General features: G+C 31.4%; 1 protein-coding gene across 1 annotated transcript; it reads left to right on the top strand.

Moving 5' to 3' along the window:
* The first annotated feature begins 56,918 nt into the window (after nucleotides 1-56,918).
* Nucleotides 56,919-57,365, top strand: LOC139900857 (uncharacterized mitochondrial protein AtMg00810-like). Its single transcript, XM_071883608.1, has one exon. It carries the CDS (start codon nucleotides 56,919-56,921, stop codon nucleotides 57,363-57,365), a length of 447 nt encoding a protein of 148 aa, XP_071739709.1.
* Nucleotides 57,366-72,089: the final 14,724 nt, after the last annotated feature.

Here is a 72,089-nt window from a genome sequence, read left to right as displayed (position 1 = left end):
TGTATTATTAATATTATTAATTTTATTAAGATTGGATATGTATGAGTTGTGATTATTATTATTATCATTATTAATATTAATAAAATCAGTATTACTAAAAGCATTATTTTTCAATATATAACATCTAGATATGAAGTTTGATATGTATGATTTGTTATAATATTATTATTACTAATATTATTATTATCGTTAATAATATTAGTATTATTATAATTAATATTATTATTATAAATAATATTATGGTTATAAATTTTAATTATTATAATTAATATTATTATTATCAATAATATTATATTTATAAATGTTATAGTTATCATTAATAATAATAGTATTATTATCATTATTATATTATCATTATTATTATTCATAATATTAACAGTGATATTATTATTGTAGTTATATTTATTATTATTGTAGTTATATTTATAAAATTAATTATAATACATATATTCAGATATATATATGTTATATGAATACAGATATATACTTAAATATATAAAAATAGATAAATATGATAGAACCTGAATTATACAGATACATTATACGATATATATACAGTATAAAAGACTTAATAATATCATTTCGCGTATTAATACATATAGAAGCCAAAATCAGTTTTATTTCACTATCTGATTCGATTTTTTTTATTCTGATGGAAACTCTTGTTGATCAATGATGTACTACAAAATAACCCGTGACTAATTCACTTCAATTATTCCATTCCATCATAAATATTACAGAATGCAATTCATGAAGAAAAAAAACAGAAAAATAATATCACAGCTCGATACCTCTGTTATCTATCTTTTTGGTCATATTTCAATTTCGAATAAATTTTCAAAATCCATAAATGTAGAACGTTTCTAATTCATGTCGTGAATCTTTCCTCAAAATCTCAGGTTTCAATTCTCTATATTGAGTATGAATTTGGCAATCAAAGTTTTAATTTCAAAAAGTCAACTTTGTGTTCATCGCGAAATTTGTTTTTGTTTTAATGTTTCTGTTGAAATTGTTAATTCCTAGAGTTTCTAGGAGTGTATTACAATCTATTTCATGTTATAAGCTTAATCTAAAACTTGCTCGAAATCAAGATCAATTTTTTTTTCCTCTTAATACCGTCTAGCAACAGCAGCAGGTATTTTCAATTTTTTTTTAAAAACAATTAATCACAAATAAGTAATTATATGTTAATATTAAGTCCTAAATAATATCACATATTCGTTATCATGAGATTCGAAGTGCCCTGGTCGACTTGAATCAGTGAAGAAGAAAGAGAAAAGGAAGAAACAGAAATACGGTTTAAATAAATTAGAATCTGATTATCATCAGAAAATACAAACTGGAGGAATGGTTAAGGGATGGTGTCGGGTTTTGAGAGGTCTCGGGTTCGATCCTTGCTTGGTGCAATTCTTTTTAAAATGGGCTTCTAAGGTAGTTTTACATATTAAAAATCATTATTATTATTATTATTATTATTATTATTATTATTATTATTATTATTATTATTATTATTATTATTATTATTATTATGATTATTATTATTATTATTATTATCATTATTATTACTATTATTATTATTATTATTATTATTATTATCATTTTTTACTATAAATTATTATTGTTATTGTTATTGTTATTGTTATTGTTATTGTTATTGTTATTGTTATTGTTATTGTTATTGTTATTATTAGTATTATAATTATTATTATTATTAGTATTACTATGATTATGATTATGGTTATGAATAAGTAAAAATAGTTATTAGTTAAGGTTATATACATATACAGATTATAAATACAAATATGATTATAAAGATGATTATACTTGTAATTGAATAATGATTTAAAATGAAATATTGTTATTAATATCATTATATTATTATTATTATCATTATTAATATTAGTGTTATTATTGACATTAAAGATTATGGATGATATTATGAACATGAGTACGATAAGTATGATATAAATAGAAATAACATCATTAGTATTGACAATAGATAATATTAGGAATAAGTATGAAATCTATTTAAACTCATGGATTATATATGTATGTATAACACAACTTTAAAACATTATTATGAGTATTATTATTAATATTGTCATGAGTATCATTATTATTATACTATTATTAAAAAAAATTATCATAACTATCACTAACAGCAAAATTATTATTTTTATATAGTTATTAGTATTCAGTATTGTTACCATTATTAGTATTATCATTATTATTAATATTAGTGCTATCATTATTATTATTGTTATCACTTAAAATATTATCTTAAAATACTACTTTAATAAATAAATGATATTTATATATAAACATATTTAATACATATAACATAACAAAATTTAATATTTTTATGTACAAAATGAATATATGAAACATATATATATTATTAATATAAAAAGGATATAACTAATAAATTTATATATATATTTATTCGATTACAACTATGTATATTAATAAATATACAAATGATATAGGTTCGTGAATCCGAGGTCAACCCTGCATTGTTCAGTTCAGTCGTATGAATATTTTTACTACAAAATATCGTATCGTGACTGAGAATGCATGCGCTGTTTTTACAACTGCTTTATTAAATGCTTTTGAAATATATTTTGAACTGAGAATACATAACATGCTTTTATAAATGTTTGACGTGATATGACACAAGCAAAACATTCCTCGAATGCTTGGTAACCTAAGAATTAGAAACGGGTATGGCCCTAATTCACGCAAATCCTAAAGGTAGCTACCGGGTTTAACACTCCCACCCAGAATGTTCACTAGACGGAAGAGCTAGTGGGCGTGGTGTTCAGTACTTCGAAGTTTATATATTATACAGACGAGATGTTCTGTTTTGGGGATATTATTGATGCGCATTATATGTTAAGGTCGGTTACCATGTTGAGCAATGAAATCAAATTGAATATTATGTATCGAGAGAATGATTTTTATACACAGGTTATGTGTATTATTTTTATGCACGAGATATGTGTACGGTTATTTAAAAATCGCGAGGAAACCTACGGGGGAGAAAAGGATACGAACCTACTCTGCTAAGCATTATGAAAAATGGTTTTGTACACGAGATAGGTGTACTGTATTTAAATCTTGTGGTCTATCAAAATGATGAATTTTATTGCTTATGATAAACCTATGAACTCATCAACCTTTTGGTTGACACTTGAAAGCATGTTTATTCTCAGGTATGAAAGAAATCTTCCGCTGTGCATTTGCTCATTTAGAGATATTACTTGGAGTCATTCATGATATATTTCAAAAGACGTTGCATTCGAGTTGTTGAGTTCATCAAGATTATTGTTAAGTCAATTATAGTTGGATATATTAAGAAATGGTATGCATGCCGTCAACTTTTGATGTGATGAAAGTTTGTCTTTTGAAAATGAATGCAATGTTTGTAAAATGTATCATTTAGAGGTCAAGTACCTCGCGATGTAACCAAATATAATGTATTCATCCAGATGGATTTGGACGGGTCCTTTCAGTTGGTATCCGAGCGGTGGTCTTAGCGAACCAGGTCTTACATTAGTGTGTCTAACTGATAGTTGTTAAGATGCATTAGTGAGTCTGGACTTCGACCGTGTCTGCATGTCAAAATTTTTGCTTATCATTTCGTGTCAAAAATTACTTGCTTATCATCCTTAAAGTCTAGACACGTCTTACTGACTCTATTGCATAGATAGTGTATAGATAAATTCGTATCTTAGCGTATATGTTACTGTAAACTTTGCCTGACAGCTTCTGAAAATTCCTCCGTAACTTATGGGATCTTGGTATTCTATATACATATGAAAATTATGTATTTCTAAGTCCTATAATCTATCTCATATTGAAAATCAATTCCCTGATCGTACAAAATGGATCCTTCAAATAGTTCCAGTTCCTCGGATTTCGACAATTATTCTGATATGGATTTCCACTCGAGCTCCAAAAAGCAGTGTAAACAGAATGGATCAACCAATCAGCCATCATCAATTCTGGATGAATTAGGGCTGAGTTCGTAGTCGAATTAATCAATGGAAATAAGAAGAAGGTGATCCTTTCCATCAACCGAATTCACCTCTTGGCAAAGAACCTGAAGCACCTACCGGCCAACTAGTCCGAAACACCATTTTCACCCTCATTTCCCGAATATCTCGCCACGATTATATTCTATCTAAAATTCTGAACCTTATTCATCCGCTCGTTCCAACCGACAATCATCCCGGAATAATAGAAGAAGTCAACGAACTTCGTGCTCGAGTAATCATTTGGAGGATATGGTGCAAAACTTACCAGCTTCAGCAACATCACCGACACCAACAGAACCACTAGCAACAGCACCCGTACCATCAACACCACATGCCACAATATCACAATCTATACCCCAAGCATGATCTTCATTCTATGTATCGTTCTACATCATTTATCTTCGTTCTACATGACGATTATATAATTTCTAATGTTTTAGAGATTATGTATTCTAGTCCTAACGATAAATCAAATGAGAATGATAATGATAAAAACGAACACATATATTTTATAGCATTATCCTTCAAGAAAGACAAGCTTTTAGTTGCAATTGTTCTATTTTCAAGTAATATTCGTTTAAATAATAAAAGGTGAAGACAAAAGACAGATTTGACGATTTGAAGACGCAAACGACCAAAAAGCTAAAAAGTACAAAGTACAATCCAAGTGGTTAAATTTATTGATGAGAAACGTCTAAAAATTACAAGAGTACTCTAATGACCCATCCTAATCCATCTGGACGAATACATTACATTTGGTTACATCGCGAGGTACTTGACCTCTATATGATACATTTTACAAACATTGCATTCATTTTTGAAAGACAAACTTTCATTACATCGTAAGTTGACAGCATGCATACCATTTCATAATATATCCAATTATAATTGACTTAATAATAATCTTGATGAACTCAATGACTCGAATGCAACGTCTTTTGAAATATGTCATGAATGACTCCAAGTAGTATCTCTAAAATGAGCAAATGCACAGCAGAAGATTTCTTTCATACCTGAGAATAAACATGCTTTAAAGTGTCAACCAAAAGGTTGGTGAGTTCATTAGTTTATCAAAATCAATCATTTCCATAATTTTAATAGACCACAAGATTTTCATTTCCATTTCTCATAAACATAATCTCATATCAGGCATTTCGCACGGCATAAAGATAAAAATCATTCATATGGTGAACGCTTGATAACCGAACTAACAGGATGCATATAGAATATCTCCATCATTTTGGGACTCTCATCGGACATGATAATCGAAGTACTAAAGCATTCGTAACCCGAATGGGACATGTCAAGGTCCATAGAGCTATCTTTAGGATTCGCGTCAATTAGGGGTCATTTCCCTAATTCTTAGGCTACCAACCTAAAATGGGGCATATTCGATTCGATAATCCAACCATAGAATGTAGTTTCGATTACTTGTGTCTATTTCGTAAAACATTTATAAAAGCAGCGCATGCATTCTCAGTCCCAAAAATATATATTGCAAAAGCATTTAAAAAGGGTGCAAATGAAACTCACCTAATGTATTTTGTAGTAAAAATACATATGACTATATTGAACAATGTAGGGTTGACCTTGGATTCACGAACCTATATCATTTGTATATATATTAAAACATATAACCGTAATTGAACAATTTAATTATTATATCTTTAATTTATATAATTTGTATGGTTAATATGTGTATATATTCATAATGGTTAATATTTATATAGTTATATTAATAATATCTATATTTATATACATAATTGTTTAATGTTATATTTAAAAATTGATAGTTTGTTATTTGTATGTATTTATAATAATAATATTAATAGGTTTGATATATATAATTATGTGAAATTTTAATATATTTATAGTATATGTAACAAGTATATTTTAGGTAAAAAATATTTATTTGTTTAAGAGGTAGTTTTTGATATTAATAAAGATAATATTATTAATCATATTACTTAACAATAATACTTATAGTGATAATAATATTAGTAATAACAATAATAATTATAATAATAATTATAATTGCAACTAGGGTTTTGATAACGATAATAATATTTGGTTACTAATACTTATGTTAGTAATAATAACAGTAATAACTAATGTTCATAATACCTACTTATAATAATACTAATAATAATAATAATAATAATAATAATAATAATAATAATAATAATAATAATAATAATAATAATAATAATAATAATAATAATAATAATAATAATAATATAATAATAATAATACTTATAATTATAAAAATGATACGAGTACTAATATTAATGAAAGTAATAGTAATTTGTATCCTTTTCACAATAATATTAATAACCATAATCATAGTAGTAATAATATAATAATATCTATTAATAATAATGATAATACTAAAATTTTAATAATAATACTTTTAATGATATTGATAAGGATAATAATAATAATAATATTAATATTAATGATAAATAATAACAATAATCTTAATCATAATAATAATAATAATACTTATTCTATTAATAGTTATGTTATTAATAATAACTAGGATAATAATACTAATTAAAATAATGATAGTAATAATACTGAATAATAATACTACTAATAACAATAATAATAATAATAATAATAATAATAATAATAATAGTAATAAAAATAATGATAAAAATAATAATAATGATAATAATAATAAATAAACTACCTCTTAAAGATTTTTCTAAAAAAAATCGCCTTTGACGGGGCTCGAACCCGAGACCTCTCGCTCACCCGCAATACCAACAAACCACTGAACCATTTCTATTTTTCTGTAACATAAAAACCTCTAAAATATATAACCCGTTTTTCTTTATTTCCTTCTTCTTCATCTTCTTATACCGAAGAACAGACAGAATTTGTTGAATTAAAGCAACATAAAAGAAAAAAACAATCAAACAGCCGTAGTGACTCACTGGTAATAGGTTTTTAAGATGGAGATCGAATTTGAACAACAATAGAATGGAAATAGAACAGAAAATCACGCTACCTGATTCTTATGAACTTGATACACGAATTCATGATACATTTGTTTTTACATCACGATTCGTTCAGCAAAGTTGCTTCAATTCCTCTTTATAATACTCGTGAATCATGAATTACAATGGAAACAACCTCTATACCCTTCAATTTGATCTTAGAAAAATCGATTGACTTTTTGATTTTAACTTTGACTTCAAAAACTCGAAATCAATCAAAGGAATTGTATAATGAAAATTTACAGATAGTTTAACTAAGTGATTCCTAACATAACAGTCTTTGTAGATTTTGATATTTGATTCGTATTTTGAGTTATTGTTTTGGATTCATCACGAACAGGGGACTAGTTCAGCTTCTTTTTCCTTTTGTTTGATTCTTCTACTAGTAACCGAAATTATATAGCGTGCAATGAATTAATTAGGTAGAAACAAGGTTTGATTATAGGTTGTTTTGAATGGAATATTGATGTCGACAGGAAATAAACGTTGATCAGGAGGTGAAGAAGAAAATACAGTAGATAGGGATTTTATAAAATACAAGTGGTTGGTTAATGCTTGTAGCAGAAATTGATTTAGGTCGACAAAGGATCCTGATCAGGTAAGAAAAAATCAAAAGCAGAATATGATATATAACATACTCGTACGAATTTTTGACTTATGAAATTATATTTAATTAATATTAATAATTAATAATAAATATATTAATAATAATATTGATAATATTATTAATAATAATAAATACTAATAATAATAATAATAGAAATAGAAATATTAATACTATTAATAATAATCATAAAATCAAATTAGTACTAATTATATTAATAATAGATATAATAATAATATTGATAATGATAATGATAATAATTTGTATCTTAATAAAAATAATGAAAGTAATAATAATTTTTGTATAAAATTTATATTTTACTTGTAATTAAGTTTAGTATATTATCACTTATTATATAATATTTATCAGTTATACAATTTATTGAATATTTATTAATTATATATATATTACATATTTATTTATTCATCAATGTTCGTGAATCGTCGGGAATAGTCACAGGTTAAATGAATTCATGTAAACAGTTCAAAATTTTTGAGACTCAACCTAACAGACTTTGCTTATCGTGTCGGAAACAACTTAAGATTAAGTTTAGATTTGGTCGGAAATTTCCGGGTCGTCACAAGTACAAGCCGCAAAACCCAAAGTACAAGATATTAAATCGTACGAAATGACGTTCGAAAATTCGGAACCGGGACCTGAGTCAACTATCAACGCGCGACGCAACGGGCCTAAAATTACAAGTCAACTATGCACAAGAATATAATATAATATATATATATATATAATTATATAAAATTATATATATTATATTATATAATAAATAAATCAAGAGCCGCCCACGTTTTTGGCAAGTATATGAACTGATCCAGCAGGCCATGCGATTGCATGGCCTGGAAGCTTGTTTTCCATGCGAGCGCATGGCTCCAGAACTCTGGCCACATCTATAAATTGGAGCATTTTTCGACGAATTATACCCACCTCTTTCATTCTTTCTTCCTTCTGTAAGAAATATATATTTATAATTTTAATTTTAATTTTAATTTAAGTTTAATAATAATTGGGTTATTGTAAGGAATGTTTTAAGGTTTTGTAAGTCAAAATTCTGTCCGTGTAACACTACGCGATTAATACTCATTGTAAGTTATGTTCAAAATTTTTAAATTAATGTCTCGTAGCTAAGTTATTATTATGCTTATTTAAGCCGAAGTAATCATGATGTTGGACTAAATATTAAGACTGGGTTGTTGGGCTTTGGACCATAATAGGGTTTGAACAAAAGACCGACACTTGTGGAAATTGGACTATGGGCTATTAATGGGCTTTATATTTGTTTAACTGAATGATAGTTCGTTAATTTAATATAGAGATTTACAATTTGACGTGCTTATAAATAACCACATACACTCGATTGGATACGATGGGTGGGATATTTATAAGTACTAATAATCGTTCATTTGACCGGACAAGGGGATGAATTAATAGTCAATGGACTCATTAAAACAGGGGTGAATTACATACAAGGAAAATTGGTGTAATTGTTAATAAAGTATTAAAACCTTGGATTACACACACTCGATAACCTGGTGTAATCATTAACAATGTATTAAAACCTTATTACAATTTAAGTCCCCAATTAGTTGGAATATTTGACTTCGGGTATAAGGGTAATTTGATGAGGACACTCGCATTTTATATTTATGACCGATGGACTATTATGGACAAAAACCAGATGGACATATTGAATAATCTAGGACAAAGGACAATTAACCCATGGTAATAAATTAAAATCAACATGTCAAACATCATGATTACGAAAGTTTAAATAAGCATAATTCCTTTATTTTATATCTCATCGCACTTTTATTTACCGTCATTTTATTTATCGTACTTTAAATTACTGCAATTTTATTTATCGCATTTTTATTTATCGTCATTTACTTGACGCTTTAAATTAAGTTATTTTTATATTTAATATTTTACATTAGGTTTTAATTGTGACTTAAGACATAAAATCGACAAACCTGTCATTAAACGGTAAAACCCCCCTTTTATAATTTTATAATAATAATAATAATAATAATAATAATAATAATACTTATATATTTATATTTATACAAATATAGTTAATAAAAATATAGCGTTAACTCAGCTGTATCCCTGTGGAACGAACCGAACTTACTAAAAACTAAACTACTTTACGATTAGATACACTGCCTATAAGTGTTGTAGCAAGGTTTAGGTATATCCATTCAATAAATAAATAAATAACTTGTGTAAAATTGTATCGTATTTAATATTATTTCGTAATAAAATTAATAGTATTTAGTACTACACCTCGCACACATCAGAGATTAATATCATTTTGACTCATTAAATCCATAATTTCATCTGAGGAAAATATATATGTACGTATATTTTCATAAAGGTTGTAATTAAAAATTCTTTTGTATAATCTGTTAATGGTGAAAATATTTTAACGGGTAGGTAATACCCTAGAAATATTTAGATCTCACATTAACATGTTACACTGTACTTTCTTCAAATCTGATTCAACAGTCATTTACTATCCTACGTACATTCACAGATATTGGCTCTATTGAGTCGACTGCAATCGTCGATTTGATGGCGACTTGACTGACTCTTAGAGCCTAAATTAAATTCCAGGCAGGATTTAAAACCCATGGAAATTTGATTCTACCATTTTCATGGCGTCTATTATTATTATTATTATTTTTTAAAAATAAAACCTTTTTCCTACTTAAAGGCCGGAGTTCCTCTCGGAAGCAATCTCTTTATCCGTCGAATAAAGAGAGGGATGACTTTCTCTACTCTTGAGAGTGTTTCACTTTGGGTGGAAAAATGACTTATCTTTATTCTCGGATAGGGGAAGGATTGTCTACATATTACCTCCCCCATACACCACTCATGTGGTATTGGGTATTGTTGTTGTTGTTGTTGTTGTTGTTGTACATTCACAGATATACGAATCCGTTCACCACAAAATAACCATTTTTATTCAATTTCATATTTGGATTTTGACTTATCAGAATCCAAAAAGTGGCATAATGAAGAAACATTGGACAAAAAAGTAAAATTTGTTAGAAACAAACAAGTTAACTATGAGAAATTTTGTTAAGAATCCACGCTAACAAAATCCTAGCTAACTATTCCTAGCTAACTGTTAACTCCGTATTACATTTTATTTATCGCAATTTATTTATCGTAATTTTAATTCCCACAATTTATTTATCATCATTTAATTTCTGTTATTTATTTTACGCACTTTAAATATCGTCGTATAAATCGGGACACATAATGTTTTGACATATCATATCGACGTCATCTATATATATTATTTGGAATAACCATAGACACTCTATATGCGGTAATGTTCAGTTAGCTATACAGGATTGAGGTTGATTCTAAATAATATATATACTTTGAGTTGTGATCGAGTCTGAGACATGTATATAATGGGTCACGACACGTATTAATTAATTCGAATATTATATATTAAACTATATATGAATTTTTGAATTACTAATTGTGGACTACTAACTGTGGACTAATAACATTGGACAATTAAAATGAATTAAAATATTGATTATAACATATGAAACTAAACATTTCTTCAAGTTTGCTACTTGATTTCATCATAAACCTCATTTGTATCTTAACAATTCTAATCTGCGTTCAAACCTTTCATGATTCTTGAAAACACCTCAATCGAGATAATGATCCAACCACATGTTATCCACAGTCATGCACATGGGAGAACTTCCGGGACCCAAGTAGAAGTTTAACACGAATCTATGATCCATTGGCGTGTTATTACCGAAAATAACTTTACAATATCCAAAGTAGCCAGTTTTGTCACAGTTTCAGCAAATCAACTTCGACTTTTCATTCGAAACAACCTTATTATAACCTTGATATATATGCGTGCTCTTTTATTGTTACCAGGGAACCTTTTATATTCCACAATATTACCAGCAGACATACCAGCAACCTCGTTGCTCCTTGGCTTCAATCTCTCCGAAAAATCACTATATTGAAGTCTTATCATAAACTCATCGGCATCTTGTAACGATAATTACCATACCAAATACCGGGAGACATCTATCGATAATCTCGAACTTCTCCGCAATTCTGCGGCAACAATTATATATATATATATATATATATATATATATATATATAACTTCTATCTCCTAGATTTACGAACTACAATTCTGAATTTCTGAAAAGCACTTTAGCCTATGAAACAGTTTTTCTGAGTTTTGAAAAAGCTGATGAAGTAGTGAAAACTAAAGACTCCCTTAACAGTCAAAAGTTTGATGATAAAGAATGGAGTGTTGAAAAAGCTCAAAGATTTTAATACTGAAAAATGAATTGAGCAAACCATAAAGGAGACTCTGAACAAATCACAAGGACTAAACTTGTACATAAGGAATTCTGATGATTCTGTTCTGATGAAATCTTCAGCGAATACCTTGCTCCTTAATTATTCTAAATCATTGTGAATTAATTTATTCATCACAATTTGATTCTAAAATCATAAGTTATCATCGTATCTTTCATTGTAAATATCCTCAATATTTTTGAAGATATCTTCATAAATATTCTTGTCCGATATTATTTATCTTCTCGCGTTATCAGTATTACATCATAAAAGAAACTGTATAGTTTCTATATTCTGTAAACCTTCGAGTTTAAAATATGAATGTTTTTTAAGTAGTGTTGGAAATTGATGCATGAGTTAGTATAATATAATGACACTTTATCAACGTGATTATATTACAGTAAGTCATGCTGAGTTTCTAATGAAACGTGATGATTCACAGACCATAACGCCATCGTGTGCCATGTTACACGACTCTTACATTCTATCTAATCTATAAACACATCAAGAACATATTTTCTTGATAGTCCTATCTTTTCTCTTGAATTCTGGTAATTTGACAAGTCAGATTGTGCTATTACCGTTTCTTTCTTAGAACATTAGTCATGTTCATTCGAAACTCCATACCTATAAATTCTGGACCATTACTTGCAGCGAGAAAGCAAAAGAATGGAACTCTGAAATAGAAATGGGAGTATAAATTGCAGCAAATAAAAGAGGACATTAACTGTGGATGACAATGATTATAGAGGATAGAAGATGGGACTTCGAAATATAAAGGAAAATATAAAGCCCAACAACAACGCCGAAATTACAAATCGTGTATATCAATGCATATAGCAATATAAAGACCCGTTAGAACTAAAAACACTATAAACCCAAGAGCATAGTAAAAGTAGACAGATTCCTCTGGTGGTAGATGAAAAAGGAGAATGATTGATATGAAAGTCAGGAATATATCCAGAATTAAAACTGGATGAAGCATATTGACTAACGATTTGGAAATATGAATTAAAGTATAGAAAATGGGAGTGGTGGAAAATAATGGAACGGAAAAAGTTTAATTTATAATGGAAATATCGGACAGAGTAATCGAGGCAGATCACCGTATTTAATTATAGAGATCTTAATTCCATTATTCGCCGAAGAATCAAATCCTTTAGATTTCGAAGATTTTCTTTGAATTCCTTGAATTCCGGAAATCCACCGTGACTACGTCAAAAGTTAAGACGAACTTTATCTTATTCATTTCACTCTTTTGTGACAGCTTCACTCGTACGTTTCACATAATCGAATCGTTTTATCTATATTAATCAATAAATGATAAAACTCTATTTAACAACTCATATTCGTCATGAAAACATACTTATTGTCAGCCATGACCATTCCACTCAAATTTTGAGACGAAATTTCTTTAACGGGTAGGTACTTTGACGACCCGAAAATTTTCGACCAAATTTAAACACTATCTTTATATGATTTCAACATGAAAAGCAAAGTCTGTAATGTTAAGTCTCAACAATTTTGAACTATTTCATGAATTCAATTACCCTTCGACTATTCCCAACGATTCACGAATAATTATGTGTAAATAAATATGTATATATATATATATATATATATATATATATATATATATCAAAATAAATATAAGGGTTTATATATAATATTTTGAGATACACTTTAATCAATCGGAATTAAAAATGTAAAATGATAAATAAAATAATTAAGTTACTATTGAAATGAATATATATAAATATATATGATTTATATTGATAATTATTATATTGAAATATATATAAAATATATATATATAAATGTAAATATTCAAATATGTTATATAATAAGTATTACATAAGTAATGAAATGTAAAGCTAATATATTATATGTAATTACAAGTTAAAGTATAAATGTTGTATTATGATCATTACTTTCGCTAATGTTGATATTAATATTAATATATGTATTATTAATATTATTAATTTTAATGAGATTGGATATGTATGAGTTATGATTATTATTATTATCATTATTAATATAAATTATAAAATTAGTATTACTAAAAGTATTATTTTTAAATATATAACATCTAGATATGAAGTTTGATATGTATGATTTGTTATAATATTATTATTACTAATATTATTATTATCATTAATAATATTAGTATTATTATAATTAATATTATTATTATAAATAATATTATGGTTATAAATTTTAATTATTATAATTAATATTATTATTATAAATAATATTATGTTTATAAATGTTATAGTTATCATTAATAATAATAGTATTATTATATTATCATTATTATTATTCATAATATTAAGAGTGATATTATTATTGTAGTTATATTTATTATTATTGTAGTTATATTTATAAGATTAATTATAATACATAAATTCAGATATATATATATATATATATATATATATATATATATATATATATATATATATATATATATATATATATATATATATATATATATACACGTTATATGAATACAGATATATACTTAAATATATAAAAATAAATAAATAGGATAGAACCTGAATTATACAAATACATTATAAGATATATATATATATATATATATATATATATATATATATATATATATATATATATATATATATATATATATATATATAGGGGCACGATCCATGGATAAGCTTAAAAGGAGTACAAACGGGATAAGCAAAATAAAATTTTTTTTTTTTAATTTTTTTTACATTCATAAATCTGCATTAAAATGCACCTCTAATCAATTTTTTTCATAAAAAAAAACGTTCAAAATCTTTCAAAAATCGATGATGAATGGTAAAATTAACCATTCATCGGGATAATTTATCATTCATCTTGTTTACGATGAATGATAAAATTAATCAATGCTAAAGAACCAGATGAATGGTTAAATTAACCATTCATCTGTTTTTTTATCATTCATCATAAACAGATGAATGGTTAAATTAACCATTTATCTGGTTTTTTTAGCATTGATTAATTTTATCATTCATCGCGAATAAAAATGGATGATAATTAACCAGATGAATGGTTAATTTTACCATTCATCATCAATTTTTACCATTCATCATCGATGTTTACCATTCATCATCGATTTTCGAACGATTTTGTTAAAAAACTTTTTAAAATTTTTTCGTTTTCTTCTATTTGCATATTAAAGGATCGTTTTTTTTTTTTTTTAAAAAAATTAAAAATTTAACTTATCCAGTTTGTGCCCCATTTAGTGCTTATCCATGAATTGGTCCACTATATATATATATATATATATATATATATATATATATATATATATATATATATATATATAAAAGACTTAATAATATAATTTCGCATATTAATACATATAGAAGCCAAAATCAGTTTTATTTCACTATCGTTTTTTTTATTCTGATGGAAACTCTTGTCGATCAATTATGTACTACAAAACAACCTGTGATTAATTCACTTCAATTATTCCATTCCATCATAAATATTACAGACTGTAATTCATGAATTTAAAAACAGAAAAATAATATCACAGCTCGATACCTCTGTTATCCATCTTTTTGGTCACATTTTGATTTCGAACAAATTTTCAAAATCCATAAATGCAGAACATTTCTAATTCATGTCAGAATCTTTCCTCAAAATTTCAGGTTTCAATTCTCTATATTGAGTACGAATTTGGCAGTCAAAGTTCTAATTTTAAAAAGTCAACTTTGTGTTCATCGCGAAATTCATTTTCGTTTTAATGTTTCTATTGAAATTTTTAATTCCTAGAGTTGCTAGGAGTGTATTACAATATATTTCATGTTATAAGCTTAGTCTAAAACTTGCTCAAAATCAAGATCAATTTTTTTCCTCTTAATACCGTCGAGCAACAGCAGCAGGTATTTTCAATTTATTATTTTTAAACCAATTAATCACAAATAAGTAATTATATGTTAATATTAAGTCCTAAATAATATCACATATTCGTTACCATGAGATTCAAAGTGCCCTGGTCGACTTGAATCAGTGAAGAAGAAAGAGAAAAGGAAGAAACATAAATACGGTTTAAATAAATTAGAATCTGATTATCATCAGAAAATACAAACTGGAGGAATGGTTAAGGGATGGTGTCGGGTTTTGAGAGGTCTCGGGTTCGATCCTTGCTTGGTGCAATTCTTTTTAAAATGGGCTTCTAAGGTAGTTTTACATATTAAAAATCATTATTATTATTATTATTATTATTATTATTATTATTATTATTATTATTATTATTATTATTATTATTATTATTATTATTATTATCATTATTATTATTATTATTATTATTATTATTATTATTATTATTATTATTATTATCATCATTATTTTTTTACTATAAATTATTATTGTTATTGTTATTGTTATTGTTATTATTATTATTAGTATTATAATAATTATTATTATTATTATTAGTATTACTATGATTATGATTATGGTTATGAATAAGTAAAAATAGTTATTAGTTAAGGTTATATACATATACAAATTATAAATACAAATATGATTATAAAGATGATTATACTTGTAATTGAATAATGATTTAAAATGAAATATTATTATTAATATCATTATATTATTATTATTATCATTATTAATATTAGTGTTATTATTGACATTAAAGATTATGGATGATATTATGAACATGAGTACGATAAGTATGATATAAATAGAAATAACATCATTAGTATTGACAATAGATAATATTAGGAATAAGTATGAAATCTATTTAAACTCATGGATTATATATGTATGTATAACACAACCTTGAAACATTATTATGAGTATTATTATTAATATTGTCATGAGTATCATTATTATTATACTATTATTAAAAAAAATTATCATAACTATCACTAATAGCAAAATTATTATTTTTATATAGTTATTAGTATTCAGTATTGTTACCATTATTATTATTATTATTATCATTATTATTAATATTAGTACTATCACTATTATTATTGTTATCACTTAAAATATTATCTTAAAATACTACTTTAATAAATAAATGATATTTATATATAAACATATTTAATACATATAACATAACAAAATTTAATATTTTTATGTACAAAATGAATATATGAAACATATATATTATTAATATAAAAAGGATATAACTAATAAATTTATATATATATTTATTCGATTACAACTATGTATATTAATAAATATACAAATGATATAGGTTCGTGAATCCGAGGCCAACCCTGCATTGTTCAGTTCAGTTGTATGAATATTTTTACTACAAAATATCGTATCGTGAGTTCATTTGATTCCCTTTTACTCTTTACAATTTTAGGACTGAGAATGCATTCACTGTTTTTACAACTTCTTTATTAAATGCTTTTGAAATATATTTTGAACTGAGAATACATGACATGCTTTTATAAATGTTTGACGCGATATGACACAAGCAAAACATTCCTCGGATGAATTATTATGCAGACAGAAGTTCTGTTGATTATGATTGAATTAGTTGGACGTTATAATTGCCACTAATTGTTGTGAATATTTTCCCTGATTATTATTGCTTGGTAACCTAAGAATTAGAAACGGGTATGGCCCTAATTCACGCAAATCCTAAAGGTAGCTACCGGGTTTAACACCCCCACCCAGAATGTTCACTAGACGGAAGAGCTAGTGGGCGCGGTGTTTAGTACTTCGAAGTTTATATATTATACAGACGAGATGTTCTGTTTTGGGGATATTATTGATGCGCATTATATGTTAAGGTCGGTTACCATGTTGAGAAATGAAATCAAATTGAATGTTATGTATCGAGATAATAATTTTTATACACAGGTTATGTGTATTATTTTTGTGCACGAGATATGTGTACGGTTATTTAAAAATTGCGAGGCAACCTACGGGGGAGAAAAGGATACGAACCTACTCTGCTAAGCATTATGGAAAATGGTTTTGTACATGAGATATGTGACGACCCGGAGATTTCCGACCAAATTTAAACTTAATCTTTATATGATTTTGACACTATAAGTAAAGTCTGTAATGTTGAGTCTCGAAAACTTTGAAACGATGTTCATATATTCAATTGACCTTCGACTGCTCTTGACGATTCACGAACATTTAATTGTAAATAGATATGTGTATATATATATAAATAATAATTCGAAATATAATTTAAAGTATTATATGTTGTTGTTATTAAAAATTAATAAAATAAAAATAGTATATTATAATAATTATTATTTAAAATTTATCTCTTTACATAAATAAAGTATATATTAAAAATAAATATTAAATTATTGTAATACTAGTTTGATATTTCGATTGATATTAAGCAAGTTAAATTTAAACTTACGTAATTTTAAAATAAACGGTGATACGAAAATGAGTTCTATAAATTTTAGGCTTATTAAAAATGTATTTAGGAACTATTTGTTAAGTTTTAACACTTTTTATATTTTACCCAGAAATGAGAGGGACAGTTGATGTAATTTAACAAATTAATGATCGAATTTTATACCATAATGACCAAAATAAATAAATATAATTAATTTAAAAATATGTGATTGTTCCGAACACTTTTATCCGCCATTAATTAATAACAGAGCACTAGATAATATCCGAAATTGATATGTCGATAGACTAAAATTATTAAGAGGCTGCTAACCTTCTTTTTCCACACGTTTGCAAACTATTAAACTTAATTATTTATATGATTAATTTGTCTTACTAATTGAAAACATATACATATGCATACTATGTGATCACGAGAATTCAATATATGATATTGTTGTTGCTTTTGTCACCTCCCACTTGTACTCTTTGTTTCCCACTAATTTGATGCATATTTATATACATGCATTTAGATGTAAAATTGATGATAATATCACAACCATTATATATCTCTTGGTTGACTCAACTTAACAACCATAAACACCAACTTAAACGTATATTTCATGTTTCTTTATAAATACGATGGATCCACATTCTAGTTAGTTACTTCTCAACAAAATAATCACCCACACATATTTCCCTTCCCCTCTATCTCGATCACCTGTGAATACTATCCAACACCATCACAAACATCGACCACCGTTTATCACTATCTTCAACGTAAATCAATCAACCACTATCAAACCACTATTACAACCATTTATAACCACCCTAACATCACCACTCTAATCACCATATTTCGTTTTTGTTCTCTTTCGTACACCCACAACACACAAGACCCACGATTATTTTTTCTTGCTATTGTTGTTTATCGTTCATCTACCACTACCACCTTGCACCCTCCACCACCAAGAACCGCCATAGTCACTCTTCTCTCTTTCTACCTCTTTTACTCTCTCTCTCTCTCTATATATTTATCAACAAATTGCGAGGTTTTCATAATCAATTAACAAACCATCATAAACTACTGTAACTACTGCTATAACCGAACAAAACCACCTTATAATCGTCATCATAAATCACCACCAATGAAACCCGACCTCACCATCCATCTTGAACAACCCAAGTAAGAAACCCACTCGTTTTTTTCTTTTCTCTTTATGTCGACTGTTTCTTTTTCATAAAGGTTTTGGGATAAACCTATATCCTTATTATAATGAAACTTGGAGCTTTACAATTAATTGGGTGAAAAGTTTTCTCTGTGGCCGACAACTTACATAAACTAATAACCCCACTTGGTTTAAAAAAAAAAGGGAAAACAATAAGAATCCATGTTAGAAAAATCGCTAGATGCATGTGCTTTTAGATAAAGTGATGGTGCAAGCAATTAATAGAATACAGTCCCTAAATTCAATATATAGACTCAACAAATACTTGGTTGATGAGCTAGATTTTGAAACTATATCATCAATTATAGTTTGGAGGTTTAACTATTAATTAAAATGGCAATTATATACGATTTGCAAAACTGCATATTGAAACCAAATACATGATGATGATTCGAAGACAATGATGATGATATTTTGTAAGATGAAATATGATATATGGTGAGGTCTGCGTAACACTTTCTGGTTCCAGCTTCTACTCGCATCCTTTTAACTACCCAAAAATCACAAAGTTTGTATTGGATTATCCATACAGTGTGGGCCGAAGCCCAATTCATACTTAATCTAAAACGCGTTTCTCAGCCACAACCGGCCCAAAAGAAATTGCAAACCCATCATTGTCTGTTTCAAGTTCTTAATCGGTGACAACCCTCACGCACCATTCCATTAAAATTGTTTTCTGTTACAGGATCCTAAATGATGATGATGCTAGTAAACGATATTATTATGGTGTTAAGATGATATAAAAACCCTGATGATGATAATGGTGAAGGGGTATCATGAAGATGATAATAATAAACGAATAAAGTTGGTCACGCGGTATTAGGATGATGATGATATCGATGATATGATGATAATATAGTTACATGATCATGATGAAGATGATTATGATTATGATAATGATTATGATTACGATTATGATTATGATTATGATCATGATATAGGTGATAAGTTAAGATGATGATGATGCCATCGTTGATTTTCTTTATCATCCTGTTGAGAGCCAAAACCATACACCCGCTTGTTTATATTTAAGATGATGATGGACATGATATTGATGATGAGGAGGAGTATGACAGAAAAATTTAGATGAAGAAGAGTTTTAAATGGGTGTTGATTTGTAAGAAGAAGAAGAGAAACAGAAACACACATTATGTAGTTACGATTCGTGAATAAAATCAGAAAAACAAGTTAGCCCAGCTGGTTTGAGTGTTTTTCTATTGAACAAGAGGTCGCGGGTTCGAGTCTCGTCTGGGACATTTCTTTTTATAAAAAGCTTGGAGAGGGTATACACTTTTATTTTATTTCTATCATTATTATTATTGGTTGTTATTATGTTTATTATTATGTTTATTATTATGTTTATTATTGTTATTATGGTGATTATTATTGTTATTATTATTACTTAGTACTATAATTATTATTATTATTTTAACATTTTTATTAATATCATAAGTATTAGTATTATCTTTAGAACTATTATCATTATAATTATTAATATAAATAATAGTATCATTATTATTATTAGTAAAATCATCATTTTTAGAATTATTAATATTAGTATACATTATCTTTAAAATTATTATTTTTATTAAAAGTATTATTTTTTTATTAAAGTTATCATTTTATCATTAATATTAAAAGTATCATTTTTAACTTTATTATCATTATTATTATTTTTATCATTTCTAATATTATTTTAGTATTAATATAATTTTAACAAAAAATATATATATACATTTGTATATATATATATATATATATATATATATATATATATATATATATATATATATATATATATATATATATATATATATATATATATATATATATATATATATATATATACAAAAATGTATTAAATACATATAACATAACAAAATTAATATTTTTATCTATTTTAAATATATAAAATAAATATATGAAACATATAGGTTATTAATTTAAAAATGATATAACTAATAAATTCTTATATATATAAATTTGTTCGATTACAATTATGTGTGTTAATATATATATACATGATATATGTTCGTGAATCCGAGGCCAACCCTGCATTGTTCAGTTGTTCAATGTCGTCATATGTATTTTTACTACAAAATATAGTATTGTGAGTTTCATTTGCTCCCTTTTTAAATGCTTTTGCAATATATATTTTTGGGACTGAGAATACATGCGCTGCTTTTATAATTGTTTTACGGAATAGACACAAGTACTTAAAATTACATTCTATGGTTGGATTATTAAACCGAATATCGCCCTTCAAGTCTGGTAACCTAAGAATTTAGGGAAATGGCCCCTGATTGATGCGAATCCTAAAGATAGATCTATGGACCTTGACAAGTCCCATTCGGGGTACGAATACTTTAGTACTGCGAGATTATTATACAGACGAGAGGTTCTGTTTTGGGGATATTCTATGCATTAAGTTAACGTCGGTTACCAGGTGTCCAATCCATATGAATGATATTTTTATCTCTATGTATGGGATGTATATTGAAATATGAAATCTTGTAGTCTATTAAAATGATGGAAATGATTATTTATGTTAAACTAATGAACTCACCAACCTTTTGGTTGACACTTTAAAGCATGTTTATTCTCAGATATGAAAGAAATCTTCCGTAGTGCATTTGCTCATCTTAGAGATATTACTTGGAGTCATTCATGACATATTTCAAAAGACGTTGCATTCGAGTCGTTGAGTTCATCAAGATTATTATTAAGTCAATTATAGTTAGATATATTATGAAATGGTATGCATGCCATCAACTTTCGATGTATTGAAAGATTGTCTTTTCAAAAACAAATGCAATGTTTGTAAAATGTATCATATAGAGGTCAAGTACCTTGCGATGTAATCAACTGTTGTGAATCGTTTATAATCGATATGGACTTCGTCCAGATGGATTAGGACGGGTCTCTACAGTTGGTATCAGAGCGGTGGTCTTAGCGAACCAGGTCTAGCATTAGTATGTCTAACTGATAGTTGATTAGATGCATTAGTGAGTCTGGACTTCGACCGTGTCTGCATGTCAAAAGTTTTGCTTATCATTTCGTGTCGAAAAATTTCCTGCTTATCATTCTTAGGGAATCACTTGCTTATCATTCTTAATCTAGAAATATCTAACTGCCTGGATTGCATGAATAGTGTATAGACAAAATTCATATCTTAATGTATCTGCTAATTCATATCTTAGCATATCTGTTATTGTAAACTTTGCCTAACATATTCCATAGATTCCTCCGTAACTTATGGGATTTTAGTATTATATATGCATATGTAAATTATGTATTGCAGGGTACTAATCTACATCCTATAATCTATTTCTTATCGATAATCCTTCATCTGATCGTACGAGATGAATCCCTCAACCAGTTAGAGTCCCTCAAATTCTGACAGCTATTCCGATATGGATTTCCACTCGAACTCCGAAAGCAGTGTAAATGAAATGAATCAACCAATCAGCCATCCCCAATTCATCTGATGGGTTCATAGTCGACTTAATCAATGGAGATGCGAAGAAGGTGATCCCTTCCATCCCGCACATTCCCCTCTTGGCAAAGAACCTGAAGCAATTACCGGCGAACCTGTTCGAGACACCATTTTCTCTCTCATTTCCAGAGTAGCTCGACACGATATTATATTCTATCCATAATTCTAAACCTTATTCATATGCTCGTTCCGACTGAAAATCATTCCGGAAGAATAGAAGAAGTCAACAAGCTTCGCGCTCGAGTAATCAATTTGGAGAATATGGTGCAAAACGTACCAGCTTCAGCAACATCACTGGCATCAACAGTACCACCAAAAACACAAGTTTCAACACCACATGCCCCAATATCTCATTCTGTACCTCGAGTATAATCATCGTTCTACGTATCATTCTACATCATTTATCTTCGTTCGACATGGCGATTATGTAATCTCTAATGTTTTAGAGATTATATATTCTTGTTCTAACGGTAAATCAAATGAGTTTAATATCATATTGACTCATTAAATCCATGATTACATCTGAAGAAAATATATATGTATATATATATATATTTTTTTTTATAAAGATTGTAATTAAAAATTATTTCGTACAAACTGTTAATGGTGAAAATATTTTAACGGGTAGGTAATACTCGAGGAATATTTAGAGTTCACATTAATAAGTACACTGTACATTCTTTCAAATCTAACTCAACAGTTATTTACTATCCTACTTACATCCACAGATATACGTATCCGTTCACCGCAGAATAACCATTTTCATTCAATTTTATATTTGAATTTTGACCTATCAGAATCCAACAAGTGGCATAATGAAGAAAACATTTGACAAAATAAAATTTGTTAGAAACAAACGATTTAAATATGAGAAAAATTTTATTAAGAATCCACGCTAACAAAATCCTATCTAACTGTTCCTAGCTAACTGTTAATTTCGTATTACATTTATTTATCGCAATTTAATTATCGCAATTTTAATTCTCGCAATTTTATTTATCGTCATTTAATTTCTGTTATTTATTTTACGCACTTTATTTATCGTCATTTAAATACTGTTATTTATGCATTTTAAATATCGGGACACGTATACAAGGTTTTGACATATCATATCGTCGCATCTATATATATTATTTGGAATCACCATAGATACTCTATATGCAGTAATGATCAAGTTCTCTATACATGGTTGAGGTTGATTCTATAATAATATATATAGTTTGAGTTGTGATCGAGTCTGAGACATGTACGCGGGTCACGGTATTTATTAATTAATTCGAATATTATATATTAAACTATATATAAATTATTGAACTGTTAACTGTGGACTATCGACTGTGGACTAATAACATTGGACAATTAAAATGAATTAAAATATTGATTATAGCATATGAAACTAAACATTTATTCAAGTTTGCCACTTGATTTCATCTTAAACCTCATTTGTATCTTGATGATTACAATCTGCGTTCAAACCTTTCATGATTCTTGAAAATACCTCAAACGAGAGGATGAACCAACCGCACTTCAACTACGGAAGAAAAGATTTATGCATATAGTTATGCACCTGAAAACACTCGAAACCTAGGTAAACATTTAACACGTAGCTATGCTAATTCCTTTAGTGTTATTATTACCCAAAATAACTTTGCTGTTCTTTTTTCAAAATAGCAAATTTTGTCACAGCTCCAACAAGACAACTTCGACTTTTCATTCAAAATAACCTTATTATAACCTTGATATATATGCGTGCTCATTTATTGTTACCAGAGAACCTTTTATATTCCACCATACTACCATCAGCGTTTAATCATCTAAACACACAATCCTCTTGAAACCACCTCGCATTGATAACCGATGATTCAGATATCGTAGCATTAAATGCAGAGGAAACAGCAAAATCGTAGATGGTCTAAATGGCCAAAAGTTTGATAATAAAGAATAGAATGTTGGAAACGCTCGATAGAAAATTTGGTAATGAAAAACGGATTGAGCTAACCTTGAAGGAGACCAAGGACAAACACAAGGACCAAACTCTATGTTCTAAGAATCCAGGTAATTTTGGATCCGATGAAATCTTTAGAGAATATCTTGTTCCGAAGTCATGTTAAAATCTTGCGGAAAATTTTCCTTCATCAAACCTCGAACTTAGAAATTTCAAAATATCATCATAAAAATCTTCGATATTTTTGGGGATATTTTCATAAATATTCCTGTCCGAAATTATCTACCTCTTCGTGTTTTCTGTATTCCATTATATTGGAAACTTCTGTAAAACTTAAGTATAAATTAGGAATGAATTCTGGAGAAGTGTAGGGAATTGAAGCATGAGTTAGTATAATATAATGGCGCTTGGCCAACGTGATTATATTACAGTAAGTCATGCTGAGTTTCTAATGGAACATGATGATTCACAGATCATAACGTCATCATGTGCTATGTTACATAACTCTTTCATTCTACTTAACCTCTAAACATATCAAGAAAATATATTCTTGATAGCTCCATCCTCAGGGATTCTGGTAATTTGACAAATCAAATTGTGCTAATACATTCCTTTCTGCTTAGAATACTATAATCATTCGAAACTCCATACTTATGAATTCTGAACCATTACTCGCTTTACTAGAGGTCGAGAAGAGATTAAAAAAGGCAAAGAGCTCCGAAGCATAAGGAAAGATATAAAACTCGACAACAACAATGAAAATCACAAACCGTGTACATTAATACGAATAGCAATATAAAGACACGGTATAATTAAGAATAGTATCACTCCAAGGTAATAGTAGAAGTAAACAGATTTTTCTGGTGGAAGATTGAAAAGAAGGATGACAGAAATGATAATTAGAAAAATATCAAGGATTCGAACGGGATTAAGCATTTTCATAATCTTTTGGACGTATGAACTAAGAAATAAAGTATATGAATGGTGAGAATAATGGAACTGAAGAGTTTCATTTATAATGGAAATACCAGACAGAGGAATCGAGGCATATCACCGTATTTTATTATAGAGATCCTAATTTTCTTACTCACCGAAGAATCAAATCTTTTAGATTTCGAAGATTTTCTTTAAATTCCTTGAATTCCGGAATTCAACCATGACTAGTCAAAAGTTATGATGAAACTTGCCTTTCTCATTTCACTATTTAGTGATAGCTTCATTCGTGCTCTTCGAATAATCGAATTATTTTATCCATATTACTTAAAGATGATAATACCCAAATTTTCAGCTCGTATGCGTCATGAAAACATACTTATTGTCAGCCATGACCATCCCAATCAAATTTCAGGACGAAATTTCTTTAACGGGTAGGTACTGTGACGACCCGGAGATTTCCGACCAAATTTAAACTTAATCTTTATATGATTTCGACACTATAAGTAAAGTCTGTAATGTTGAGTCTCGAAAACTTTGAAATGATGTTCATATATTCAATAAACCTTCGACTTCTCTCGACGATTCACGAACATTTAATTGTAAATAGATATGTGTATATATATATATAAATAATAATTCGAAATATAATTTAAAGTATTATATGTTGTTGTTATTAAAAATTAATAAAATAAAAAATAGTATATTATAATAATTATTATTTAAAATATATCTCTTTATATAAATAAAGTATATTAAAAATAAATATTAAATGATTGTAATAATAGTTTGATGTTTCGATTGATATTAAGCAAGTTAAATTTAAACTTATGTAATTTTAAAATAAACGGTGATACGAAAATGAGTTCTATAAATTTTAGGCTTATTAAAAATGTATTTAGGAACTATTTGTTAAGTTTTAACACTTTTTATATTTTACCCAGAAATGAGAGGGACAGTTGATGTAATTTAACAAATTAATGATCGAATTTTATACCATAATGAACAAAATAAATAAATATAATTAATTTAAAAATATGTGATTGTTCTGAACACGATTATCCGCCATTAATTAATAACAGAGCACTAGATAATATCCGAAATTGATATGTCGATAGACTAAAATTATTAAGATGCTGCTAACCTTCTTTTTCCACATGTTTGCAAACTGTTAAACTTAATTATTTATATGATTCATTTGTCTTACTAATTGAAAACATATACATATGCATACTATGTGATCACGAGAATTCAATATATGATATTGTTGTTGCTTTTGTCACCTCCCACTTATACTCTTTGTTTCCCACTAATTTGATGCATATTTATATACATGCATTTAGATGTAAAATTGATGATAATATCACAACCATTATATATCTCTTGGTTGACTCAACTTAACAACCATAAACACCAACTTAAACGTATATTTCATGTTTCTTTATAAATATGATGGATCCACATTCTAGTTAGTTACTTCTCAACAAAATAATCACCCACACATATTTCTCTTCCCCTCTATCTCAATCACCTGCGAATACTATCCACCACCATCACAAACATCGACCACCGTTTATCACCATCTTCAACGTACATCAATCAACCACTATCGAACCACTATTACAACCATTTAGAACCACCCTAACATCACCACACTAATCACCATATTTCGTTTTTGTTCTCTTTCGTACACCCACAACACACAAGACCCACGATTATTTTTTCTTGCTATTGTTGTTTATCGTTCATCTACCACTACCACCTTGCACCCTCTACCACCAAGAACTGCCATAGTCACTCTTCTCTCTCTCTCTACCTCTTTTACTCCCTCTCTCTATATATTTATCAACAAATCGCGAGGTTTTCATAATCAATTAACAAACCATCATAAACTACTGTAACTACTGCTATAACCGAACAAAACCACCTTATAATCGTCATCATAAATCACCACCATTGAAACCCGACCTCACCATCCATCTTGAACAACCCAAGTAAGAAACCCACTCATTTTTTTTTTCTTTTCTCTTATGTCGACTGTTTCTTTTTCATAAAGGTTGTGGGATAAACCTATATCCTTATTATAATGCAACTTGGACCTTTACAATTAATTGGGTGAAAAGTTTTCTATGTGGCCGACAACTTACATAAACTAATAACCCCACTTGGTTTAAAAAAAAAGGGGTAAACAATAAGAATCCATGTTAGAAAAATCGCTAGATGCATGTGCTTTTAGATAAAGTGATGGTGCAAGCAATTAATAGAATACAGTCCCTAAATTCAATATATAGGCTCAACAAATACTTGGTTGATGAGCTAGATTTTGAAACTATATCATCAATTATAGTTTGGAGGTTTAACTATTAATTAAAATGGCAATTATATACGATTTGCAAAACTGCGTATTGAAACCAAATACATGATGATGATTCGAAGACAATGATGATGATATTTTGTAAGATGATATATGATACATGGTGAGGTCTTTGTAACACTTTCTGGTTCCATCTTCTACTCGCATCCTTTTAACTAACCAAAAATCACAAAGTTTGTATTGGATTATCCATACAGTGTGGGCCGAAGCCCAATTCATACTTAATCTAAAATGCGTTTCTCAGCCACAACCGACCCAAAAGAAATTTCAAACCCATCATTGTCTGTTTCAAGTTCTTAATCGGTGACAACCCTCACGCACCATTCCATTAAAATTGTTTTCTGTTACGGGATCCTAAATGATGATGATGCTAGTAAACGATATTATTATGGTGTTAAGATGATATAAAAACCCTGATGATGATAATGGCGAAGGGGTATCATGAAGATGATAATAATAAACGAATAAAGTTGGTCACGCGGTATTAGGATGATGATGATATCGATGATATGATGATAATATAGTTACATGATCATGTTGAAGATGATTATGATTATGATAATGATTATGATTACGATTATGATTATGATTATGATTATGATCATGATATAGGTGATAAGTTAAGATGATGATGATGCCATCGTTGATTTTTTTTATCATCCTGTTGAGAGCCGAAACCATACACCCGCTTGTTTATATTTAAGATGATGATGGACATGATATTGATGATGAGGAGGAGTATGACAGAAAAATTTAGATGAAGAAGAGTTTTAAATGGGTGTTGATTTGTAAGAAGAAGAAGAGAAACAGAAACACACATTATGTAGTTACGATTCGTGAATAAAATCAGAAAAAGAAGTTAGCCCAGCTGGTTTGAGTGTTTTTCTATTGAACAAGAGGTCGCGGGTTCGAGTCTCGTCTGGGACATTTCTTTTTATAAAAAGCTTGGAGAGGGTATACACTTTTATTTTATTTCTATCATTATTATTATTGGTTGTTATTATGTTTATTATTATGTTTATTATTATGTTTATTATTATGTTTATTATTATTGTTATTATGGCGATTATTATTGTTATTATTATTAGTTAGTACTATAATTATTATTATTATTTTATCATTATTATTAATATCATAAGTATTAGTATTATCATTAGAAGTACTATTATCATTATAATTATTAATATAAATAATAGTATCATTATTATTATTAGTAAAATCATCATTTTTAGAATTATTAATATTAGTATACATTATCTTTAAAATTATCATTTTTATTAAAAGTATTATTTTTTTTATTAAAGTTATCATTTTATCATTAATATTAAAAGTATCATTTTTAACTTTATTATCATTATTATTATTTTTATCATTTCTAATATTATTTTAGTATTAATATAATTTTAACAAATAAAAAAATATATAAATATATATATGTATATATACAAAAATGTATTAAATACATATAACATAACAAAATTAATATTTTTATCTATTTTAAATATATAAAATAAATATATGAAACATATAGGTTATTAATATAAAAATGATATAACTAATAAATTTTTATATATATAAATTTGTTCGATTACAATTATGTGTGTTAATATATATATATGATATAGGTTCGTGAATCCGAGGCCAACCCTGCATTGTTCAGTTGTTCAATGTCGTCATATGTATTTTTACTACAAAATACAGTATTGTGAGTTTCATTTGCTCCCTTTTTAAATGCTTTTGCAATATATATTTTTGGGACTGAGAATACATGCGCTGCTTTTATAATTGTTTTACGGAATAGACACAAGTACTTAAAATTACATTCTATGGTTAGATTATTAAACCGAATATCGTCCTTCAAGTCTGGTAACCTAAGAATTTAGGGAAATGGCCCCTGATTGACGCGAATCCTAAAGATAGATCTATGGACCTTGACAAGTCCCATTCGGGGTACGAATGCTTTAGTACTTCGAGATTATTATACAGACGAGAGGTTCTGTTTTGGGGATATTCTATGCATTAAGTTAACGTCGGTTACCAGGTGTTCAATCCATATGAATGATATTTTTATCTCTATGTATGGGATGTTTATTGAAATATGAAATCTTGTGGTCTATTAAAATGATGGAAATTATTATTTATGTTAAACTAATGAACTCACCAACCTTTTGGTTGACACTTTAAAGCATGTTTATTCTCAGGTATGAAAGAAATCTTCTGCTGTGCATTTGCTCATCTTAGAGATATTACTTGGAGTCATTCATGACATATTTCAAAAGACGTTGCATTCGAGTCGTTGAGTTCATCAAGATTATTATTAAGTCAATTATAGTTAGATATATTATGAAATGGTATGCATGCCGTCAACTTTCGATGTATTGAAGGATTGTCTTTTCAAAAACGAATGCAATGTTTGTAAAATGTATCATATAGAGGTCAAGTACCTTGCGATGTAATCAACTGTTGTGAATCATTTATAATTGATATGGACTTCGTCCGGATGGATTAGGATGGGTCTCTACAAGATAGGTGTACAGTATTTAATTCTTGTGGTCTATCAAAATGATGAATTTTATTGCTTATGATAAACCTATGAACTCACCAACCTTTTGGTTGACACTTGAAAGCATGTTTATTCTCAGGTATGAAAGAAATCTTCCGCTGTGCATTTTCTCATTAGAGATATTACTTGGAGTCATTCATCACATATTTCAAAAGACGTTGCATTCAAGTTATTGAGTTCATCAAGATTATTGTTAAGTCAATTATAATTGGATATATTATGAAATGGTATGCATGCCGTCAACTTTCGATGTGATGAAAGTTTGTCTTTTGAAAACGAATGCAATGTTTGTAAAATGTATCATTTAGAGGTCAAGTACCTCGCGATGTAACCAAATGTAATGTATTCATCAAGATGGATTAGGACGGGTCATTTCATACTACTCGGTTAAATTCATATTATTAATATGCTATGATGTACATCCTTCGTTAACAACTTAACCATGTTAATTACAATTTCTGTTTCAATTCAATGAATTCCATTTCATAATAAACTAAGTGTATTATTAAATTACATATTTGATTTTGCACTTTAGATATACTCGAAATTTTCTAGAGAACACCATTCGTACTTTGCGAAGTTCACAAGAATCCCACGAACACCAACATCATTCACCGAGTAAATATCAATAAAAATGAATGATGAAGCATTGATTCATAATTTCTTTTATGATGAAGTGATAATCCATGAAAATTAGGAAATTTCTAAAGTTTTAGAAATTATTCATTTCTAATTCCAGCCGAAAATTAAATGAGTTTAATTTAATATTAACTCATTAAATCTACATTACATCTGAAGAAAATATACATACATATATATTTTCATAAAGACTGTAATAAAATTCATTTGTACAAAAATGTTATTTGTGAAAAAAAAAAATTAACGAGTAGGTAATACCCGAGAGATATGTAAATTCACAATTAATATGTTGCATTCTTCGAATCTGTTTCCGCAATCATCAACTATACTCACTACTTTCACAACAATGTACATCCTTTCATAGAAATCAAAACAACGTTTCTCATCCAAATTTGATTACATATTCTGATTTTGACAAATTGAAATCCAAGTCAAAATTTAACAGAAGACATCACTCTTAGATTCCTACATCTTTCAAAGTTATACTTTGACTTCAAAATCCTAGAACATCATATGTATATTAACGATTACAATCTATTTTCAAACTCTTCGAAATTCCTGAAGACACTTCAAATAATGAACAATCGAGATGATGATCCAACCACATATTAACCACAGTCTTGCACCTGAAAAGCTCTCAAAACCAAATTCATTGTTTAACACATATTCGTGTCAGACCCTTTGGCATTTATTAGCAAAAATAACTTTGCCATTCCTTTTCAAATTAGCCAGTTTTGTCACAGCTCCAGCGAGTCAACTTCAATTTTTCAGTTGAAACAGTCTTATTATAACATCGATATAGATGTTGCCCTTTCGTCATCGTTACCGGAGAACCTTTTATATCTCATCACATTAACAATAAACTTACCAACAACTTCACTGATCTTTGACTTTCCGAAAAATCATGATATTTATCGAAACCCCATCATTTACTCATCCGCATCTTGTAACAAGAATTGTCATGCCAATTACTGGGAATCAACAATCAGTATTTTGAAATCTTGCAGCATGTCTACGCCAACAGTTATATGTGTACATATAACGTCTATCTCCTAGACTTATATACTTTGAATGTGAAGTTTCTGAAAAACACCCCAATCTACGAATTAGTTCTCCGAATTTTTGGAAAAGTTGAATGAAGCAGCAGAAACTGTAGACAACCTTAAAAGTTTGATGATAAAGAATAGTGTGTTGGCAAAGCTCAGAAAAAGAGAAGGTTTGGAACTGGAAAACGGATTGAGCAAACCATGAAGGAGGCCATGGACAAATCACAACGACTAAATCTACCTTCAAAGAATCCAAATGATTCAGTACCTGCTGAATTCATTAGCGAATACCTTGTCCCTGACTCTGAACCTTTACGGACAAATTTTCTTCATCATCCTTCGATATTAGAAATTCTAAGATATCATCGTATCTTTCATTATAAATATACTCAATATTTCTGAAGATATTTTCATAACTATTCTTATCTGAAATCATTTATCTTCTCACGATATCAGAGTTACATCAGAAAGGAAACTATTTTAGTTCCAAATTCTGAAAAATTCTAATTTAAATTTTGAGTGTTTATGAAGTAGTGTTGGGAACTGAAGCATGGGTTAGTATAATATAATGACACTTGATCAACGTGATTATATTACAGTAAGTCATGCTGAGTTTCTAAATGGAACGTGATGATTCATAGATCATAACGTCATCATGTGTCATGTTATACGACTCTTACATTCTATCTAATATATAAACATATCAAGAACATAATTTCTTGATAGTTCTATCTTTTCTCTTGAATTCTGGTAATTTTACCAATCAAGATCGTGATATTACAACTTCTCTCTTAGAATATTAGTCATGTTCATTCGAAACTCCATACCTACGAATTCTGGATCATTACTAGCGAAGAGAAAATAAAAGCATGAAGCTCCGAAGTAGAAATGGGGGTATAAATTGCAGCAAATAGGAAAGAGCATTAACTGTGGATGTCAATGATTATAGAAAGACAGGAGCAGCGACATAGAAATATAACGAAAGATATAAAACCCAACAACAACCCAGAAATTACAAACCGTATATATCGATGCATATAGCAACATAAAGACACGGGATGACTAAAAACACTATAAAACCGAGAGTATAGTAGAAGTAAATAGATTCTTCCGGTGGCAGATGAAAAAGAAGAATGACAGATATGAAAGTTAGGAGTATATCAAGAATCAGAACTGGATGGAGCATATTGACGAATGTTTTAAAGTATGAATTGACGAGAAAGAGTAGAAGGTATGAGATGTGGAAATAAGGGAACGAATGGAATGGATTTATAGTGAAATATTCGACAGAGCAATCAAAACAGATCATCGCATTTAACCAAAGAGGATTCTAATTTCCTTAATTACCAAAGAACTAAATCTTATTACAATGATTTTCTTTTAAATTCCTTGAACTCCGGAAATCAATCCTATCTAAGTCAAAAGATATGACGAATCTACACTTACTCATTTCACTCTTTGCGATAACTTCACTCGTACTCTTCATAAAATCAAATGGTTTTATCTATATTACTCAATGATGATAAAACTCTAATTTTCAGCTCATATTCTTCATAATAACATTCTTATTGTTAGCCATGACGACCTCGATCAACTTTCAGGACGAAATTTCTTTAACGGGTAGGTACTGTGACAACCCGGAAATTTCCAACCAAATTTAAACTTAATCTTTATATTATTTCGACACGATAAGCAAAGTTTGTTAAGTTGAATTTCAAAATTTAAACTTTGTTCATACATTCATTTAACCTCGACCAAATTTCGATGATTCACGAACCATTATATAATTAGATATGATTATATATATATATATATGTATGTATATTATAAATTGAGAATATTAACAAAATATTAAACGTATAATACTTTACATGAACATATTTGTTTCAATATGTTTATCGATGGAATTAGAAGATAATATCAAGTAATTGATTTATTGTGATATGATTTCGGGTCTCTGTTGAGAGGTCCACTTTGATTCAGGAAACCTTTCCTTTTAACGGTATATGGAAATTTGGTAAAGTGATTTACAAGTAAGAATAAAAGTGTCAAGTAACAGGAACTAGACAAGGGTTAGTGTAGTTCCTGTTCGATGTCCTATTTATATGCGTCAACTATTTTACTTTAATATTATTTAAGATGAAAGTAAAGTTATGGGATAAAGATAACTTAGAAAATAAATATCGAAGTTTTACCTTAAAATGATTTCGTACGTTCATTTAACCTTTGGACTTTATCTCACGCTTCATCAATATTTAGTAATTCAAAAACTTGAAACCTATTATATATAACTTTACTTTTCGAATACGATATAACGATTTCCATTATTTTAACCTTTTAACAAAATGATTCTTAAATATATATTAGTTTTGGAAAACAAAAGCTATCATATTTATTTGATTTAGTATTAAAACATTTTCAATTTAGAGAAAACTTTATTATCAAAATGTTTTATAAGATACTTTGTTAATGAATTTTGAAGAACTTAATTAAAGCTTTATATTATAAATTACAAATATATATATATATATATATATATATATATATATATATATATATATATATATATATATATATATATATATATATATATATATATATATATATATATATATATATATATATATTGTGTTTCAAAAACATAAACGTAATATGACATAATATTTTTCTATCTCTTAAACGATTTTAAATGAGTCTTGAAATATAATTACTTTTGAAAAACTAAATATTATATTATTAAATAAATATTTCAAACTTATATTTTGAGATAAAAATATATATATATATATATATATATATATATATATATATATATATATATATATATATATATATATATATATATATATACACTTTACAATATAACGAGATATAATAATAACGTAGTCATAAAACGTTTTGATTTAAAATAATATTATTATATAACGAGATGTCGATTTATAGAAGAAAATGACCAAAACACTCAAATGATTAAGTTACATTTTGAGTGGGATAGTTTTTCATTAATTTAAGTCTTGTTATTTACAAAGGTACAATTTACAAAACGAAAAATACAAGTTTTCTAAGCGTACATAACGTCGTTTGAGAAACCGAAACCGGAACATAAGTCGAGTGACAACGTACGAGTCATCGGAACTAAATTTACAAATTAACTATGCACATAAATATAATATAATATATAATTAATTATATAAATTAAATATATTATATATATAATATTATAAAACCAATAGTCGCCCATGTTGTAAACGAATTGGAACTGTTAAGAGTGACCATGCGATCGCATGGTTGTTGCTCACAAACCTCATGCGATCGCATGGGGGTTAGGTGAGGGAAATGTCTATAAATTCGTCCGATTTCGTTTCAGTTCTTCACTTCCTCTTCTATCTATCTCTGATCTCTCTATATATATAAATAAAAATAATAATAATTATTATTATTATTATTAATGAGATTAATATTATTATTATTATTATTATCGTTATCGTTATCGTTATCGTTATCCTTATCGTCGTTATTTTCGTTATTATTATTATTATTATTATCTAATAATCAATATTATTATTATTATTATTATTATTATTATTATTATTATTATTATTATTATTATTATTATTATTATTATTATTAAAATACTTAATATTTTTTTTATCAAAACTATCATTTTATTATTTTTATCGTCATTATTATTATTAAAAGTATCATTAATATTAAAACTATCATTTTTATTAAAATTATCATTTTTTTAATAGAAATATCACTGTTATTATAAAATATCATTATTATAATCAATTTAGTATTATTGTTATTAAAAATGATCATTTTAAATAGAATTATCATTTTTATATAAAATATTATTATTACTACAGTTAATATTAAAAAGTATCTTTATTATTATAATTATCATGGTTGTTAAAAAATATCATTATAAATCTTAAAACTTATATTTTCATTTAAATTATCATTTTTATTATTATTAGTATTATTAATAAAAAAAATATTATTAACATTGTTATTATCATTAACATGATTATAATATTATTATCATTATTAGTAATATTATTATTATGACATTAGTATTATTATAAAAGATTATTATTAATTATCAAAATTATTATTATCATTAGTAAATATAAATATTGTTATTATTATAATGAATACTATTATTATCACAAAATAATACAATTTTTACTCATTATTATTATTAATATTATTTTATCAAATAAATATGTGATACAAAGATATTTTTATCACACGTAATATAATTACATTTATAATACATACCACTATATTTTTATGATATTAAGTGAGCTTCGTAAATTTTATTACTTAAGATATATAGAAGTATATTTTTATTATATATAATTTTTAATATAAAATTTTTATTAATAAATGACTTGTATTATTTACTCTAATACAATCTGATAAATATATATTATATATAAAACGACTATTTAAGTTATATAATAAACATGTTTTGATTTTTTTAATGTCATTTTGGTCAAATATACTTTTATTGACTTCTGCATGATAATCTCGAGCATTAGGATTGCGATACACTACGACTCGACCTAAATTGTTAGACGGATATTGACTAACATATAAATATATATATATATATATATACTTAATATAGGTTCGTGAATCCGAGGAAAACCCTGCACTTGTTCAGTGTCGTCATTTGCATTATTGCTACGAAATACAGTATTGTGAGTTTCATTTGCTCCCTTTTTAAATGCTTTTGCAATATATATTTTTGGGACTGAGAATACATGCCCTGTTTTATAAATGTTTTACGAAATATACACAAGTAATCGAAACTACATTCTATGGTTGGATTATCGAAATCGAATATGCCCCATTTTAGTCCGGTAATCTTAGAATTAGGGAACAGACACCCTAATTGACGCGAATCCTAAAGATAGATCTATTGGGCCCAACAAGCCCCATCCAAAGTACCGGATGCTTTAGTACTTTGAATTTATCATGTCCGAAGGGAGTCCTGGAATGATGGGGATATTCTATATGCATCTTGTTAAGGTCGATTACCAGGTGTTCACCATATGAATGATTTTTATCTCTATGTATGGGATGTATGTTTATGAAAATCTTGTGGTCTATTAAATTAATGGAAATGATTGTTTATGATAAACTAATGAACTCACCAACCTTTTGGTTGACACTTGAAAGCATGTTTATTCTCAGGTATTAAAGAAATCTTCCGCTGTGCATTTGCTCATTTTAAAGATATTACTTGGAGTCATTCATGGCATATTTCAAAAGATGTTGTATTCAAGTCGTTGAGTTCAATAAAGATTATTATTAAGTAAATGACATATTAGGTCATTTATAGTTGGATATTATGAAATGGTACTTTCGATGTAATAAAAGTTTGTCTTTTAAAAACGAATGCAATGTTTGTAAAATGTATCATATAGAGGTCAAATAGCTCGCAATGTAACCATATGTTATAGTATTCATCCTTATGGATTAGGATGCGTGGTCTCAAATCGAACTTGTCATCAACAATTTCTTAGGACTTGTAGTCCCCATCTTACACAATTTCCTCCAAACGAGGAATAAAATTTTGCGCCAAAGCATCACACGCAGCATGGAATTTCTCTTCCGTACCCTAAACAAGTTGATCAGAAATTTTTTCTGGAATAATCTTCGGAACATGCAAATTTCCCTGGACAACCTCCCAAAACAAGACACACTAGTAATCTTAAGCAGCAAGCATAGGCTTACCAAACATTCGGTAACAGCTTTATAGCCCAATGCATGCTGCACAATAGAATTTATACCAGCTCTTAGTGTATCTTATTCAGACTGAATATTATTGCGTTCAGCCAACAAAGTTTCAAACTTGACGTTCCAATCATCAACGCGATCCTGCAAGGAATTAACTTCAGAATTGGCATGACCAAGCTTCAACGACAAAATCTTCTGCATGTGTACGCACCAAATCAAATTGATTACTCTCATTCAACAACCTTTGGTTCTCACCAGGAAGAGAGGAAATTCTCTGCTCCGCTTTCAAATGTGCGGCAATAGCAGATTACAGTTGATCTTTCAAATCTTCCTTCTCTTTTTTAAGTTTAGCGAAATATTTGTTTTCGCGCTAAGCCTGTTTGCGGCCAATAACAGTGGAGCTTGATTTTTCTAGCAAACGATTAAGATCTTTTGCAAGGTTGAAAACAGTTGCTTGAGTATCAATAAAAAGGTCCTCCTCCGGGGAACGATCCCGGAACGTAGCGAGTAAATTGGTAGGTGCACAAGCTTGTAGGTGCGAGAATTGCTCACCAAAGGTGGCAGCAAAGATCTTGAAGAATTGGTCAGAATTGTCAAACTTTAAATCTGGATTAAAAGCGTAGATTGTAGGGGTGTTAAGATGCGCCCTCTTGTTGTGGCTAGTATCAATAGATACATCTCTTATATAAAGATTAGTACGCATCTAGGATTAGTTACGTTCTGCTTCGTGTTGCTGATTAACAGCAAGTCATTGACGAGCATGAGAGTTTAACAAGCTACCTCCCTCAGTCATAGACGCTTGATTTTCTGGTACAATTGTAAGAGTATTAGATTCAACTTCCTGCTCAACATCAACCATCTCACTAACCTCTGCATAACTGTACAAAAGGTATTATTAGAAATTAAGACGGTGCTTGCCAACGTTAAAATAATAAAAGCGCTAAATATTTAGGCATCTACCTCCAATCGGTCTCTTGCCAGCTCTCTTGGATGTGTTCACGACTTGGTTATCTTGAACCTCAATAAAAGAAGATGTGTCGGTTTCTTGCTTATTGTGCTGATTAATAACCTTGCGTTTAGTGGTAGCAATGGTGGTTTTATTGGGCTGACATACTTGGGAATCCGGACATTTATTTATTTCCATATCAGTTAATGATTTCTTCCCATAAGCAATGCCGGCAGTCTCGCTCAACTAAAGCCGACCTTATGGAGGCCTAGTACCGTCGGTCTAGAAAGCTAGTAACTCAGATCTAGGACTAGGAAGGGAAGCTCTTAATCTCCGACCATTCGGGTTGCTGGACTGGTTGTTAGCAGAGAAGCACTGGGAGAAAGATGGCTTATTAGAGCATTGGCGGTCGACGAATTCATTATCAGGAATTCTACCCTTAGCCTAACATATCCATTTCTGCAATAATAATCAAAAATATAAATAAATTATATAGAATTGAGCATTACAAGTGCGGATTAATAAATGTAAAGTTTTATTATACCCATTTTGTTTTTCATAATGAACAGACGTCTATCAGGGCGCGGCCAGTAAGTTGAGATAAAACCAAGAACGAGTGGTAAATTATCATAAACACGAGCAGGAAGATGCAAATCAACAAAGGAATTAAAAAATAATTCCTCGATTGGAAACATTGCTAGAGCCTTATTTTGTTCGACTTTCTTGTCGAAACACCAAAGAAGGATGTTGTTATACACTTCAAGAACAAATGAGTGATTTAAGAAGAAACATATTTTTTCCATTTGACTTTAAGACCTTGTTTAGGAGTATCTACAAAGCCTCGTTGGTTATCAAATGAATACCAACCTTGATCACTTAGAGATGAACGAATAAGTTGGTAAAAAAAGCAAGTGAAGGAGTTTTGTTGTTTGCACAACTCCACATCTCAAAAATTGTGACTTTTATTGCGCCATAGGGATGCGATTGTCCAATACCGATTTTATATTGGGATAGTACTTGCATATAAAAGTGGTTGGTGGAGTATAGATGTTGCCATAATCCATGACTTTGTCATAGACGGCGATTTTATTCTTCGGTGGGCTATTTGCCCTTTGCTCTTCCGATGGAGCAATTGATTCTAACTTTGCAATAGGTGAATACCACTGAATAATATCACGGATATATTCAACATTGATAAAAGATTGAACACTTTTTCGTGTTTATCAGTAGCCATTGGGTAGATGATATAAGCAAAAAAGAAGAAAGGGTAAGAAATAAAACGGACCTTAGCCGGAATACAAACGAAATTTACAACAATTGCTGGAAGTAAAGCAGGAAGTAGAATAATAATTTTAAATTAGGTAACGTTTATGGAATGTGGAAATGTTATTTATAGGCCAATAATCTCTAGCGTACACGTGTAATAATCTTGTGTCATAATTTTTTATTAGACGATCGGTGCACGATAGCATACCCAGGTAGTTGAATATGAAATGTCCCGTTCATATTGGTTATAAACGTTCCATATTAATTGATTTCGTCGCGAGGTTTTGACCTCTATATGAAACGTTTTTCAAAGACTGCATTCATTTTTAAAACAACCATAACCTTTATTTTATCTATAAAAGTTTAAAAAGCATTACGTAGATTATCAAATAATGATAATCTAAAATATACCGTTTACACACGACCATTACATAATGGTTTACAATAAGAATATATTACATCAAAAATAAGTTTCTTGAATGCAGTTTTTACATAATATCATACAAGCATGGACTCCAAATCTTGTCCTTATTTTAGTATGCAACAGCAGAAGCTCTTAATAATCACCTGAGAATAAACATGCTTAAAACGTCAACAAAAATGTTGGTGAGTTATAGGTTTAACCTATATATTATCAAATCATAATAATAGACCACAAGATTTCATATTTCAATATACATCCCATACATAGAGATAAAAAAAATCATTCATATGGTGAACACCTGGTAACCGACATTAATAAGATGCATATAAGAATATCCCCTATCATTCTGGGAAATCCATCGGACATGATAAAAATGAATTCGAAGTACTAAAGCATCCGGTACTTTGGATGGGGTTCGTTAGGCCCAATAGATCTATCTTTAGGATTCGCGTCAATTAGTAGATCGGTTTACTAATTCTTAGGCTACCAAACAAAAGGGGCATATTCAGCTTCGATCATTCACCCATATAATGTAGTTTCATTTACTTGTGTCTATGTCGTAAAACATTTATAAAACTGCATGTATTCTCATCCCAAAATATTAGATTTTAAAAGTGGGACTATAACTCACTTTCACAGATTTTTACTTCGTCGGGAAGTAAGACTTGGCCACTGGTCGATTCACGAACCTATAACAAATATGTACATATATATCAAAGCATGTTCAAAATATATTTACAACATTTTTATTATGTTTTACTGTTTTAAGTTTATTAAGTCAGCTGTCCTTGTTAGTAACCTACAACTAGTTGTCCATAATTAGATGTACAGAAATAAATCGATATATATTATCTTGAATCAATCCACGACCCAGTGTATACACGTCTCAGGCTAGATCACAACTCAAACTTTATATATTTTTGGAATCAACCTCAACCCTGTATAGCTAACTCCAACATTACTGCATATAGAGTTTCTATGGTTGTTCCAAATAACATATACAGATGGGTCGATATGATATGTCAAAACATTTGCATACGTGTCTATGGTATCCTAAGATTACATAATATATTAGAATACATGTATAATACAATATAAGTTAGCTAGGATATGATTAATATAGATTTGTTACCAATTTTCACGTAGCTACAACAAGCAAAAATAACCAATCTTGTTTTACCCATAACTTCTTCGTTTTAAATCCGTTTTGAGTGAATCCAATTGCTATGGTTTCATATTGAACTTAAGTTTATGAATCATATACAGAAAAAGTATAAGTTTATAGTTGGAATTACAGGTTACAAGTTGTTTTTGTAAAGGTAGTCATTTAAGTTGAAAGAACGACGTCTAGATGACCATTTTGGAAAACATACTTCCACTTTGAGTTTAACCATGATTTTTGGATATAGTTTCATGTTCATAAGAAAAATAATTTTCCCAGAAGAACAACTTTTAAATCAAAATTTATCATAGTTTTTAATTAACTAACCCAAAACAGCCCGCGGTGTTACTACAACGGCGTATATCTGGTTTTACGGTGTTTTTCGTGTTTTCCGGTTTTAAATCATTAAGTTAGCATATCATATAGATATAGAACAAGTGTTTAGTTGATTTTAAAAGTCAAGTTAGAAGGGTTAACTTTTGTTTGCGAACAAGTTTAGAATTAACTAAACTATGTTCTAGTGATTTCAAGTTTAAACCTTCGAATAAGGTAGTTTTATATATATGAATCGAATGATGTTATGAACATCATTACTACCTCAGGTTTTGTGGATAAACCTACTAGAAATGAGAAAGATAGATCTAGCTTCAAAGGATCCTTGGATGGCTTAAAAGTTCTTGAAGCCGAATCGTGACACGAAAACAAGTTCAAGTAAGATTTCCACTCGAAATAAGATTGTTATAGTTATAGAAATTGAATCAAAGTTTGAATATGAGTATTACCTTGTATTAGAAAGATATATTACTGTAAATAAGAAAGATTTCTTGAAGTTGGATGATCACTTTACAAGATTGGAAGTAAGCTAGCAAACTTGGAAGTATTCTTGATTTTATGAAACTAGAACTTATAGAATTTATGAAGAACACTTAGAATTTGAAGATAGAACTTGAGAGAGATCACTTAGATGAAGAAAATTGAAGAATAAAAGTGTTTGTAGGTGGTTTTGGTCGTTGATATATGGATTAGATATAAAGGATGTGTAATTTTGTTTTCATGTAAATAAGTCATGAATGATTACTCATATTTTTGTAATTTTATGAGATATTTCATTCTAGTTGCCAAATAATGGTTCCCACATGTGTTAGGTGACTCACATGGGCTGCTAAGAGCTAATCATTGGAGTGTATATACCAATAGTACATACATCTAAAAGCTGTGTATTGTACGAGTATGAATACGGGTACATACGAGTAGAATTGTTGATGAAACTGAACGAGGATGTAATTGTAAGCATTTTTGTTAAGTAGAAGTATTTTGATAAGTGTATTGAAGTCTTTCAAAAGTGTATGAATATATATTAAAACACTACATGTATATACATTTTAACTGAGTCGTTATGTCATCGTTAGTCGTTACATGTAAATGTTGATTTGAAACCTTTAAGTTAACGATCTTGTTAAATGTTGTTAACCCAATGTTTATTATATCTAATGAGATGTTAAATTATTATATTATCATGATATTATGATATATTAATATATCTTAATATGATATATATACATTTAAATGTCGTTACAACGATAATCGTTACATATATGTCTCGTTTCGAAATCCTTAAGTTAGTAGTCTTGTTTTTACATATGTAGTTCATTGTTAATATACATAATTACATGTTTACTTATAATTTATAATGATTAAACATAGTGTAACAATATCTTAATATGATTCATATGTAATTAGTAAGATGTTGTTATAACGATAATCGTTATATATATCGTTTCGAGTTTCTTAATTCAATAAACACAATTTTATGTATATAACTCATTGTTAAAATACCTAATGAGATACTTAATTATCATAATATAATGTTAACTATATATATAATCATATATATGTCATCATATAGTTTTTACAAGTTTTAACGTTCGTGAATCACCGGTCAACTTGGGTGGTCAATTGTCTATATGAAACCTATTTCAATTAATCAAGTCTTAACAAGTTTGATTGCTTAACATGTTGGAAACACTTAATCATGTAAATATCATTTTCATTTAATATATATAAACATGGAAAAGTTCGGGTCACTACAGTACCTACCCGTTAAATAAATTTCGTCCCGAAATTTTAAGCAGTTGGAGGTGTTGACGTATCTTCTGGAAATAAGTGCGGGTATTTCTTCTTCATCCAATATTCTTATTTCCAGGTGAAATCGGGTCCTCTACAAGCATTCCATTGAACCTTAACAATTGGTATCTTGTTTTGTTTAAGTCTTTTAACCTCACGATCCATTATTTCAACGGGTTCCTCGATGAATTGAAGTTTTTCGTTGATTTGGATTTCGTCTAACGGAATAGTGAGATCTTATTTAGCAAAATATTTCTTCAAATTCGAGACGTGGAAAGTGTTATGTACAGCCGCGAGTTGTTGAGGTAACTCAAGTCGGTAAGCTGCTGGTCCGACACGATCAATAATCTTGAATGGTCCAATATACCTTGGATTTAATTTCCCTCGTTTACCAAATCGAACAACGCCTTTCCAAGGTGCAACCTTAAGCATGACCATCTCTTGAATTTCAAATTCTATATATTTTCTTTTAATGTCGGCGTAGCTCTTTTGTCGACTTTGGGCAGTTTTCAACCGTTGTTGAATTTGGATGATCTTCTCGGTAGTTTCTTGTATTATCTCTGGACCCGTAATCTGTCTATCCCCCACTTCACTCCAACAAATCGGAGACCTGCACTTTCTACCATAAAGTGCTTCAAACGGCGCCATCTCAATGCTTGAATGGTAGCTGTTGTTGTAGGAAAATTCTGCTAACGGTAGATGTCGATCCCAACTATTTCCGAAATCAATAACACATGCTCGTAGCATGTCTTCAAGCGTTTGTATCGTCCTTTAGCTCTGCCCATCAGTTTGTGGATGATAGGCAGTACTCATGTCTAGACGAGTCCCCAATGCTTGTTGCAACGTCTGCCAGAACCTTGAAATAAATCTACCATCCCTATCAGAGATAATAGAGATGGGTATTCCATGTCTGGAGACAACCTCCTTCAAATACAATCACGCCAACTTCTCCATTTTTTCATCTTCTCTCATTGGCAGAAAGTGTGCTGATTTGGTGAGACGATCAACTATTACCAAAATAGTATCAAAAACACTTGCAGTCCTTGGCAATTTAGTGATGAGATCCATGGTAATGTTTTCCCATTTCCATTCCGGGATTTCAGGTTGTTGAAGTAGACCTGATGGTTTCTGATGCTCTGCTTTGACCTTAGAACACGTCAAACATTCCCCTACGTATTTAGCAACATCGGCTTTCATACCTGGTTACCAAAAATGTTTCTTGAGATCCTTGTACATCTTCCCCGTTCCAGGATGTATTGAGTATCTGGTTTTATGAGCTTCTCTAAGTACCATTTCTCTCATATCTCCAAATTTTGGTACCCAAATTCTTTCAGCCCTATACCGGGTTCCATCTTCCCGAATATTAAGATGCTTCTCCGATCCTTTGGGTATTTCGTCCTTTAAATTTCCTCTTTTAAAACTCCTTGTTGCGCCTCCTTTATTTGAGTAGTAAGGTTAGTGTGAATCATTATATTCATAGCTTTTACTCGAATGAGTTCTCTGTCCTTTCTGCTCAAGGCGTCGGCTACCACATTTGCCTTCCCCGGGTGGTAACGAAACTCAAAGTTGTAATCATTCAACAATTCAATCCACCTACGCTGCCTCATATTCAGTTGTTTCTGATTAAATATGTGTTGAAGACTTTTGTGGTCGGTATATATAATACTTTTGACCCCATATAAGTAGTGCCTCCAAGTCTTTAATGCAAAAACAACCGTGCCTAATTCCAAATCATGCGTCGTATAATTCTGTTCGTGAATCTTCAATTGTCTAGACGCATAAGCAATTACTTTGTTTGTTGCATTAATACACAATCGAGACCTTGCTTTGAGGCGTCACAATATATCACAAAATCATCATTCCCTTCAGGTAATGACAATATAGGTGCCGTAGTTAACTTTTTCTTTAACAATTCAAACGCTTTCTCTTGTTCATCTTTCCATTCAAATTTCTTCCCTTTATGCGTTAATGCAGTCAAGGGTTTTGCTATTCTGGAAAAGTCTTGGATGAACCTTCTGTAGTAACCAGCTAGTCCTAAAAACTTGCGTATGTGTTTCGGAGTTTTCGGGGTTTCTCACTTTTCAACGGTTTCAATCTTTGCTGGATCCACCTGAATACCTTCTTTGTTCACTATGTGACCAAGGAATTGAACTTCTTCCAACCAAAATGCACACTTTGAAAACTTAGCGTACAGTTTTTCTTTTCTCAGCAACTCTAGCACTTTTCTCAAATGTTCTTCGTGCTCTTGATCATTCTTCGAGTAAATAAGTATGTCATCGATGAAAACAATGACAAACTTGCCAAGATATGGCCCACACACTCGGTTCATGAGGTGCATGAATACAGCTGGTGCGTTAGTCAATCCAAACGGCATAACCATAAACTCGTAATGACTGTAATGCTTCTTAAAAGCAGTCTTTGGAATATCATCCTCCTTCACTCGCATTTAATGATATCCAGAACGTAAATCGATCTTCGAATAAACAGACGAGCCTTGTAGTTGATCAAATAAGTCGTCGATTCTCGGTAGTGGGTAGCGGTTCTTGATGGTAAGTTTGTTCAACTCTCGGTAGTCGATACACAACCTGAATGTACCATCTTTCTTCTTGACAAACAAAACAGGAGCTCCCCATGGTGATGTGCTTGGTCGAATGAAACCACGCTCTAAAAGTTCCTGTAACTGACTTTGTAATTCTTTCATTTCGCTGGGTGCGAGCTTGTATGGAGCACAAGCTATTGGTGCAGCTCCTGGTACAAGGTCTATTTGAAATTCAACGGATTGATGTACGGGTAATCCCGGTAATTCTTTCGGAAATACATCGGGAAATTCTTTTGCGACGGGAACATCACTGATGTTCTTTTCTTCAGGTTTAACTTCCTCGATGTGTGCTAGAATGACGTAACAACCTTTTCTTATTAGTTTTTGCGCCTTCAAACTACTAATAAGATTTAATTTCGCGTTGTTCTTTTCTCCGTACACCATTAAAGGTTTTCCTTTTTCACGCATAATGCGAATTGCATTATTGTAACAAACGACCTCTGCTCTCACCTTTTTCAACCAGTCCATGCCAATTATTATATCAAAACTCCCTAACTCGACTGGTATTAAATCAATTTTAAACGTTTCATCCCCCAGTTTAATTTCTCTCTCCCGACATATATTATCTGCTGAAACTAATTTACCGTTTGCTAATTTGAGTAAAAATTTACTATCCAAAGGCGTCAATGGGCAACTTAATTTAGCACAAAATTCTCTACTCATATAGCTTCTATCCGCACCCGAATCAAATAAAACATAAGCAGATTTATCGTCAATAAGAAACGTACCCGTAACAAGCTCCGGGTCTTCCTGTGCTTCTGCCGCATTAATATTGAAAACTCATCCATGGCCCTGCCCATTAGTATTCCCCTGATTCGGGCAATTTCTAATAATGTGCCCCGGTTTTCCACATTTATAACAAACAGCGTTGGTATTACTTGCTCCGACACTATTCGTTTCGGCATTACTTGTTCCGACATTATTTGTTCCTTTAGTTCTGTTAAACTTTGGTCCGTAGACCTCACACTTTGTCGCGCTATGACCATTTCTTTTACACCTGTTGCAAAATGTCGTGCAAAACCCCTGATGATTTTCTTCACACCTATGACATGGCTGTTTTTGGTTTTTGTTACCGTTGTTGTTATTGAGGTTGTTGTTGGGATTGTTATTGTTATTGAAATGGTTGTTGTAGTTGTTGTTGTTGTTGGGATGTTTGTTGTAGTTATTGTTAGGATTGCGGTTATTGTTGCGATTGTTGTTGCGGTTGTTGGGATAGTTGTTGCGATTGTGGTTGTAATTGTTGTTTTTGTTGTATGGGTGACTCTTGTCATCGTTTTCCTCCCACTTCCTCTTGAGTTATTTCGTGTTGGCTTCTTCGGCCGCCTGCTCTTTAATTCTTCCCTCAATCTGATTTATGAGTTTATGAGCCATTCGACTTACCTTCTGTATAGAAGCGGGCTCGTGTGAACTCACATCTTCTTGAATCCTTACTGGTAACCCTTTTACAAACGCGTCGATCTTCTCTTCTTCATATTTGAATGCTCCCGGACATAATAGACACAACTCTGTGAATCGTCGTTCATATGTGGTAACGTCAAACCCTTGTGTTCGTAACTCTCTAAGTTCTGCCTTGAGTTTATTGACTTCGTTTCTAGGACGGTACTACTCGTTCGTCAATCGCTTGAATGCCGACCACGGTAGTGCGTAAGCAGCATTTTGTCCTACTTGTTCAAGATAGGTGTTCTACCACGTTAACGCAGTACCTGTGAAGGTATGCGTAGCGTACTTAACTTTGTCCTCTTCAGTACACTTACTTATGGCAAACACCGATTCGACTTTCTCGGTCCACCGTTTCAATCCAATTGGTCCTTCGGTTCCATCAAATTCCAAAGGTTTGCAGGCAGTGAATTCTTTGTAGGAGCATCCTACACGATTTCTTGCGCCGTTAGCTGCATTGCTAGATTCAGAGTTATTGTTGGTATGTAGCGCAGCCTGTACTGCGGCTATGTTTGCAGCAAGAATGGTACGAAATTCCTCTTCGCTCATATTCATGGTGTGTCGAGTAGTCGGTGCCATTTCCTTCAAAATAGCCAACTGAATCGAGTTAATCATACAGAATATTAAGAGTAGTCAATAGTATTTCGTAGCAAAATATGAACTCATTTATAAAAGCTTTTTCTTCATATTAGCATTTTATAAGTTTAAATTCGGGTACTACCTACCCGTTAAGTTCATACTTAGTAGCTAATATACAATTCAACTACTACAATTCCATATGAAAATCTGATTATAATAATATATCACATATAAATATTCTTCAAACTTACAACATCGCTATATTACATATAACATGAAATATAGTACACTTTGATACAGGACAGTTTTGAAGATAAATCTAGTTAATACGCAAGTTGTTCAGCAAAGGAAATAAAGACACGTAATTCATAAGTCCAGAAACAAGTCATGCATTCTGGTTTTACTAAGACGACTTCCCATCCTTGGTCTTGTGGAAAATAACCGTTATGACCATTGGCTAGGCAGCATGTTGTAATGTCGTCAAAAGGACGAGGGTTTCGTAATGTCCAACAGCCCCTTAATAATCTAAAAACCTTATTTCTCACCCCAACTACTGAATCCGTCACTTGTGGGAAGGTTTTATTTAAAAGTTACAATCCAATGTTCTTTTTCTCACTTTGGTAAGAAGCGAACATCACTAACCCGTAAGCATAACATGCTTCTTTATGTTGCATGTTATAAGCTCTTTCTAATTCACGAAATCCTATGTTGGGATATGTTGAGTCAAAATAGGTTCTTAACCCGTAGCGTAAAATTGCATTTGGGTTCCCCGCATTTAACGCTTTAAAGAAAACACGGCATAACTTACGGTCTCCCCAATGTGATATACCCCACCTATCAAAGGAAAGCCTTTTATAAACTAAGGCATTTCTGAAAAGTCTTTCAAATGTTTGACAAGTTAATTTCGCCATAACTAAATGTGCTGATGAATTCTGACCGACTCTAGACAAGATTTCCTCAATCATATCCTCTGGTAGGTCTTCTAAAATATTCGGTTGTCTACCATTAACGTCCATTTTGTTTTTATACTATAAAATAGACAAGGATTAGATTCGTAAAAGATAATTAACAAACAATACAAGAAATTTTTACATAGAACATAAAAGTACAAGCACACTACAATACATATAATACACAACATGATTACAACCTTCTAATCTGAATCACTGGTTTCTTCTTCTTCGGACTTGGTTCGTTTTCCTAATTTTCTAGGAATATATGGTGTTCCTCTAATACGAGCCGTCGTTTTCCATAATGTTTTAGAAAAACCTGGTGGTTTAGAGGTTCCCGGGTCATGGTTACATTTTAGGAAATACGGATGTTGTCGATACATATAAAGTTCATAGGGGTTGGAATCGAGTTTCTCTATTTTTATACCTTTTCCCTTATTATTTCTTTCGCTTTATTAAATTGGGTCGAGGTAATTTCTATAACATCATCGGAATCCTCATCGGGATCTGATTCATCAGAAAATTGGTAATCTTCCCAATATTTTGCTTCCTCGGCGGAAACACCATTGACCATTATTAACTTTGGTCCGTTGGTTGAGGATTTTCTTTTATTTAATCGATTTACTATAGGTATCAATATTTCTTCCTTCGAAACCTCTTCTTCTGGTTCCTCCTCTTCCGATTCATCGTCTTCTGGTTCCTCTTCTTCCGGTTCCTCCTCTTCCGGTTCCTCTTTGGGAATTTGTGAATCTTCCCAAAATATATTCGACTCTTCATTATTATTAGGTGAATCAATGGGATTTGTACTAGAGGTAGACATCTATCACACAATATCAAACACGTTAAGAGATTAATATATCACATAATATTTACATGTTAATAATATATAGTTTCCAACAAAAAAATGTTAAGCAATCGTTTTTGAAGAAAAACACGGTCGAAGTCCAGACTCACGAATGCATCCTAACAAACTCAGTAAGACACACTAATGCAATTTTCTGGTTCTCTAAGACCAACGCTCGGATACCAACTGAAATATCCCGTTCATATTGATTATAAACGTTCCATATTAATTGATTTCGTCGCGAGGTTTTGACCTATATATGAGACGTTTTTCAAAGACTGCATTCATATTTAAAACAACCATAACCTTTATTTTATCTATAAAGGTTTAAAAAGCATTACGCAGATTATCAAATAATGATAATCTAAAATATACCGTTTACACACGACCATTACATAATGGTTTACAATAAGAATATATTACATCAAAAATAAGTTTCTTGAATGCAGTTTTTACATAATATCATACAAGCATGGACTCCAAATCTTATCCTTATTTTAGTATGCAACAGCGAAAGCTCTTAATAATCACCTGAGAATAAACATGCTTAAAACGTCAACGAAAATGTTGGTGAGTTATAGGTTTAACCTATATATTATCAAATCATAATAATAGACCACAAGATTTCATATTTCAATATACATCCCATACATAGAGATAAAAAAAATCATTCATATGGTGAACACCTGGTAACCGACATTAACAAGATGCATATAAGATTATCCCCTATCATTCTGGGAAATCCATCGGACATGATAAAAATGAATTCGAAGTACTAAAGCATCCGGTACTTTGGATGGGGTTCGTTAGGCCCAATAGATCTATCTTTAGGATTCGCGTCAATTAGTAGATCGGTTTACTAATTCTTAGGCTACCAAGCAAAAGGGGCATATTCGGCTTCGATCATTCACCCATATAATGTAGTTTCATTTACTTGTGTCTATTTCGTAAAACATTTATAAAACTGCATGTATTCTCATCCCAAAATATTAGATTTTAAAAGTGGGACTATAACTCACTTTCACAGATTTTTACTTCGTCGGGAAGTAAGACTTGGCCACTGGTCGATTCACGAACCTATAACAAATATGTACATATATATCAAAGTATGTTCAAAATATATTTACAACATTTTTAATATGTTTTACTGTTTTAAGTTTATTAAGTCAGCTGTCCTTGTTAGTAACCTACAACTAGTTGTCCATAATTAGATGTACAGAAATAAATTGATATATATTATCTTGAATCAATCCACGACCCAGTGTATACACGTCTCAGGCTAGATCACATATCAAACTTTATATATTTTTGGAATCAACCTCAACCCTGTATAGCTAACTCCAACATTACTGCATATAGAGTGTCTATGGTTGTTCCAAATAACATATATAGATGGGTCGATATGATATGTCAAAACATTTGCATACGTGTCTATGGTATCTCAAGATTACATAATATATTAGAATACATGTATAATACAATATAAGTTAGCTAGGATATGATTAATATAGATTTGTTACCAATTTTCACGTAGCTACAACATGAAAAAATAACCAATCTTGTTTTACCCATAACTTCTTCGTTTTAAATCCGTTTTGAGTGAATACAATTGATATGGTTTCATATTGAACTTAAGTTTATGAATCTATACAGAAAAATTATAAGTTTATAGTCGGAATTATAGGTTACAAGTCTTTTTTGTATAGGTAGTCATTTCAGTCGAAAGAACGACGTCTAGATGACCATTTTGGAAAACATACTTCCACTTTGAGTTTAACCATGATTTTTGGATATAGTTTCATGTTCATAAGAAAAATAATTTTCCCAGAAGAACAACTTTTAAATCAAAATTTATCATAGTTTTTAATTAACTAACCCAAAACAGCCCGCGGTGTTACTACAACGGCGTATATCCGGTTTTACGGTGTTTTTCGTGTTTTCCGATTTTAAATCATTAAGTTAGCATATCATATAGATATAGAACATGTGTTTAGTTGATTTTAAAAGTCAAGTTAGAAGGATTAATTTTTGTTTGCGAACAAGTTTAGAATTAACTAAACTATGTTCTAGTGATTTCAAGTTTAAACCTTCGAATAAGGTAGTTTTATATATATGAATCGAATGATGTTATGAACATCATTACTACCTCAGGTTTTGTGGATAAACCTACTGGAAATGAGAAAGATAGATCTAGCTTCAAAGGATCCTTGGATGGCTTGAAAGTTCTTGAAGCAGAATCATGACACGAAAACAAGTTCAAGTAAGATTTCCACTCGAAATAAGATTGTTATAGTTATAGAAATTGAATCAAAGTTTGAATATGAGTATTACCTTGTATTAGAAAGATATATTACTATAAATAAGAAAGATTTCTTGAAGTTGGATGATCACTTTATAAGATTGGAAGTAAGCTAGCAAACTTGGAAGTATTCTTGATTTTATGAAACTAGAACTTATAGAATTTATGAAGAACACTTAGAACTTGAAGATAGAACTTGAGAGAGATCACTTAGATGAAGAAAATTGAAGAATGAAAGTGTTTGTAGACATTTTTGTTCATTGGTATATGGATTAGATATAAAGGATGTGTAATTTTGTTTTCATGTAAATAAGGTATGAATGATTACTCATATTTTCGTAATTTTATGAGATATTTCATGCTAGTTGCCAAATAAAGGATCCCAAATGTGTTAGGTGACTCACATGGGCTGCTAAGAGCTGATCATTGGAGTGTATATACCAATAGTACATACATCTAAAAGCTGTGTATTGTAAGAGTACGAATACGGGTGCATACGAGTAGAATTGTTGATGAAACTGAACGAGGATGTAATTGTAAGCATTTTTGTTAAGTAGAAGTATTTTGATAAGTGTCTTGAAGTCTTTCAAAAGTGTATGAATACATATTAAAACACTACATGTATATACATTTTAACTGAGTCGTTAAGTCATCGTTAGTCGTTACATGTAAATGTTGATTTGAAACCTTTAAGTTAACGATCTTGTTAAATGTTGTTAACCCAATGTTTATTATATCTAATGAGATATTAAATTATTATATTATCTTGATATTATGATATATTAATATATCTTAATATGATATATATACATTTAAATGTCGTTTCAACGATAATCGTTACATATATGTCTCGTTTTGAAATCCTTAAGTTAGTAGTCTTGTTTTTACATATGTAGTTCATTGTTAATATACATAATGACATGTTTACTTATCATTTATCATGATTAAACATAGTGTAACAATATCTTAATATGATTCATATGTAATTAGTAAGACGTTGTTATAACGATAATCGTTATATATATCGTTTCGAGTTTCTTAATTCAATAAACACAATTTTATGTATATAACTCATTGTTAAAATACCTAATGAGATACTTACATATCATAATATCATGTTAACTATATATATAATCATATATATGTCATCATATAGTTTTTACAAGTTTTAACGTTCGTGAATCACCGGTCAACTTGGGTGGTCAATTGTCTATATGAAACCTATTTCAATTAATCAAGTCTTAACAAGTTTGATTGCTTAACATGTTGGAAACACTTAATCATGTAAATATCATTTTCATTTAATATATATAAACATGGAAAAGTTCGGGTCACTACAGAATACTCCCTCCGTCCCACTTAAAGTGTTCACATTTCTATTTTGGGACGTCCCATATCAAGTGTCCACTTTGTATTTCAACCAATCAGAAGAGGTTATTCTGAAGAGAGAAGATTTCTGATTGGTGGAGAATGGAGTTAGTGGGATTTTCTAAAACTGTGTGCAAAAAGTAAGTGAACACTTGTAATGGGACGAAGGGAGTAATAACCATCATTGCCTTTTGGGGTAACAGTGACAGTTGTCACCTCGGGTGCAGGAATCATAAGCGAAAGGATGTTTTTGCGACTACGCGCATAAATTGCATTAAATGCACCATTGGCATGGTTTTCAAAATAAACTTTAAAATTTTGCAACTTTGGTTCCGTTTCAAGTACTACTTGATTTCTTAGTCGCATTTGAATGGACTGTATTTTTCTTTTAAAGTTCGACACCATGCATTTGTTGTCACTATATATGACATCGAACGGTGGGACTTAATGATACGCATATCCGCATGCATAGGCAGAATACGCATATAAGTCCTAAACTACGTACTAGATGCCACTGTTTGCGTACGCTATGAATAAAACCAAGGGTATAGCCATGCTCCTTATGCGCGTATACCATTGGATGAGCTTTAATGACTTGGTCAAACTTTTTACATTGCACGCTAAGCTAAACAATAAGACCAACCTATATTCGATTTCCTTAAATAACGCACATTAGTTATGGAATAGATTACAGTTATATGTGGATAGAATCCCCTCAAACCTTAATTGCTAGCCTATAAATATATGGCTCTAAAACCCTAAGGGGTACGATGTTACATTCCACGTAACACATAGCATACTCTCACGTACAAATTACATTCGCATGATCTACATCATTGTTCTCTAAATCCTTCATGTCTTGGGGCCACTTAACCTTGTAAACTAGGTTGTTGGTGGACTTACGATCGACCACCCTATCGGAATCATATTGGTTCCTGTACGGGTTATCTACGACATTCGTCGGAGGCTAGAAGGTCAGTTGGCCATTAAACCTAATTTATTGAACTCAATCGTAGATTCACGATAACCCCGTGAAAATATGTTTGATCATTCATATTGACGGTATATTGATATAACCTAAAATTACCGTTATAATCTACTAGCGCCAGATCCAACCACCGTTAGTAGACCGTATACAAACAAAGTAAGGCTTAAATCGTTCAAATGTTGCGAAGAAGAAAGGAATAGAGGGATAATAAGCATTGAAAGTCGTAAATTGAAAGCACTGGTGGCGGCGGTCGATGCTGATAGGTTTCATATACAAGAATTCAACCTGCAATTCCAGCAATATAAAAATCAATTTATGTCAGGATTCATTTAAAGTTTCAATCAGATCAAAAAATAGATGGTGCAGGTTTGGATCTGAAAATCAATAAACCTTAAATCGATATGGAACACAAACCCACCTATAAATTGTTTCTTTCATCTACGAAGCCCTAAGCACCACCATCACCACACAAAAATTCGGTAAGTCAAATTTGGGTTTCGTGTTACTGTGTTGTTGGAAAAAAAAAACTTTGACTTGTGATTCATTATATGAAAACATGAAGGTTTTGTTAACTTGTTATACATCTGGAAATCATGGGTGAAGGTTTTGTAGCATGTAATTTCGAGACACCGTGAATTCGAATTAAAAGAATGTTCAGTAACTAATTTTAGGTTAACAAGATTTTGGGTTTTGATTTACGTATTTTTATTTTGGGTTTTGGTTTCAAAATGCAAGTGAAGTTTTTGATTATTAGACATAATCTATTTAGTATTAAGCCCAATCATATAATGGGCTTAGGGTTTAGGTATTAACTTACGCTCCAAGTTCTCCTAGCCTATATATACACAATGTAATCTGTTTTGTGATATATACAATAACACAATTACGTTGTCTATTTTGGTATCAGAGACAATATCCCCAAACCCTAGGCGCCACACACAAGGCTGCCAGATCACAAAAAAAAAAAAAAAAATTCACTGCTTTTACCATGGCCGAAGAGTATTCTGCATTGATGCGAAATGGCACTTGGTCTCTTGTACCCCGGACTCTTGACGCCAACGTTGTTGATTGTAAATGGGTTTATAAATCAAACGTGATCACTCTGGGGCAATTACACGTTATAAAGCCCTTCTTGTTGCCAAAGGGTTTCGACAATTGCCAGGCATCAATTATCAAGAAACTTTTAGCCCAGTTGTTAAGTTTACTACTATTCGAGTTGTGCTCTCCCTTGCAGTCTCTCAAAAATGTTCTCTTCAACAATTAGATGTGCAGAATGAATTCTTCCATGGCGACCTTGATGAGACCGTGTATTTACGGCAACCCCTAGGTTTTGTTGACTCTGCAAAATCGGATCACGTTTTCCTACTTCATAAGTCCTTGTATGGGCTAAAGCAGGCACCTCGAGCATGGTTTCGTCGTTTATCACATGCTCTTATTTCCTTGAGTTTTCACGGCTCCAAGATGGATCCATCCTTATTTATTTATTCTGATTGGACTACACTTTTATATATGCTTGTCTATGTGGATGACATTGTTTTGACAGGTAATAATTAGTCTGCCATTGATACTGTTATAGCTAGTCTTGGGCGTACATTCATAATCAAAGATATGGGTAATCTTTCTTATTTTCTCGGGATTGAGGTGACTCGCACAGGTAACGATATTATTCTCTCACAACGGAAGTACATTCATGAGCTCCTGGAACGAGCCAACCTCTCGGACATCAAACCAGTCTCATCTCCAATGGCTCCTAACACTCATCTTGCTCTTGGTGATAGTGCTATTTTTGGGGATCCAGTTAAATATCGCCAAGTTGTTGGGGCCCTTCAGTATGTTACTCTCACTCGTCCTGACATCACATTTGCTGTGAATAAAGTTTGCCAGTATATGCACTCTCCCACTAACAATCAATGGTCTGCTGCCAAGTGCATTCTTCATTATCTGCAAGGCACTGCTAATTTTGGACTGCGTCTACAACATGCTTCTGGCATCTCTCTTCACGCCTATACAGAATCAGCGCCTTCGTCTTTGACAGGCCTTTATGATGCGGATTAGGCTGGTAGTCCCGACTACCGTCGATCCACGGGGGGATACGCTATATATTTGGGATCAAACTTGGTGTCTTGGTCTGCTCGTAAGCAAAAGATAGTTTCTCGCTCATCAACAGAGTTAGAGTACAAAGCATTAGCTGACACTGTAGCTGAACTTACTTGGGTGCAAGATTTATTGTGTGAACTTCATGTGAAAGATAGCAAAGTACCCACATTGTGGTGTGATAACCTTGGTGCCACGTATCTATCCAAAAACCCTGTATTCCATGCACGTACAAAGCATGTTGAAGTAGATTTTCACTTTGTTCGAGAAAGAGTTACCCAATAAAAATTGTCGGTTCAGTTTATAACTACAGATGATCAGATTGCAGACATCTTCACTAAGCCACTTGCGTCACTGAGATTTCTTCTTCTACGGTCTAAGCTAAGAGTCGTTTCCTTGCCTCAGCTTACGGGGGAATATTAGGCATAATGTATTTAGTATTAAGCCCAATCGTATAATGGGCTTAAGGTTTAGGTATTAACTTAGGCTCCAAGTTCTCCTAGCCTATATATACACAATGTAATCTGTTTTATGATATATACAATAACACAATTACGTTGTCTATTTTTGATTTTTGAGATTAATGGGGAGATGTAATTTTTGAGGTTCCATCAAAATTAAAGATGGAAGTGTTTGATTATGATTTGGTAAAGTATTTAGATGAAAATGTTAGAGCCAGTTGAGTTCTTGTTGTTGGATGTGTTGAATTAAGGTTTTTAATTGGAACGAAGATGAAGAAAGTGAAAGAAAAAGAAATGGTAAAATGACTATTTTACCCATCATGTGCAAGCCTTGTGATTTAACTTAACGAAAAAGTTAACGTCTGTGAGACGGAATGACTAATTGTGCAAGATTTGTTAACCTCATTAAAAAAATAACCATAGTGACTAAACATTCAATATTTGACAACTCGCGGTGGCTATCCGTGTAGTTAAGTCTCAAAAGTGTTTTGCAAGTTATTGATATTTCGGGATAAACGAGAATATTTAAGCGTGTTATAACACACTAAATTGACAGATAGATTGGCATGTTGTTCATAATTGCAAATGCACCTCCGTAACAAATATAAAGTCCAAATATTTCATCATTTTGAGATATTATTACACTAAAACGAAGAAATTAACAAATATGGCGAATATGATACCTTTCGAAAATGAAAAACATAGGAATAATGATCAAATGAAGCTTGTTATAATGGTGAAACTAACTGATCATAGGCCAATGTATTTAAATAGATAAAATGTTATCCTACAAATCTTGAAAATGTCAGAAAATCATATCCTGAAAATATGATCTTATCCGGACCAACACACACAACAGGGAGACATACACATACTGTGTGTATATGCTTTGCGTTGCGAGGTAGTCGGTAAAACAATCAATGACCAAGGCACCAAACACCACACACTGATTAGCACATGTCGTGTGTGGTGCATAGCAGAGGCAGATCTACTTTAGGTCCAGTAGTTGCACAGGACACCACTGAAATACGCGAGGTACTGGAAAATTTTTTGAGTTTTTAACTAATAACACCACTGGATAGTGTACATTTTTTAGGAACACCATTAAAATAAGACATCTAGTAGAAATTTTTTTGAAGTTTTAACCTGTGAAATCAGTGACATTCGATTCGAGATCCGCCATTGGTGCATAATCAGAGGGCATAATGACAAATTCAAAATTTTAAGAGCATACTGTAAAATCACTTTGAGATTTATGAGTATTTTGACCAATGGGAAATTGATAAAACTAAGCCCAAATAGGCTAACCAAGCCCAAATAGCTATGTTTACATAGATAGATGGATGTTGGTAGACATAAATTTAGGTTCCACAAAGCTTTCTTCCGACCTTGCGTCTTTGTGTTCGATCGCAAGGTTGTATTTGCATCCTTGCCTCTCGTTATATATTGGTCGCAAGGTCAGTCTTGTGTCCTTGCGTATCATACATGTGTGTTCGCAAGGTTAATCTTACGTCCTTGCATATGTTATTTATTTGTCTCTTTTATTAACTGTCTATGTGTTTCAGGTCTTGATCCCATTACATTTTAGTGAACAAAAACATTTCCTGCTGCTTCAGTTGAAGTTAGAAGAAATGAAGGTTTTTGTGTACGACAGTTTACCCGGATGTGTCAGTACACAACAACTTGATGAAGTTTTCAAAAATTTGGGTGACAACTTGCCGATGTACATGATGGCGATTGACTATTTTAACAAGACGCAAGACTCCCAAATTTTCGAATACTATGAAAACAAAGAGAGTGTGGAGTTGATGATTGAAAATGGTCCCATTGTGCCAATGCAGAGTGGTGGTCACGGTGATTGTGGGGTTTGGGTGTGCATACATATGGAGAGGATTATTTATGGATGAGAGGAGAATCAAACCTTGGAGATGCTCAAAAGGCTGCAGAGCAGTATAGAAAAAGAATGGCAAGGACGTTCTTCCGTGCATGTTTTGATACACAAGAACCGCCGCCACCAACTCCACCATAAAAATCAAAGATTCGGGTTGATTGATACATTGTAGCTAACAGTTGTAATCTTTATGTAAATGCAATTGTATGGTGTAAATAGGGAAATAGTTATGCTGACAGGTTTTTTGATATAGCACGCAAGGACGCAAGTGATTTTCTTGCGTACGCAAGCAACATCTTGCGTCCTTGTGTGTGGTGTAAATAGGGAACTACTCATGAATATGCAAGGACGCAAGTGATTTTCTTGCGTACGCAAGCAAAACCTTGCGTCCTTGTGTAACCTCCCTTACTCTTCTTATTCCCATTCCCGACGCCATCAGGCGTACTTCGCGCCCTCTTAACCGGAGCACCATGTGACTCTAACCTTGCAAGTACTTCTTCATCATCACTACCTCGAGGTTTGGAAAACCTCTTCTCAAACTCTTCCCTTACGACCTTTGCCACTTGGTCTCGGACCATTTTGGTTACCCGTCCTTCGATTGACTCCTTGGCTTCTTGTCTAACTTCGTTGGCCAAACCCGAGACATATTGTTTGATCGCGGCTTCAACCCTTACCGTTAACTCACTCTCCCCTTCATGAGTACGCCCATCCCTTCCGTATTCATCTTTCATCTTCAATCTAAGGAATGCAAAACGATTAAACCACGAACGCATAAAAATATACACACACAACACCGCCCCATCTTGCTCAATAATCGTCTTACATCACTTGTTAGACACAATTTGTACTCGTAACAATGGTAGCTAGTCATTATTACATTCACACGCCATCTCAACTTGTTAGTACAACGACTACCTTGCTCGATGATATTCGCAAAAGCAAACACAAACACAAACACAACGCGATATAAACATACACAAAACGATATCACGATGCAAGCTACAATCCTAGTTAGTTCGCCTACAAACTAAGGCACTAACTACAACCCATTCCAATCTGTACTCCTACAAGTCCCGCAACAAACAAGCACACATACAAAAGTCTAAGTCTACGCACCTATCTCAAGTCACCTAAATCCCTTAGACCATGCTCTGATACCACTTGTAACGACCCAACCCGTCGATTACCGGCCCATAAAAATTTTTCCTTTTTAATATACATTACATAACACTTTAGGTCCCATTACACAATTTCCAAAACGTATTTGTTATCAAAGTAAGTTCAACGAACTTAAAAACATACAATAATAATTTAAACTCCTTAGTACAATAATACGTTAGTTAAATCATAAACCGGTTATTACTCATGACCCATTTGACTAAACCGATATATGTCACATGACCCAACTAGTTACTTTTTACACAAAACGTAGCATGGTGATTGGGACTATGCTACCCAATCCTAAATCGAGTCCAAAAGCAAGATCTTCTAAAGCAACCTAGCCAAGATCTCTAATCCCCATGCTTACCCGAGCCGCCATCACGCGAACCTATAAAAATATCAACAACGAGAGGGTAAGCTAATGCTTAGTGAATGTAAAGATACTATACACATACATATGCATAAAATGACTACGCATCACCAAGTACAAAAGTAAACACATACCGCCTCCGCATGGTAAACAAGCTACAAAAGAGCACATACACAAAGTAGCTACACGCTACGTAATCACCAAGCTAACGTCACAAGATTAGCTACAACACAACAATAAGTATGTACGCATATATAATAAATATAATTAACAACAACAATAAGGTTAACCCCTTAACCTAGACCACATGAAGGTTGGCCGAACTACCCGAGCCTTAGTGAATTCGCACTACCCGAGATTCACTTCCTTCCGCTTCAACAACCGAGGTTGGCCGAACTACCCGAGCCTTAGTGAATTCGCACAACCTGAAATTCACCACCTCATCACCAAGATGACCGAACTACCCGAGTCATCATGAATCCGCACTACCCGAGATTCATCTCCTCGACAACAAATGCTAGCAAAACCCATCGCCAAAGGGGTTTATCTAATACGCTTGCTAAATCACCACACCAAGGGTAATAACCCAAAACGCATAAGCGTATCAGCTGGACCCGAAGCACAAGAGGAGTCCATTCTCCCACACAAACATAGAGTAAACCCAAACAAAGGTCACCTTACACACACGCACCCATCCTACGCATACATACACGTATAGTAAATTTACACTCACCTTAAATGCCTCGATGAAGTGAAATCTAATCTCGCAACTCGCCATTGGAATGTACCTATTCCATTTATCATATAATCATCAATACAAACTCATTTGGACTCTCGACCCGCCCAAATGAACAACAAGTGCAAATCACACCCTTTTGCACTTTTAACGCTACTCGAAGGTCTGAAACCAACGAGACTAGTTCCCGCATTCTCGAAATACATAAAGACACCACATTTAGCCATAAAACACACACTAGTCCGCATATTCGCCCAAAACCCATTTTGACCCTTAAAAGTCAACCTCTCACCATTTGCTAGTTTTGACTTTAAAAAGTCATTAACTCAAGTTTATACTTTAACTTAACTCACTATAAGTTTATAACCTTACTCAATCGACAATCGAACCGAAATCCCCAACAAACCCTAATTTTGACTCTATTCGAAATTAGTCAACCAAATGTACACAAATGGTTTCCACTACTTCAATAATCACTAAATACTAGTGATTACACTCATTTGTAAGCATTAAACTTGGTTAATTAGTTTACCAAACCAAAACCCGCCTTCAACACCTTTATACCCGAATACTAGTTATCATCTCCCATTAACAACTAGTGGGGTTCCATTTATGAACATACAATCAAAAGCCCTAAATTTAGATGATGAACACGAAAATGAAATTTGGAGTAAGAGCTTACCGCTAGTATCAAATCGTAGCTAAGAACGAGGAGAACAAGGTTGCCTCTTACGCTCTCGATCGAATCCCGCTTCTTCCTTTCCAAAATCCCTCTTGAATGATTTGAAGTATTTATGTTTTGAGAGAAAATGAAGAAGAAATAGAAAAAGAAATGAATAAAATGAAATGAATGGACCAGATTTGAGGATATAATCTGTCCCATATGCAAAAAGACCAAAATGCCCTCACTTTCCCTTTAAAATTACAAAATTCAGAACCAGCTCACCAGGACCGCCGCGTCGCGGCCTCCTTTCTCCGCACTGCGAGATCATGCATGGTCTGGTGGTTGTTTTGACGTGCCTCCTGATCCTGAATCCCTTGGATTATCGTGTCGCGATCCCACAAGGCCGCGCCCCGACCTAGTGTGGGTTTTGACCATTTTTCGTGTACTTGAACCCCAACACACGAACACTTCTCGTACCCTTCATACACTAGACGTACATACCCTCTAGAACACATATAACAACCCCTCGATCACTCTCGTACTCTATTTACGTACGTGCAACATATATACATACTCGATACACATATACATATATATATATATATGTATACATATATATATATATGTATATATATATATATATATATATATATATATATAGTGTGGGTTTTGACCATTTTTCGTGTACTTGAACCCCAACACACGAACACTTCTCGTACCCTTCATACACTAGACGTACATACCCTCTAGAACACATATAACAACCCCTTGATCACTCTCGTACTCTATTTACGTACGTGCAACATATATACATACTCGATACACATATACATATATATAAATATATATATATATATATATATATATATATATATATATATATATATATATATGTATATATGTATATATATATATATGTATATATATATATATATATGTATATATATATGTATATATATTCGTTATACATCGTACGTACTCTTCATATATACATCGTACGAATAAACGGGTCTTACACCTTGCGTGTGTGTATTTTGCCTATTGACGTACGCAAACCACAATTTGCGTCCTTGCGTGTTTCTGTTTTGCAAACGCAAGGCATTGCTTGCGTACGCAAGAAACTCCTTGCGTCCTTGCGTGTTGTATAAATGTAAATATAATAACACAATAGGTACCTAAAATACAACAATTTGTTACAACAAGCGAAATCCCACAATAACATAATATAAAATAAACATAAACTTGCGATAGTGGGTTACTAATTAACGCTCCCTAAATTTCACGTTGCATAAAACTAAGACTGATAAGCATTAAACACTTCAGCAGATGTGACTTTCTATTTACCCTTCTTCGATTTAGAGGCCGATGTTTTTACTACCCCTTTACAAGTTGATTCACCTGTTCCGTCATAAGAAGCTCTGTACGTATCCCTCCCATGACCTGGTTTTTTGCATCAAGTACAAGTTCTTACTATTTTTTCAGTATCTTCACCCTTCGAAGGAATACGTTTTGTACCTTTAGGGTGTCCAGGGGGCTCTTTTCTTCTTAATGGGAGGTTTTACAATTTGTAAAACCCGGGTGATGGATACGACCATTCAGACCGATGGAGCAAAGGAAGGAGGTGTTCCAAATACGTATTTATATAAGTTTGAGTTGTGAACCAATGTGATTAAATTGAGTAAAATCTTCCACTCCGAAGAGTCGTGCTGCTGCAATAACATGTCCGCGAGGTATCCCTGATAACTGCCATTGCCCACATGAACAAACTTTATCGTCTAGATTAACCATTCCATTTTTCTGCCATCGCACACTTCTATTAGATTGTTTGTTGATGGAAGTGCTTACCATCTTCTTGATTTTCTCGTCCTCTTAGCAAGTTTACGTTCAGCATATGGGGTAACCGTTGAAGTAAGACTAACTGATTGGTTGCGATGTTTGAAATACCACTTTTGTACTGAAACTAGTTTCGTTGTGGGTTGGTGTGTTTCTGAAATGTCCCGTTCATATCGATTATAAACGTTTCATAATAATTGATTTCATTGTGAGGTTTTGACCTCTATATGAGACGTTTATCAAAGACTGCATTCATTTTTAAAACAAACCATAACCTTTATTTTATCGATAAAGGTTTAAAAACCATAACGTAGATTATCAAGTTATTATAATCTAAAAGATAACGTTTTACACACGACCATTACATAATGGTTTACAATAATATTATGCATCGATTTTAAATCTCCAAATGCAGTTTTTAAACAATATATTACAAGCATGTTGACTCCAATTCTTGTCCTTAAATTAGCATGCAACAGCGGAAGCTCTTAATAATCACCTGAGAATAAACATGCTTTAAACGTCAACAAAAATGTTGGTGAGTTATAGCTTTAGCCTATATATTTATCAAATCGTAATAATAGACCACAAGATTTCATTTATTCAATAATCTTACACTCGCAAGTGTATAAAAATTATTCATATGATGAACACCTGGTAACTGACATTAACTTTAATGCATATAGAATATTCCCCGCATACTCGCAAGTATGTCATAAATTGGCAATCGCAATCACCATATAAATCGAAGTACTAAAGCCATTCATAACTTGAATGGGGGTTGTTAGGCCCAATAGATCTATCTTTCGGATTCGCGTCAATTAGGGGTCATTTCCCTAATTCTTAAGCTACCAGACTTGAAGGGGCAATATTCGGTTTAATAATCCAACCATAGAATGTAGTTTCGTGTACTTGTGTCTATTTTGTAAAACATTTAAAAAGCTGCATGTATTTTCATCCCAAAAATATTAGAATTTAAAAGTGGGACTATAACTGACTTTCACAGATTTTTACTTTGCCGAAAATAAGACTTGGCCACTGGTCGATTCACGAACCTATAACAAATATATACATATATATCAAAGTATGATCAAAATATATTCACAACATATTTTATTTACGTTTTTAACGATTTAAGTTGTTAATTTAGCAGTCCAACGTTAGTAGTTCACAATTAATTATCCACGGTTAGTAGTACAGAAATAAATCAATATAATTTCTTGAATCAATCAACGACCCAGTGCATACAAGTCTCATAATCGATCACAACTCAAAGTATATATATTATATTGGAATCAACCTCAACCCTGTATAGCTAACTCGATCATTACCTCATATAGAGTGTCTATGGTTGTTCCAAATAATATATATAGATGACGTCGATATGATATGTCAAAACATTGTATACGTGTCTATGGTCTATCAAGACATGAATAATACAATATAAGTTAGTTAAGTTATGGTTAGTATGGATTTGTTATAAAATTTACGTAGCTACAACAAGTAAAAATTTTCCAATTTTATTTTACCCATAACTTCTTCGTTTTAAATCCGTTTTGAGTGAATCAACTTGCTATGGTTTCATATTGAACTATACTTTATGAAACTAAACAGAAAAAAATATAGGTTTATAGTTAGAAATATAAGTTACAAGTCATTTTTGTAAGAAGTTGTCATTTCAGTCGAAAGAACGACGTCTTGATGACCATTTTGAAAAACATACTTCCACTTTGAGTTTAACCATGATTTTTGGATATAGTTTCATGTTCATAAGAAAAATCATTTTTCCAGAAGAAGAACTTTTAAATCAAAGTTTATCATAGTTTTTAATTATCTAACCCAAGACAGCCCCCAGTTTCACTACGACAGCGTATGTCCGGTTTTACGGTGTTCTTCGTGTTTCCAGGGTTTAAATCATTAAGTTAACATATCATATAGATATAGAACATGTGTTTAGTTGATTTTAAAGTTAAGTTAGAAGGATTAACTTTGTTTGCGAACAAGTTTAGAATTAACTAAACTATGTTCAAGTGATTACAAGTTTAAATCTTCGAATAAGATAGTTATATATATATGAATCGAATGATGTTATGAACATCAATACTACCTCAAGTATAGTAGGTAAACCTACTGGAAATAACAAGAAATGATCTAGAGCTTCAAAGGATCTTGGATGGCTTGGAAGTTCTTGAAGTAGAATCATGACACAAAAACAAGTTCAAGTAAGATTTTCAACTCGAATTAAGATAGTTATAGTTATAGAAATTGAATTAAAGTTTGAATATGAGTATTACCTTGAATTAGAATGATAACCTACTGTAAGTAACAAAGGTTTCTTGATCTTAGATGATTACTTGGAATGAATTAGAAAGCTTGGAAGTATACTTGCAAACTTGAAAGTATTCTTGATTTTATGAAACTAGAACTTATAGAATTTATGAAGAACACTTAGAACTTGAAGATAGAACTTGAGAGAGTTCAATCAGATGAAGAAAATTGAAGAATGAAGGTGTTTTTATGTGTTTTAGGTCGTGATATATGGATTAGATATAAAGGATATGTAAGTTTGTTTTCTTGTAAATAAGTCATGAATGATTAATAATATTTTTATAATCTTGCTAAATAATTCATACTAGATTACAAAGAATGGTTCCCACATGTTTGATGACTCATTAAGGGCTGCTAAGAGATAATCATTGAAGTGTATATACCAATAGTATGTACATCTAGGAGCTGTGTATTGTACGAGTACGAATACGGGTGCATACGAGTAGAATTGTTGATGAAAATGAATGAGAATGTAATTGTAAGAATTTTTGTTAAGTAGAAGTACTTTGATATGTGTCATGAAGTCTTTCAAAAGTATACTAATACATCTTAATACACTATATGTATATGCATTTTAACTGAGTCGTTAAGTCATCGTTAGTTGTTACATGTAAGTGTTGTTTCGAAACCTTTAAGTTAACAATTTCGTTAAATGTAATTAATCCCATTGTTATTATATTTAATGAGATGTTAAATTATTACATTATAATGATAACATGATGTACTAATATATCTTAATATGATATATAAACATTAAGACGTTATTGCAACGATAATCGTTACGTATAGATATCGTTTTGAATTTCTTAAGTTAGTAGTCTTGTTTTATGTATAAGGTTCATTGTTATTATACATAATGAGATACTTTAATTATCATTTCATCATGTTAAACATATATACATGTTCATATATATAATATCATGTCATATACAAGTTATAACGTTCGTGAATCATGGACAAACTGTGTGGTCAAACGTTAACACTAAACTGTTTCAAATAATCAAGTCTTAACAAGTTTGATTGATTAACATGTTGGAAACATTTATTCATGTAAATATTAATCTCATATAATATATAATCATGGAAAAGTTCGGGTCACTACAGTACCTACCCGTTAAATAAATTTCGTCCCGAAATTTTAAGCAGTTGGAGGTGTTGACGTATCATCTGGAAATAAGTGTGGGTATTTCTTCTTCATATGATCTTCACATTCTTAGGTGAACACGGGTCCTCTACGAGCATTCCATCGAACCCTAATGATTGGTATTTTATTTTGCTTAAGACTTTTAACCTCACGATCCATTATTTCGACGGGTTCTTCAATGAATTGAAGTTTTTCATTGATTTGGATTTCTTCTAAAGGAATAGTGAGATCTTCTTTGGCTAAGCATTTCTTCAGATTTGATACGTGAAAAGTATCATGTACGCCGGCGAGTTGTTGAGGTAAGTCAAGTCGGTAAGCTACTGGTCCGACACGATCTATAATCTTGAATGGCCCAATGTATCTTGGATTTAGTTTTCCCCGTTTACCAAATTGAATAACACCTTTCCAAGGTGAAACCTTAAGCATGACCATCTCTTCAATTTCAAATTCTATATCTTTTCTTTTACTGTCTGCGTAGCTCTTTTGTCGACTCTGGGCGGTTTTCAACCGTTGTTGAATTTGAATGATTTTCTCTGTAGTTTCTTGGAGAATTTCTGGACCTGCAATCTGTCTATCCCCCACTTCAATCCAACAAATCGGAGACCTGCACTTTCTACCATAAAGTGCCTCAAACGGCGCCATCTCAATACTCGAATGGTAACTGTTGTTGTAGGAAAATTCTGCTAACGGTAGATGTCGATCCCAACTGTTTTCGAAATCAATGACACATGCTCGTAGCATGTCTTCAAGGGTCTGTATCTTCCTTTCACTTTGCCCATCAGTTTGTGGGTGATAGGCAGTACTCATGTCTAGACGAGACCTCAATGCTTGTTGCAACGTCTGCCAGAATCTTGAAACAAATCTGCCATCCCTATCAGAGATAATATAGACTGGTATTCCATGTCTGGTGACGACTTCCTTCAAGTATAAACGTGCCAACTTCTCCATTTTATCATCTTCTCTCATTGTCAAAAAGTGTGTTGATTTGGTGAGACGATCGACTATTACCCAAATAGTATCATAACCACTTGCAGTCCTTGGCAATTTAGTAATGAAATCCATGGTAATGTTTTCCCTTTTCCATTCTGGGATTTCAGGTTGTTGAAGTAGACATGATGGTTTCTGATGTTCAGCTTTGACCTTAGAACACGTCAAACATTCTCCTACGTATTTAGCAATATCGGCTTTCATATCCGGCCACCAAAAGTGTTTCTTGAGGTCTTTGTACATCTTCCCCGCTCTGAGATGTATTAAATATCTGGTTTTATGTGCTTCCTTAAGTACCATTTCTCTCACATCTCCAAACTTTGGTACCCAAATTCTTTCAGCCCTATATCGGGTTCCGTCTTCCCGAATATTAAGATGTTTTTCCGATCCTTTGGGTATTTCAGTCTTCAAATTTCCTTCTTTTAAAACTCCCTGCTGCGCCTCCTTTATTTGAGTAGTAAGATTAGTACGAATAATTATATTCATAGCTTTTACCCGCATAGGTTCTCTGTCCTTTCTACTCAAAGCGTCGGCTACCACATTCGCCTTCCCCGGGTGGTATCGAATCTCAAAGTCGTAATCGTTCAACAGTTCAATCCATCTACACTGCCTCATGTTCAGCTATTTCTGATCAAATATATGTTGGAGACTTTTGTGGTCGGTATATATATGATACTTTTGACCCCATATAAGTAGTGTCTCCAAGTCTATAATGCAAAAATAATCGCGCCTAATTCCAAATCATGTGTCGTATAATTCTGCTCGTGAATCTTCAATTGTCTATATGCATAAGCAATTACCTTCGTTCGTTGCATTAATACACAACCGAGGCCTTGCTTTGAGGCGTCACAATATATCACAAAATCATCATTCCCTTCAGGCAATGACAATATAGGTGTCGTAGTTAACTTTTTCTTCAACAATTGAAACGCTTTCTCCTGCTCATCCTTCCATTCAAATTTCTTTCCTTTATGCTTTAATGCAGTCAAGGGTTTTGCTATTTTGGAAAAATCTTGAATGAATCTTCTGTAGTAACCAGCCAATCCTAAAAATTGGCGTATATGCTTCGGAGTTTTCGGGGTTTCCCACTTTTCAACGGTTTCAATCTTTGCCGGATCCACCTGAATACCTTCTTTGTTCACATGTGACTGAGGAATTAAACTTCTTCCAACCAAAATGCACACTTTGAAAACTTAGCGTACAGTTTTTCTTTCCTCAACAACTCTAGCACTTTTCTCAAATGTTCTTCGTGCTCTTGATCATTCTTTGAGTAAATAAGTATGTCATCGATGAAAACAATGACAAACTTGTCAATGTTTGGTCCACACACTCGGTTCATGAGGTCCATGAACACAGCTAGTGCGTTAGTCAACCCTAACGGCATAACCATAAACTTGTAATGACGTAACACGTTCTAAAAGCAGTCTTCGAAATATCATCCTCCTTCACCCGCATTTCATGATACACAGAACGTAAATCTATCTTCGAATAAACTGACGAGCCTTGTAGTTGATCAAATAAGTCGTCGATTCTTGGTAGTGGATAACGGTTCTTGATGGTAAGTTTGTTCAACTCTCGGTAGTCTATACACAACCTGAATGTACCATCTTTCTTCTTGACAAACAAAACAGGACCTCCCCACGGTGATGTGCTTGGTCGAATGAAACCATGCTCTAAAAGTTCTTGTAATTGACTCTGGAGTTCCTTCATTTCGCTGGGTGCGAGTCTGTATGGAGCACGAGCTATTGGTGCAGCTCCCGGTACAAGATCTATTTGAAATTTAACGGATCGGTGTGGAGGTAGTCCCGGTAATTCTTTCATAAATACATCGGGAAATTCTTTTGCGACGGGAACATCATTGATGTTCTTTTCTTCGGTTTGTACTTTCTCGACATGTGCTAGAACAGCATAGCAACATTTTCTTATTAGTTTTTGTGCCTTCAAATTACTAATAAGATTTAGCTTCGCGTTGCTCTTTTCTCCGTACACCATTAAGGGTTTTCCTTTTTCTCGTATAATGCGAATCGCATTTTTGTAACAAACGATTTCTGCTTTCACCTCTTTCAACTAGTCCATGTCAATTATCACATCAAAACTCCCTAACTCTACTGGTATCAAATCAATCTTAAACGTTTCGCTAACCAGTTTAATTTCTCGATTCCGACATATATTATCTGCTGTAATTAATTTACCGTTTGCTAATTCAAGTAAAAATTTATTATCCAAAGGCGTCAATGGACAACTTAATTTAGCACAAAAATCTTTACTCATATAGCTTCTATTCGCACCCAAATCAAATAAAACATAAGAAGATTTATTGTTAATAAGAAACGTACCCGTAACAAGCTCCGGGTCTACCTGCGCTTCTGCCGTATTAATATTAAAAACTCTTCCGCGGCCCTGTCCATTAGTATTCACCTGATTTAGGCATTCATTTCTGATATGACCCGGCTTCCCACATCCATAACAAATAATGGCGGTATTATTTGTTCCGACATTATTTGTTCCTTTATTCTTGTTAGCCATTGGTCCGTAAACTTCACACTTCGTCGTACCATGACCCTTTCTATTACACTTAGTACACGATGTCGTACAAAGCCCAGTCGGATGGTATCCTTCACACCTCTGCCATGGTTTCTGCCTCTGGTTGTTATTGTTGGGATTGTTGTTGTTGCGGTTATTGTTATTGTTGGAACGGTTGTTGTAGTTGTTGTTGGGATTGTTATTGTTGTTGCGGTTAAAGTTGTGGTTGTGGTGGTAGTTATTGCGTTTGTAATTGAGATTATTGTTGTTGTTGTATTGGTGACTCTTGTCACTGTTTTCTTCCCACTTCCTCTTGACTTGTTTCGCGTTGGCTTCTTTGGTCGCCTGCTCTTTAATTCTTCCCTCAATCCGATTTATGAGTTTATGAGCCATTCGACTTGCCTTTTGTATGGAGGCGGGTTCGTGTGAACTCACATCTTCTTGAATTCTTTCTGGTAACCCTTTTACAAATGCGTCGATCTTTTCTTCTTCATCATCGAACGCTCCAGAACACAATAGACACAACTCTGTGAATCGTCGTTCGTACGTGGTAATATCAAACCCTTGTGTTCGTAACCCTCTAAGCT

The sequence above is a fragment of the Rutidosis leptorrhynchoides genome, chromosome 3, assembly GCF_046630445.1.
Source record: "Rutidosis leptorrhynchoides isolate AG116_Rl617_1_P2 chromosome 3, CSIRO_AGI_Rlap_v1, whole genome shotgun sequence".
NCBI classification, from domain to species: domain Eukaryota; kingdom Viridiplantae; phylum Streptophyta; class Magnoliopsida; order Asterales; family Asteraceae; genus Rutidosis; species Rutidosis leptorrhynchoides.
This window is presented reverse-complemented; position numbering and strand designations above follow the sequence as displayed.

Excerpts from the sequence above, each read along its gene's own strand:
- LOC139900857 (XM_071883608.1), top strand. The coding sequence starts at position 56,919 with ATGGGTAATCTTTCTTATTTTCTCGGGATTGAGGTGACTCGCACAGGT.